The 54,978-nt window shown below is 47.0% G+C and overlaps 1 long non-coding RNA gene across 1 annotated transcript; it reads right to left on the bottom strand.

Moving 5' to 3' along the window:
- Positions 1-4,929: 4,929 nt before the first annotated feature.
- Positions 4,930-50,346, bottom strand: LOC142488612 (uncharacterized). The gene is made up of 3 exons (XR_012799532.1): positions 50,199-50,346; positions 19,078-19,183; positions 4,930-6,830 (listed from the first exon to the last, which is right to left on the bottom strand). It is a non-coding gene; the product is annotated as an uncharacterized LOC142488612 (long non-coding RNA).
- Positions 50,347-54,978: the final 4,632 nt, after the last annotated feature.

The following is a 54,978-nucleotide window of genomic DNA, read 5'->3' as shown; positions in this document are numbered from 1 at the left end:
CACACACACACACACACACACACTTAGTCAAACACACACACTCAGTCAAACACACACACACACACACACTCAGTCACACACACTCAGTCAAACACACACACACACTCAGTCACACACACTCAGTCAAACACACACACACACAGTCTCACATACACACACACTCACCCGCACTGTAGGGGGGGGTCCCACATGGTAGCGGGGGTTTGCCGCACAGCAGCGGGCCCTCCGCACGGTAGGGGGGGGGGGATTCGCCTAATGGCAGGGAGGCATGTAAGGAAATTGAGGCATGGCACCCACGTGCACAGCCGCGCAACACAACCCCCCCTCCCCCGCGCCCATCTCCCGCATCCCAGGTGGTGTGCCCATGGGAGACAAGGGAGTGCCAAGCGGCAGGAGGCAAGATAGCGGCAAGGGAACAGTCTCTCCCCCCCTCCTCCTCCCTGTGGATGCAGCCACGGTGAGACGTGCTTGCAGCCGCCACAGGGGCTAAATATAAGGTAACACACCGGAGACAAGGGGTGAGGCATGAGGGTATGAGAGACAGGGGGGGAAGCATGAGAGTATGAGAGACAGGGGGGGAAGCATGAGAGTATGAAAGACATGGGGGGAAGTATGAGAGAGTACTTACCGGTACCTCTGTGCAGAAAAGGTGGCGGACACCACAGGGCAGCAAGCGGGGATCGGGGTCAGGTGGGGGAGGAGATCAGCGACAGGAGGGGGACGAGATCGGGGGAAGGGGCTAACCCAGCGCTGCCTTCCGGCCCACTTCCCCGCGTTAACCCATTCAGGGAGGGGGATTATTTATTTATTTAAAAAAAAAAAATTTGGCGTGAGCAGGGGAATTCATAGAACCGCAGCAATGGCTCGCCAGCGTCCTAAATGCACCCGCCACGGGCGAGTAGTTATAATGAATTGTCGAACACTATATAAAATCAAAAAATAAATCAACGATACCGTTCTGTGGCTAACGAAATGCTTTGATTTGTGCGAGCTTTCGAGATACACTGATCTCGTCTTCCGGCGATGTTACAATGAATGAAGCAAGCATTTCGTTAGCCACAGAAAGGTATCGTTTATTTATTTTTTTATTATTGAAGTTCGGCTAACACAGTACTGATACCTCTACATGTATACATGTATATATATATATATATATATATATATATATATATATATATATAGATAGATATATATATATATATATATATATATATATATATACAGTGTTCGACAAACCTATACATTTGCTCGCCCCGAGCGAGTGGATTTAACCCCCGGCCGAGTAAATATTGGCCCAAGCAGCACACGTTTGGTACTAGGTGGCGAGTAGATTTTTTTGTGTGGCGAGTAGATTTTTTGGTGATTTGTCAACCACTTTATATATATATGTAACGGGTATTCCACCCCACCCAATCTCATATATAGTGTGGGTGAGTAGAACATGTAGTGTTACCAGTGTGGTGCGTATACCTGCAGGCTCACAGGAGGTCTGAGCCTCCGCTAATGAGAGCCTGGGGTGAATCCTCTGGAACGGATCTTCTTTTACAGCGCCTCCACCTATGTAGGATTCTATGGAAATGTAGAATGACCCTACATAGGAACCCAATCAGAAACCACACTCACAGTGATTATATAATAACTAAGGACTTTACTTATGAACATATAAGACATTACACAACATCATAACCTTATGCAATACTGGAGCACCTTCTGCCCAATGTCTGGTGTTCCCACCCAGTGTCCTGTAACCCCCACCCAATATCCCGTACTCCTACGGAGATCGTGGGTGACTGCGCAGTCACTAAATTAATAGGCCTGTTGGTGCACATATAATACAGAGGTACCTTCCGAGCACTCCGATGCTCGGGCCTGCAACACTCTTCTCAAAGGGTCAATCGGCGAGGACTCCTCCAACCGAACTCCTGCACTTGTGGACCGCTAGAGCGGTCCCCTCGGGAACACAGTCTCTGTGGACCCCAACGTGGGTCCAACCGCTTTCCGGGAACAGCAACCGCCGCTATCCCTATCTATCCCTAAAGTGACAGGAACCCTAACCTAGGGCCTGTCCCTGATGAACCGCAACCTGGGGTGGCTTGGGGAAAACTCCTAGGGCCTGCGGAGTAATAACCTGCCCCTCTCCCCTAGCTACCCAAGTCCAGAAACCTCACTAACCCCTAGCTAACTCACTAATCCTAACGCGCCTGCAGCCGACACACAGCTCTCACAGTCAGCCTGCAGACAGTAACACACGCTGCACACACACTGCACTCAGTACATGCAGCGTCACATGCAACACTCAACACAGCAACCTGGAACCCGCAGCAATAACCCACTGCACACACGCTGTGCCTATTTGCCAGTGCGCACAGCACTACCCGCTGTGGCACTGCCAAACCTGCACCTTACACACACTAAGGGTGACCTCCCTATCTAGGGCCGTCCCTTTTGAGTTACCCACTAACCTGGTGGGGAGTTGGGGCCTACCTGGAGGGTGTGGGTACCTATCTGGATGCAGGAGCTGCACTCACTCCCTGCATCCTTCCTTCCCCTTCAGCTCCGCTGCTCCAACTGACGTGACCAAAGCCCGGGAAATGTATCTATTCTCCCGGGCTGAGAATCCTCCAGCCCGATTGGCCACTATCAGGCACCTGGTGCCTGTCTCCCTATGCCTCCTGGGAATTGTAGTTCCCAGGGGGCTGCTATAGCGTTGGGGCCGCGTGCGCGCTTCTCCTGCGCATGCGCGAACTACCAATGGCCGCCTCACTGTTTCCTGCTCTGTCTCTGCCCTCGCGCGACTCTTCCCTGCCTCTCGCAGCCTCCCTGCGCATGCGCGAGCTAACTGGGCCGCCGGGGACCTACTGCGCATGCGCGAGTCTCTCCGCAATGGCGGCGCCCTGCTCTGCGGCCGCCGGGACCTTAGAGATGCGATCGCGGCCTTAGCAACGGCCCGATCGCGTCCCCGGCAACCGGCCGCAGGCAGGAGAAGCCGCGCTGCTCCCTGCTCCAGCCCCCACCCTTGGAAGCAGCCGTCGGGTCGTTCGGCACCCGCGCTCAAGCTGCTCCAGGGGAGGGGGGTCTCAAGGAGCTGCTTGAGACCAGGGTTACATATATATATATAGAGCCATAGCCTCTCTGACCTTGAACACATACTTCAGTCTTTTTGAGACTCGAAAACTGGATCTCACAAAACAAACTGTTTTTAAACACTGACAAGACTGTAACAATGGTATTTGGGACAAAGACTAAATTTTTAAAGCTTCCAGTGACTGAGCTCCAGATCAGAACCAACGCTAACACCACCCTAACACCTGTCACTAGTTTTAAATACCTGGGCATATGGTTTGACTCCCACTTAACATTCGAAATGCATATTGATACCCTGACATCAAAAACCTATGCCAAACTAGGTATACTTTACAGGAACAAATCCTCCCTAAGCCTGCTGGTCAGAAAGCGTATCGCACAGCAGATGCTAATACCAATTATCGACTATGGAGGCATAGTAAATGGCTCGGCACCCCAAATCCACCTTAGCAAACTGGACACCCTCTACAATTCAATTTGTCGTTTCGTTTTCCAATGCAACTACAACACACATCACTGCGAAATGCTCAAAGAACTAGATTGCTCATCACTTGAGTCTAGGCGCAAAGTTCACCTTTCCTGTCTTGCCTTCAAATACTTTCTGGGCAAGCTACCCGCCTATCTGAACAAGCTCCTCACCCCTACCACATGCAGCACTTATCAGCTGAGATCAGACTCCAAAAGACTGTTCATGGTCCCAAGGCTCAACAAAGTATCCGGCCGTTCCTCATTCTCTTACCGTGTACCCCAAAACTGGAACAACCTACCGGAGACTCTCACATCCACCACCAATTTAATTTCTTTCAAATCTAAACAAGTAGGATTACTACCTAATGGATTAATAATGGATTATAGTGAATGCTTATACCAGCTACTGATCTTTTTTTGAGCACTATACAGCTTTTTTTCTCTTTCAAATCTAAGGTTGTCTCACATTTTAATCTGGACGGTAACTGTTACATACGCCTATAATATACATCTCCTCTAACTGTGCATGCAATGTATTGTATATAATGTATACCCTGTTCATTTATGTAACTGTATTTGTAACCATGTATTATTTGACATTAACTATGTCCAGGACATACTTGAAAACGAGAGGTAACTCTCAATGTATTCTTCCTGGTAAAACATTTTATAAATAAATAAATAAAATAAAATATATATACTGTATATATAGCGCTCAGCAAATGCACTCAAACCCCCCCCCCCCCCCACCCCTGGGGCAAGTGCATTTTGCCCTCTGTCGAGTACTACCTGCGTCGGGGTGCTGCGGCTTCTCCCAGCATTTTCCTGCATCTCTTTGTCAAATTTCAATGTCGCCCCCTGCATCTCTTGTGAAAATGGCCGCGTAGTGTCAAATGAAGCCACGTTGCCATGACAACGAGACGCTACGTTTATTTTTTTACTATTTTTACTATTTATTTTTACCTTGCATACAAAGTATCTGGTAATGCTGATAATGTGATGTCAAATTCTATAGAATAAGACAATCATTATCTCCTAAGGTGTCATCATTTTACCCACCAAACATGATTCAATTGTTAAAAAAACTTTGAAGACTGAAACCTAACAAAAAATAAAGTGTGTTCTGTGATGCCTTTGGATTTAAATGTAGCAGAATGTGGCCAAAACATCAGCGGTACGTTTTCTATAAGAGTACAAAAGCCTTCTAGGTATGAATATATCCAATAAATAAATCTGTGTATAAATAAACATTCTAAATAAAACAAAACCTTTAAAAAAACCTTTAACAATGATTTATTACTGAAAAGACATAATGTAGTGGGGAAGGCTATTGATTTATTTTTGAGGTACAGTAGTATTATGTTACAATGAAAAAAAGTAAATCTGAACTGAAGTACCACGTAAAACATTTCACGTGCCAGAAGCTATTTTTGACCCTTGATAAATAGGCCTTTATGTCGTTTTATTCTGTGTACACAAGGTGGCAGTAAAAAAGAATCACCAGAAAGTTGATAAAAAGGTAATTATATACAGTAATTCTAGCTTTTGGCAAATTGTTGACCATTTTTTGACAGTATGAGCCAAACAATAATAAATCACGAGATACTTCTCATGTTTTTTTTTTTTTTTTAAATGAAATGGATGTGCCAGAGTAAAGACGGTTCTTATTTTAAGCACTGTTTGTAAAGGACATTTTAAAGTCTGACTCCGGAACATGGTTTGTGAGCTTATTAAAAAGCTTCCTGGTCTTGCTCAAGATTGGCACAATACGTGAGCAGCGATCCGCAAGAAGTGTTTGGCACTAACACAGTGGAGTGCATTGTGCCCGGCATAATATTGATGTTGTCTGAAAGCCTTTGGCATTTAGTTATGGCACAGAACATCTAATGTAACATTCTGTGAGGATTAACAAAAATACAGCACATTCTTTGGTGTTATTTTCCAATCTAAAAACATAACAGTACAAAGGGCAAACAACTTGTTTATTTGCTTTTTTGACTTATTTAGTATATTGAATTTGATATATTGTAATCACAGATTTAGCAACTACACCCCGTATTCAGACAATATTAGCAATCTCAGAGCAAAGACTAAGGCTGCGCTTATAGTGCCGGCGAGGCGACGGTTGCTAGACAATCAAATAGAGATGACTTCTAGCGATCACGACCAATCGTTCCGTCACTTACTATAAGCGCACGTGACGGCGGCAATACATTTGTTTTGCCACGACGTTGCATCACTATAAGCGCAGCCTAAGGTTATATAGGAAGCAAAGTTTTGCATTTAAAAATAGTCACACAAACTAAACAGTTTCATATTTTACTTATGTTTACAATACACCACAAAAAGACTTTAAGACATAGGGGAAGAAAGTTCTTGTAAAACTATCCTGCACTTTGAGCTTTATTATGAAAGAGGCAGCTTCATATAGTCGGAAAATAATCACACCAAATGCAACTAATGAATATTCTTGGTTTCTTTAGAAAGATTCCATCACCCTTAAAATGAGACTCTTATAGATATTTCTGTCGTATCAAAACTGAATATGTTTTCTTTCTCACCTAATCCTGTGAAAGTGATTTGTTTCAGATACTTATGTAGCCATGGCTGGTCCAGACTGCCTCTATGCCCCCTGTCATGTAAGTCCTTGGTAGCTATAGGCTGTGGCTGGCTATCCTAGGGGCATTTACCCCCCCTCATGCTGACTCTCTGGGTGGCAGGAGTGGTGGTGACACTTGTGTATTGCCAATAACGGTGCAGATCTTGTGCCCTCCCCTTCTGGTGTCTCAGAGCGGAAGTGCTAAATTATATAGAGTTCTCTTCCAGCCCTCCTGGGGAGAGTAGGTTTGTGTTGTCTCCTCCTGGCTGGGGGTGAAACATGCCAGGCAGTCCCTCCTGGGCAGACTGAAATAGAGATCAGAGGCCTCAATATTATCAGAGGGCCAAGCATCATCCAGAGGTCTGGAACCCATCTCAATCCATCTGCATCCGCTGTAATACACCAGCAGTGGCTGCTAAATAAAGCATCCCTTTTTGTATAACTCTGCCTGAGTCTACAGTCTATTGGGCAGGGGTGTAAAAGAAGTCTGCTCTGGTGTAGACTGTCTGTGGGAACCCTGGAACCAACCGGAGATGGAGGCGCTGATACCCTGATGAGAGAAACCTAAAGATGACCAAAAGCCTGTTCTGTTACCCCACAACACCGCGGACACTCAGCTCTCCTGGACCCTCACAGGTATGATTGCACCACAGACAGCAATAGCCAGCTGTAGATCTTCCTGAGAGAGAGGGAAACAGGGCTACACTTATTATACTACGCATTTATTTTTTGGGCTAACAATGTATTGTAATTACTTTTTTTTTTAAATGACAATTACCTGTACATTCCAGAATCCACAACACTCTGATCACAAAAGTGGTTATATAAATATCATCACCCACCTTCTTGGAAACATTTAAAGCGTAAAAATACTCAAAATACTTCTACTTGTCCGTTGTGTTTCTTGTTGTTTCTTTAAACCAATCACCTACTTTTATTAAAAATGCGACTGTCAATAACTCACTCTTGTTCTAGGTGGGATTACGAATTATATATGCACCACCACACCCCGTATTACTGACCTAATTTACATGCCAATGTTTGGTAATAACGGAGGCGTTGCTCAGTAGTCACTCACTGCAATCACCAAAACTCTGCGTCCAAATGTCATACTTTTATATCACACGTTTCATTATGGCGCCCTGTGGCAGCAAAGGGATTTCACTCCTCAATTCCAGAGCATTTCAAGGAAATGTCTCGCAAGTCCCTGCAGCATTAAAGGGGTTAACATTAAATACAACCCCACCAACAACAAACATAACAAACGTCATAAAAAAATTTTTAACAATATTTTGTTCACTGGATCAGTTTTGTAGCCCAAAGTCTTTTATAAATAGTTCCCCAAGGACTCCATTGATTTCAGGCTCCTGTCTTTGCTCATCATTCAACCTTTCTCTCTTGTAATGTCTACATTCCCATGCTCTGTCTAGGCATTAATAGGTAATACATTAGCCTTGAGAAACAAGACCATTGGTTTGTAACTGACTTGACAGGTTTTTGTATGAGTGGTGGAATTAATCCAAACGACCTACATGCATGTAGTATATTGATCTGCAATGTACTGCAAGTACTCCTGTGAAAATCATTTGTTCCATTTTGTAATACAGTATATTGCAAAAAAAAAGCCTGTGTTCATTTGTAAGTTACTTGACAGATGTCTCTATTTGTGAAGGAATTAACACTGCCTACATGCATAGGGCATGTAATATCTTGATCTACAAATCCTTCTGTCAAGTCGTTTGTTCAGTTTTGGAATACAGAACCATCTTTCTGACATGAGCATATGATCGTTTCATTGATTGACCCTCTTCAGAGGCATTTTCCTGTGACAGAAATCTGCTTACAGTTTAAAGTAGTGCAGATTACAGTGTACAAAGGAATAGCAACTCCATTGTCAAATCAGTTGCTAAACGTTTCAAAATATTAGTTAATCTCTGTCCCTGTTGGCAGCATTCCAAAAGTACTTCTGCCTGCACTGTTTTGCTACCAAATTTAAAAGAGGTGGATCACGGTTTCTGGCGAATATTCAGTTATCAGTGTGCCAAGTCAGGGCCAGCCTTATGGCAAGGCGAGCAAGGCAAGCAAGGTGGTTGCCTTGGGCTCCACACCTTTTGGGGGAGGACGGGGCCGCGTTCTCTCCTCCTCTCCCTCCTGTCTGCAACAGGATCCAACTTCCAGCTGACTGTAGGGGGAGCTGGAGGAGAGAGCTGGGGAGTCCCCGGACCGTCACAGGACCGCTCCTACTCTCTGGAGTAGCCCTTATTTTGCACAAATGCCAGCAAAAGGCATGATTAGATTAAGCAGTACACTTGAAAAGGTCAAAATAAACTTTTACAACAACAAATGAAGATGCACAACAATATACCATAAATCTTGTTGAAAGATAACATAGTCAGTATTATATTTTGCAACCAAACAAGTAACATGTGATTGCTATAACATTCAATGGGGGTTATTTAACTGTGACAGTGCCAATCAGGGCACTATTGCACAGAAACATTGAAGTCAATGGCCCTTAAATACGTTTTGGTCACTTACCGGCGATCCATAATACTTGCTAACTGCTACCTACTACGTTCTTTCCATGTTTGGAGATATAAAAAAAGTAAATCTTTTAACTATGGGAAATACTGTTTCGTTTATATTTTTTGTTTATATTTTTTTCCGACTAATGGCCTGTTTGCTGACTTCCGTAACCCATGCCGGCAGCCATCTTTCCTTTTTCTCTTAGCATAACATATTTAAATTCCTTTTGAAGACCTATATTTGATGAGATTAATGCTTAATTCTATAGATTCATAAGCGGCAGTTCAGATCGTTTTCAGATAAAAGTTCCCATTGACGATAATAATAATTTTGTCCGAAAATGACTTGAATGGCGAGTTCGGAATATATAAGTCTCTCTGATCCACATGCCTGAGATGTGAAGAGAATGCCATACAACATACAGTACGTCCATGTTCTAACAGCCTCCTTAGTGTGAACTACAAAGAATGACATTTGTTTTAAAATTTGACCTCAACATTGCAGTGTATCTTGTCTGTATTGTATTGTATTGTATGTCTTTATTTATATAGCGCCATTAATGTACATAGCGCTTCACAGCAGTAATACATGTGGTAATCCAATAAATAACAGATAATATAAATAACAGATCATGGGAATAAGTGCTTTAGACATTAAGGAAGAGGAGTCCCTGCTCCGAGGAGCTTACAGTCTAATTGGTAGGTAGGGAGACCGTACAGAGACAGTAGGAGGGAGTTCTGGTAAGTGCATCTGCAGGGGGCCAGTCTGTATGAACTAAATGTGCCGTAGTGTCAGTTTAACTTTCTACTGTGAAGTAGCCATTACAGTTACAGGATTTTTTAAATTAAAGAGTCACTGCACTGTGAATAAGATGTCTGAGTGCTTACTCCATGATGCTAATATTCACCGTTGGTTTTTTTACAGCAAACTCTTGTGAGTGAGACAAGAATTTTGTATGTACTGTAGTGCTGACGATTATTCTAAAACAAACCTGGGGCAATCTCCAAAAAGACCCAGGTACATGGTGGGTACATGCTGCAACATTTCACACATTTCTGCAGGCAGACTAATGGCCCATCGGATTAACAGCGGGGGTCCCTGTCAGTCCCATTCAAACTGAATGCTATGAGTGCTGTGGTCTTTTCTTCAGGTTGGTGCAGCGCCTCCATCTTGTAGGGCTCGGCCAGGGGCAGAGATTCATCCCTACAGGAACTTTCCTTCTAGCAAGAAGTACTCTGGAGTACCAGCAACAATGCAACTTGTCTTTTATTTGGGGTCTTACAGCACAGATACATCCTTACAGCATACATATTCCTTCTCCCCACAAGGCATTCTGGCCCAGTGATATCCTTTCCTCTCTCCTATGGGGAAAGGCAGAGCAGCCAGAACCCTGGATACTCTCTGTACTCAGACACACCTCACCCCCTAAGGGGTAAGGCAGAACAGGACTCACTCCGAACTCTCTCAGAACAAACTAGGGAGGGGGCCCTCACCCTTTATACCTGGGGAGGGGTTAATCCCTTTCCCCCATTATCTGGGCAGACCCAGCTGACATCACAGGCCCAGTCAGCCCATCCCCTTACATGTGACTCCAGCTGCCATGCTCCTGCACCTGCACTTGGCTACTTAGTGTCTCTTGGTTAGCCATCTCACATGTTCAAGAGGCATAATCCTAGCACTGCCAGAATTTACTAGAACTGACGTACTAGGGTAGGGAAATTCAGAAGCCAGGGGCTGCATGGCTACATTAGTATTCACATCAGTTTTCATTTAGATATGTCCCTGTATTTACCTGTTTTGAAATCTCTAATGCTGGGATCTTTTGTCATTTTTCTGTTTTCCAAAGATGTCACTGTCACGGTAACTTGTGATAGGATATAATATACACCAAATAACTGGTTTGAATTGAACACGACTTAGATATAATAAAGAGAGTTTATTCCTTAGATAGGTGAGCACACAAGATAGTACAAATAACAGGCAAGAAATAACACTTACTTAGGGAGGGGAATGATGAAGTAATCAGGAAACAGGATTAGCAATTCATCCAGCAATAAGGCATCAAGTAGTTGGTAAAATTGAAGACAAAGAGCATAGGACTGACACTGGTTTATATGTAATTCCAGTCCTATACCTTATCATTGAGTGCAGGTCATTGGAGAACAATTGCCTGCACCCAATCTCTAACGTGGGAACATTGATAGATCATGCGTACTTCTGGCCCTGGGGATCTCATTTCCTTAGCCCCACACAAAAGTCAGGGCGCCTACATGTCTACCAGACCTGGACCTGGTCAGGAAACCCTTTGTCTGCAAGTGTGAATTATCACACTTACAGACCACTCAAGCCCTGCGTTTCTCCACCCTAATGCATACAGCCAGAGTGACTGAACCTTTGATCAGGGGGTCTGTTGTAGACAATGGGTCGCCCCCCAGAGCATTTACATTAAACAGATTCAGAAACCTTGCAATGCTTTTATCCCCGCTTCGAAATACAATACATTTTTCAATATCAAGATATATTAAAATAATCCGTTCGGCTGGGCCAAGCGGGCTGAAACTTGCCAGTCCCTCATGTCGGAGGTGACTCTCCATGGTGGCCAAGTTTCAGCTCTCTGCGACACGCCGAGCCGGAGATACAAAAATGCAATTTAAAACCCTTATTAACTTTAATGCAGGATTCTCCGCTCTTAAATAAATCTCTGCTTTTCACTCTCCCATTGAAATCACCGGGCTCCACCGCTGTAGGCTTTCAATGGAGCAACTCCACCGTTGAAGTCAATGGGCTCCGCCGCTATAGTCTTTCAATGGAGCAACTCCGCCATTGAAGTCTATAGGAAAAACCACAATTCTTTACATTTGCCCATACTCCGTCTGGTTGATTGGAGAGGGCTGGAAATGGCCATGCAGTCATGCCAGAACAGTGACTATATGCGACCCAAATCCCAGCCCTCTGGTCCTCACAGAACCGGAGATATTGGCTTACACATTTTACACTTTCGGACATAGCCGTTTTCTCGCGCTGCTCTTCCCTCCGCCATTGGAGTCAATGGCGCGACCCTCTTGGCGAGCGCAACCCTTTACGGGGGTCCTTGATCCTTGGACCCGGTGGTGGTCGAGTGTGGGGGTTCCTAGGATCTAGGGGCAAAAATAATTTTATTTCTGGGTGCCCTAGAACCTAAGGTTCCCACTTCAATTGCGTTTGAACTTGAACTAGTGTGATAAAAGCTCTTTTTCAGATATTGTATCCGCTTCTGCGGTTTGCGGTTTGGATGGCTGCAACCCGTTCCTGGAGGTCGGCGTCGAGGAATCCCATTGAAATGAATGGCTCCATTGACTTACAATGGGGAACCGCCACTCCTCCTCTCGGGCGCCACCTGCTGGTCTTCTATGGAAACGGGCCCAAACCGCCAGATAAGCCATAGGATTGAATGGAGCTGCAATGGCGACCTATGGGAAACTGCAAAATGGAGCCTGAAAAGGTGGGAACATGGAACAAAGGGCTATAATCACTTCCTAACTATTAACCCTTCTCCTCCCGAACGGATCCCAGTGTGTGTGTGTGTTGGTGCAGACACTGGAATGGTGACAATACATTATTACAGGGGAATGCACATTTGGATGTTGCAGCAAGGTAAAACCACATTCCTGGACCGCAGTCCAGTTAACCCCTTGCCTCCCGGGTGAGGTCAGGGGGTGGCCATATGGGGTGCAACCGCTTTAATACCGGGCCAATCCCCCTCTCCCTCTACAGTCACATTCCTCAATTCATCTATGGATTTATTTGTACTAGTTTAGCCTTTATTAAATTATTATTGCATTTTTAATATATTCAATATTTTTTTGACTAATATTGCATTTTATTTAATCTTATATTTAGATATGAATATTAGGATTTATGGTTACATGATTGTACTTCTGTTATTATGTTTATTCATATGGGCTCATGTCGGATGCCTGTCCATATTGGGATTATTAATTTGCTTTACTATGTTTATTTGTACTGTGAATTTAGAAGTTATTTATAGCTCCAATGCCTGCCGGGTGTCGTCACATACCCTAGGGCAATCTGTAGAATTAGGTCATTTGTCTCACATGTATTACTTACTGCATTTGATTTATTGAAATAGCAAATAGTTTCCTGTCATTGCTGTAAGTGGCAATTGGCAGTTACTACAGTAAGTATCCATTCTTGATTATATGCCAAATATGTCACTATGCACCTTTATAGCTTCAATACCTGTAGGGTGTTGTCAGTCAAACCCTAGGTCAATCTGCAGGAAAGGGATTTTTGTTTTCACATGTATGTTTCTTCCCTGTATTTGATTTATTGATATTACAAATAGTCTTCTGTCATTTTTGTATGTGGCATTTGGTGGTAACGGAGTATCCACTTTGCTTGAGTATATGCAACACATGTTGCTATTCACTTAAGAGGCACTACATTTACTATTGATATATGTGTAGCCAAGGTCCCTGACTACTAATTTCTCTGGCCCTCCTTAGTGTCATAAGTCCCATTAAAGATCGGGCAGTGTTGGGAGTAATTCCTTTATGGACTAGTAATGTTAATTAATACAGTTCCGGAATAGCCTGGTACTACAAGGGCCTATGCCTGGTAGGAGGCCGACTAACAAGCCACTCCTCTGGGGAAGGGTGGGTTCCTCTAAGTTTAGGGTAAGTGATTCTGAGAGGGAGTCCTGTGTTCCTCTCCCTGTGTGGAGGGAGCATATCAAAGCTTCTCTTGGATAGGAGTGGGAACCCTTACCCTGTTAGGGGGTAAGGGAGCTGGGGAGGGGTCTGCTCAAGGGAATGTACATGCTGTGGAGCATTGTGAACCAAATAAAGATCCGTTGTACTGCCCTTGGTGTGATGTATGATTCTGAGATCAGAGAAAGGGTTGCTTGTGAAGACCACCTTGGCCATCTCAGGATCCTCCGCATGAGATGCAGGCGCTGCACTGAAGGAAGAACAACCAGATAGATGAAAGCCTGACCTGATGTCTCCCCACAACATCGCGGAGCCTCTGTCACACCAAGAGGTATTCAGCAGCACCAGAATACACCAGGTAGCCACATGATCTCTCGTAGGAAGGGGGGGAGGGTTGGAAACAAGTGCTACATAAGTCTAGCGTTGCATTTGATACTATAGATGTTTTTTATTTTGTTTGTATTCGGGGATCTTTTAGGAGTTAATTGCAGTACTTAATATGTTTGGTGCTAGCTGGTTTTCATTCCCTCTATAGTCCATCATTGATTACCATTGATTGGTTCATGTACCTCACGGACATTGGTTGTAGCTATAGAGGAGATGATTCGTTAATATGTAACAACCGCAGCACCGGCTATATATTTCTGGAATTCCTAGTCTCACCTACTTTGATTTTTTTTGTCTTGCAATATTGCACTGTTTTTTTTTCTCTTTTTTCCATTGATTCTGTGATCCTGTAAGGAATCCGTTCCTGGTTTTGGCTGGAGCTCACTCTTGCAGAGTTGGTGAGCTCTCTGGCAGACCTACCCTTGGAATTGCAAGCACTATCACCTGTGCTTGCAATCACTGCAACTCTGTCTCTCTGCTCTGGTATTGGAGGAATTCCCACACACACCTGTCTTGGGATTGGCTATCTGCGGTTCTTATACTGGGCTCTCCCTTTCCCTCATTGCTGAGCATAAACCAAGATTCCCTTGGATGTAATTGTGTTTGCCACTAAAATTCCTGCCTTAGCCTTGCCTTGTTCCTGAGACCTGCTGCATTCACCCCAGGCAGAGGTCTGCTTCCTGGTTCCTGTACTGAAGCACTGGATCCCCAGTGATAGTCTTGCCTTGTTCCTGAGAGCTGCTGCTTTCACCCCTTGCAGAGACCTTAATCATGGGCCGCTCCCGCTCCTCGCGCAGAGGCCATTCCTGCGCTTTAGCTGCTACGCTGAAGCGCTTCGCACCCGTCTACCAGTTGCCGAATCCCAGCCTGGATATCGACTACTTTGACGTCTCCAACCCTGACTCCGGCTTGTCCATGAATTACCCTGCCTTCTCCAACCCTGAACCGGCTACGATTGACTATGAACTACGTAATTCTGAACCGGCTTCGTGGTCTAAAGTCGGTGTATTCACATCCCCACCTCAGCCCCGCGGTCCAATCCCGGTTTGTGGCGAGCACGTCCGTTACAGATCCCCATTGCCAAGATTGCTCCCAACACTCATCATCATCTCTCATTTCCATACCCTCCTCATCTCCCACAATCCCCACCCTCCTCATCATCTCTCACCCCCCCCCCACCCTCCTCATCAACTTAAACTAGGATGACGGGGGGAGGGAAATGAAACAGATACCGAACTAACTAGAATAGATGTGACAATATGTGACGATAGTGAGGGTTTGGCCCGGGATTAACGGGGTTACCCCCCAAGAGCCCCCTCTAACCTCGCCAGGGAGACAAGGGGTTAACTGGGCTGAGGCCCAGAACTGTGACTTAACCCTTGTTAAATAACATGAAAATGCTTATTCCCCTGTGTAAATGTATTGTTGCTGGGTCAGGGTCTGCATAACCCACCCACTGGGACTTAAGGGGTTAATGAGCTACAGTTTAAGACAATTCCACTGTATGGTGTCTTTTCAGGAAATCTGGACTTCAAAGGGTTAATTGAAGTTGAATGTGAAAAGCAGAAGGGTTTTTAGTGTACAGTATGTTAAGACCTGTTTGCAGCCAGCCCATGAATCTTGGGGTGCAGCCTCAGGGGAACCCCCCAAGTACCCACGTATTAAAAATATAACTTTGTCATAAGGGGGACATATATTTTTGATAAAATGCCTTTCTGCAGTCTTACAATGTACAGGCCAAATGTTAATAACCTCTGCCTGCCTTTGTAATGCGTACCAGGACCAAATGGGTCTATTCACGTTTGATATGCAAGCTTCCTCACTGGAATTGTATATCAACAGAGAGTGATTACCTAATTGCTATGCAAGACCCAGGAAGCAGCCAACAGGTAACTGCCCTAGTTGGTTATGCGAGAAGCTACAAGCCTACTTCAAAAGATTTTGTTGATGGGGGTAGGGGTGGAGCTACCCAAGAAGGGAATCAAAAGGAGTAACCTTATTAAATATAAGAATATTATGAGATGTCCTTGGCTGAAAATGATAAGAATTACATATTTGTATTCGTGGGATTTAGCATATCTTTTTGAATCTAAACACTGTAGATGTAACTGCTGCTAAATGTCAGATATTAATATCTCTATTAATTTTCATATTACACTGTAATGTTTGGTCTCTCTGCGAGCGTCAGGTGTGACGGACTGTATTAATATATCTCACCTGACTGTATGTCTGACTGAACTCAAGTTATGAGGTGATTTGCAGTAAATATGAAATTTTGGTTGAGTTCTGAGGAACCCCTGTTGTGTTGAGCAGGAAAGGCTAGAATTTACAAGCCTGGTCATCAAAGGCTAAGTTGCTAATTGCTTATGCTTGGCCCAACGGACAAAAGGAATTAACCAGAGTAAGTGTAACTTTTCACACTGGACCCTGGAAGCCCAAACCGAGCTTCAAAAGCTTCAAAGGGGATTTTACTAGACGGCACGGCGCCGTAAGCTGGGGTACAAGGGTTAAAATGATATATAAGTCAGAGCCACCCTTTTATCCAGGTTCTTCATGCAAATGTGCTTCATGGTTCTTCATTGTTCTTCATGTCTGCATGTCATCAGGCCTGTGCTTTTTATGCAAGGTCTTGGAATGATGCAGGTATTGCTGTATGACCTGCCTGTTTTGCTGTGATGTCAACTGAAATATGGGAGAAGTGGCCAAGTCTGTATCCTGATGGCCTTCTGTCCTAATCTTTAAGTAAGTGTCTATATTTTGTTGTTATTTGTACATATCTGTTGTGTTCACCTATCCTAAGGAATAAATACAATTTGTTAAATCTAAGTCTCGTCCCAGTTCAAACCCAGGTATATATATTTATATATAGTTTTGGTGTAAATTACAGCCTGTCACAAGCTACCGTGACAAGCTTGTAATTAACTGGTGGCAGCTGGCGGGACTGAACTGGACCTGGATTATAGTATTCTGCGGGGTACTGTGATCCAGTGGGAACTTGATGGTAATTGCAAGTTCCTGGGACTAAAGATATTGAACACACAGTGTACAACATATAAAACGATATGGCACCTCCTCACTGTTCCCCTACTTGTGAGAAGCATTTCCTCCAGAACCAAAGTGCCGGCCATCCATCTGACTGGAGCCGGGCACTGAGACCGGAGGAGTGCATCAAGTCGGCACGGGGACCAGCAGCCAGCAAGGCTGAGAGAGAGACAGCAATCGGTGAGCATGAAACCCAGCAGGCTGAGCAAAGATCCACAGCTGCAGCTGCTGTAACCATCACACCGCCCGGAGAGCAGGGAAGGGACCCAGCTCTGGGACGGCAGAGACCTGTGGATGGAGCGGGTGGTCTTGGAAACCATGGAAGTCTTGCCCCAGGAGAGGCAACGGCCGTTGCAGTGGCCCGTCCATTTTCCCTGAAAGAGCTAGCACTGGTGTGTGCGTTGGGCAAGATGTGGTTCCCGGCAAAGTGGACCCAGTTCCTGGCGTCGGTACCGCACCGACCCGCTTATCCCCTCCCTGAGCCCGGTGCTCAAGCATCTCCGCTCTGGACTCCGTTGCCCCTTGCTGGGGTTAGTCCACCAGCGGCGGAGAAGCTCTGGAATGAGCCCGGCGCTCAGGCAACTCCGCTCTGGACTCCGTTGCCCCTTGCTGGGGGTAGTCCACCGGTGGCGGAGAAGCACCGGCAGCTGCTGCGGCACTGCCAACAAATGGGCCACAATAATGCCCAGTGCCCTGACCGTGCGCGGTCAGGCGAAGAAGCCCGTCAGGGCCAACGCTCACAAGCTGCGGAAAAGATGACCCAGTTAGCGCCATCCTCTGATGGCTCCCGCCCAGCCGGGGCGACAAACCTCCTCGGGACGTCTCCTGGAGAACCTGGACGGGCTGCATCAGCAACAGCGGCGGAGAGCAGCGGCCATCCACCTGATCCCGGCGGAGAACCAGCGACGGCGGCAGAGAAGACGCCGCCACTCCGGCATCCTGCCGGCGGCAGTTTTATTTGGGGGGAGGGACAGGGTTTGCGGGAGGGGGTTATTTTACCAAGTTTGCATGGAGCTGTGTTCCTCCACAAAGACCTGGGACCCTTGTCCTGCACCGTTTTACCTGTACCCAACCCGGGCGCTGTTGCGGCAGCGGCCCGGCGCTGCCCAGCCCAGATGGGGCCGGAGGCGGCCGCTCCAGTCCCCCTGCAATTGGGACCAACGAAGGCGGCGGTCTCTATGGGGACCAGCAAGGAAAGCCAGACCAAGTCGCAGACTGACTCTGACTTATGTTTCCCTATGATTGTACCCTGTTGTTTCACTATAGGGGTGACCGGGGGGTGGCAGGAGATAGGGGTACCAGGGGAGGGGAAGGACGGGCAGCTTGTAGGGCAGCTAGACGTCCCCATTACCCTGGTGGAGCAGCAAGGGGACTCTCAGTTAAGAGCCCCACTGTTGCAGCCTTGCTATGGGCTGGAGGTGTCCGGGGTTGTGGCAAAGTTAGACCACCCCCGGATTACCTGCCAGCCAGGAGCTAAGGTGGGTGCATCTGCACCAGCAACCCTGAGCTCATCCCCGGTAATGGGGAGACAGTGTTAGGGAGATGGCCTCACTCAGGGGTCCCTAGGATCCAGGTTAGGATTAGCTAGGGAGAAGCGGAGTGAGGGGAGGTTGCAGGTAGGTAGCCAGCAGCAGATCTCAGGGGAGGGGAAGGAAGGGCAGCTTGTAGGGCTGCCAGGCTTCCCCATTACCTGGGCGGAGCAGCAAGGGGACTCTCAGTTAAGAGCCCCACTGTTGCAGCCTTGCTATGGGCTGAAGGTACCAGGGGTTGTGGCACAGTTAGACCACCCCCAGATTACCTGCCAGCCAGGAGCTAAGGTGGGTGCATTTGCACCAGCAACCCTGAGCTCACCTCCGGTAATGGGGGCACAGCTTCAGGGAGAGGGGCTAGCCCCGTTAGCACCCAGCTCTAGGGTAGGATTGCCTGGGAGAGGGTTGGGTGGCCAGTGGGAACCGGGGAGGGAAGGCAGCAAGTGAGCCAGCCAGTTTTCCCAGTTACCCTGGCAGAGCCCCAAAAAGCTTACAATGTAAGTAAATGAGAAACAGTAATCATACCGTCCATTATCACTGGAGGGCCTCACACAGAACATTTTAGTTTCTAAAATTGACCTGCAGCACATTGCCTGCCATATGGCCTACAATGCACTGTATTAGGTAGTGCTCGTTACAAAGAAATATTTATTGTGAATAAATATGCATTGTTACAGTGATAAACTGTATTCAAAAGTCATACACTTTAATTTAATACCACATTTCCAATTACCTTAAAACGACTTTACAGTAAATCTAGCTTCCTCCCAGTGATCAAACGTCTTCCTATTCTCATTCTACTCATATTTACACCGCCTTTCATCCTCCAGGACTGTGCTCTGTGGGGGAAAAAAGAAACCGCATCTTGCAGAGAACGTTATTAAGGTAAAGAGAATTCTGATGGGAATTGCATAATCAATGCAAAATTAAACCATCTTTAGATGTAACCGTTCCCAGCACTTTCATTTACAAAAGACATTGGAAAGAACTGGTTATGTAACAAACTTCACAAATAGAAGCAAACGTGGCACTAAACTTTAAAATACTGACGTAATTGAAATCTGCAACCTTAACAGAATATATTATCTTTGGCATGTTTTAATACATTTTTATTGGCAACATGGGAACATTTAATTACTACCAGAGGCAATGTGCTGCAATTTTAAGGCAATTTAGGCAAAATGTTTGAAAATATGGTGTTTGATATACTTGTAGCTGTTACTAAAAAGATCCCTTCTGGGTGATGTTATTCCCCACAAATACCAAAGAAGTATTTGAATTTTAGGAAAAGATATTTGCAGGGAATAGAGGATAGATAGGGTAGCAGGTTGCTTAACCAAATTAAACTCCACTTAACATCAGACATTTTATCAGAGATTATACTGATCCTATTGTATGGAATAATATAATATCCCTGTATTAACTTACAGGGGGAGATGGGGAAATGGAGACTTGGATCGGGCCGATTAGAGATGCTTTTCTTTAAGCATCCAGGCAAAATAGGGAGATGGGAGATCTGTTCAGTCCCGTACTGTACATACATACAGTAGAGGCAACTCTTATTCTAACAAATACCAGTGGCAATTCCCCAAAAGACCCAGGTACACCCAGGTACATGCTGGATACATGCCTTAAACTTTCCTTAAACTAGCCCCAGCATTTCTGCATTGATTAATGGCCTATCAGATTAACAGCGGGGGTCCCTGGCAGTCCCATTCAAACTGAATTGGACTGCCAGGGATCCCTGCTGTGTTAATCCTATGGGTCGTTAGTCAATGCAGAAATGCCTTAAACGTGCCTCAAACTAGCCAGAACATACCCAGCACATACCCAGCACATACCCAGAATGTAACCCGGCTAGTTTAAAGCAAATGTTAGAATAAACGTTGCCTCTACTGTAGGCTCCCAAAATCCTGTAACAATGCTAAACATCCTCTGTGTGACGATCTTGTGTCCATCTGTTCCCAATGTTCTTTGAGGCATAACGGTCCCTCTGCTTATTCCAGTGTACACTACCCCATAGCTGCAATTTGTGAATTGCAAGTAGTTCAGAGACTGCTTCAGTATACAGTATATGAAATCCAACATATAGGGATACAGATGAGCACATCCCAATAGAAATAATAGAATAATCATTTTGGTTCCTCTATTTTTGAAGTATCTCGACAATGAAAAGCAGCCTAACCACGGGACAGCCTCTCATATTGCTATACTTTCATGAGACAAAAAGGACCTGATTCAATATTGTCTAAAGCAGGACAATATTTAAGTCTGGCTGCCCCATCCTCTCTTGCAATCATCCCAGAGATGGAGCTATAGCCTTGGCAGGGCATTAATCCCCACAGCTTTAATGGACCAATTGCATGGGCCCCCATCCTGAGGGCCTTTTATAAAAATGTTTTCATATTTTCCCTGGTGGTCATCAGGGTGCAGTGCTAGTGCTGCCACCAACAATTCTGGAGCATAACTTTCTACAGCAATGTCACCGTCATTCATGGCCGAGTAGGGAAGAATCGTGCCCTTGAATTCATAGCACTGTGGCAGTGTCTCCTTGGGCCTGAGGTGCTAGATGGGGTGTGGGGCTCACGGCTTCTCACCTAAATCATTAGAATGCTTGTTTGGGACTACACAGCTGTAGCCCCCTGTAAACAGCTTAGGCTATACCTATCTTCCTTCTACTGTGATAAGTCCTGTTAAGATCAGGCGCCAGTAATCATCATGGGTTTTCCCCCTTCATAGCCCTAACCTGAGTGGTAGACGCAGGCCTGGACTCTGCTGCAGGCGTGAGCAAGAGAGGAGGCTCCCCTGACACCATGAGGGGAGGGGCTAGCTCTATATTTAGCAGCCAACTCCGTTGAGTTGGGTGTTGTTCTTCTTCTTCTGTGCTTGTGTGCTGTGTTCCTCTCTGTTGATGGTCCTTCAGACGAGAGAGTAGCTTAGGAAGAGTTCGAGTGAACAGTGATATCGAGAGTCTAGAGTTACTGAGTATAATGCCGTAAGCCACGAATCCTGCGGAACGGTCCGAGGAGTATCAGGAGGCTGCGGGCTCCCCGGCGCAGCGTGCCGGATGAGAGCGAGAGGAACTGAAACGATCAGTGTCTATAAGTAGAGCTGATAAAATTATAGACTGGAGGACCAATGCCTTCACCCCACTGCCAGGGGTGATGGGGGAGAATACAAGACCCACCTCAAGGCTAACCTCGGAGGTGGGCCACGGGGTATTGAAGCCCTAGCTCAGACCATCCTGTCGGAAGAGTGACTTGGAGGGAAGGAGAGGAGGTGAGCGGTGTGTACCTCGTCCTGGCGATTGTATTGCGGCTGCTAAAAGCCTTATCGTTGGGATATCGTTGCTCTGTCAAATAAAGAGACTGTTCTGCACCCGTAAAGACTGTGTGTGATTTGGAGAGTATAACCCTGGGACCTGAGGGGTTCTTCTATACCGGTCCTGTCCCATTACCCTGGGAGTATAGAAGATGGAGGCGCTGCACCACTAAGAGATCATGGAGGCTATCTCCCCAGAAGCCCGGTCCTGGCTCCCCCCCAACATCGCAGGAAGCTCAGGCCCTCCTGTTCCTAACAGGTACGCACCACACCGCATGTAATCAGCCCCCATGCACCCTAGTCACCACCGAAGAGTCTGGGGGGGGTTGGAAGCAGGGTTACATTTGGAGGCGCTGCTGAGATGATATCTATCAGAACAGGACTGGCTTATAGCGAGGCGGAACAGGCAGGCTAAGATGCACTCTCCCAGCAGGTGTTTTAAGCATGTAGCGTGAGGCAACTGGGGGGGTCATAGCGGTAACCAATCCGGGCACCATGGCCCAGGGCCCACGTTACGCAGGGGTGGATAGTTTAGAGCTGATCAAGTCCCTTGAGGCGGGTAGCGTGAGGCAACTGGGGGGGTCAGCCTGTTAACCAGCCCAGGGACCATAGCCCAGGGCCACGCTATGAGTGGCCAAAAGCAGGAGACGCCCGTACCTAGACAAGAGGTATCTTAGCTATCACCCGTCACCACAGAGCACTTGCACGTAGATATCGGGAGTACAGTGCATAGGAGGAGAGGAGTTCCGTTGAGCCTGGGGTACCAGCCACCTCAATTTAGTGGGTCACATACAGTATGAAGATGCAGAGTCCACATTTGGAGGGAGAGCATGGTCTAGGTACGAGATACCCGTTAGACATGGAGAGTAGGGCACAGGCACATTTGGAGGGAGTATCCAAGATGGCGGCCATTCCTACACGTGCTCCGAGGAGCAGGAGAGGCAAGCTAAAATGGCGGTTCCCGCCGAACCTGGAGCAAGCACGTGAGATTTGCAAAAGGACTGTGAGACAGTTGTGGCGGGAAATGTGCAAGAGTCTGGCGCCAAACCTAGATTTCTTGCAGGAGGAGCGGAGTGGCGCGAAAGCCGAAAGGCCACGTCATGCTGACAAGGAAAAGACCCTGCCTCTGGATTCCACCAGAGGGAGGGGGCCCACAAAGAGCCAATCAGGAAGGTCCTCCCCCGCGAAGGGAGGGACCGGAGACCTGAGCGAGGAGCGTCACTTTTGTCTGACCTTCAAGGAGCAAGGAGCTAGAAAACTGAGTTGTCTTCCCTCTGAACGAACCATGTCAGAGATAAGTACCTCCATTCACCAAGTACCTGGAGGCCTACTGGTCGTGGCAGTAGCGGAGCACGAACATGTTCGGTGCTTGTGTGTGCACTGCGGACTACCCGGCGCGGTACCGAGTACCAAGGCCCGATGTGCTAAATGTTGCACGTTTTATTTGTGGCCAACCGAGCCGCGGGATTTGTTCGGCACGCCACGGGGTGCCTCTCCAGGAACTTTGACGAAGGTGGCGGACGACACCGAAAAGACTGCCCTGGGTCCCCGTTATACCATATCGGGAGGAACCAAGGCCCAGCTAGTTATCAAACTAAGCAAGTTGGCCACCCAGAAAAGCGCGACCCCAAGGGAGGTACACAAACGAGGACATTTTGTACCTATATCCACGGGTTGTACCGCTGAAGAACCAGGTGACTCCCCAGCGGAGGAACCGATCGTGATTTCTTCGGAGGAGGAGATGGGTGTAACATCGGTGGCGATGCGCCTACCGGCGAACCACCCCGCAAGGCATCAAAAGAGAACAGACAAGTCCGGGGACCATCCGACGGCGAACGCTGCTGCGGCCGGAGGCCCGTACGAGTCCGGCAAATGGTGAACAGACGGCGGTCACTGCTCCTCTGAAAAAACTCTCCAACCAGGCGTGTAAAAAAAAAAAAAAAAACTTTAATGCATCAAAACGAACAACCTCATGTCAGTGACACTCTGACGCGTTTCGTTCTGGGAACAGAACTTTATCAAAGAGTGCCTTCTACTCCGTACTCCCCCCTATATATAGACCATAAATGATCCCCACTGGCTGAACAACGTCACGTGTAAACACTCCCACCAGTGAACCAAGTGCCAATTAGATTTGAGACACATCCGCAATCCTAGGGGGGGCGTAAGGATACTAACAATAAACAAATAGTGCAACAATATAAACTTATTGCTGATACAACATATTACAAAATAGAAACATACTGATTAATGACAAACGGAGTTAAAAGCAAGAAGACATGTGGATCTTAAAGGGCAGTTGCCACAATGTATATCCTGCCTGGGCACCAATATCCTAATACTATAATATACAGCTATTACTACATATATAGAAAGCTATTACAGCTACAAATATCATAATCATTTATTAGAGGAGTCAAATCTGCTCTTGATTTTGTAAGTGCACAGGACTAACATACAAAGTAACATCTACCCTAAATACATAATGAACTAATTAACATCTAAATCACGTTTATAAAAACAGGTTGAACCATGGACAGGACGCAGAAACTATCTCTAATTTAAATGAAATGTTTTGAGGATACTGATATGAATTATCTAAACAAGCTATCCACTCACATCACTATTAATTAAAGCATCACTTACTAAGTGTAAGTGTAACCCTTAGGAAATAAAGAAAGCTACGTAGTCAGAAAATGCTTTAGCTCCCAATCTATATTTATACCAGTGGGATAAAGTGTGCCTAAGGTGTGGATCCAAAACATCTCCTGTCTATTGAGTCTATTAACCCTATCGCCTCCTCTCGGGTGACACGGTACATGTTCAATTCCACAGAATGAAAAATTCGCTATACCTCCCTTAGGACAAAGGCTGAAATGTCTGGGAACTGGATGAACACTATCACATTTCTTGATAAGCCTCACATGTTCTGCTATTCTGGTCTTTAAAGGTCTGATGGTTCGACCCACATAAGACTTTTTACACCCACATGACAGCATATAAATCACATAACTACTATTGCAGTTAATAAAGCTCGTGATCTTACTCTTCTTCTTATCAACATCACACATAATAGTTTTAGTGGGCTGGGCATAGCAGCACATAGAACAGTGACCACATGAAAAGAACCCTTGGGGTATATTTCGAATCTTGTAGTTGGAGCGGGAGTCAAAGAGACTGGGTGATAAAAATGTACCTAATGTTTTTGCTTTACGATAACTGAATCTTGGTCTTTTTTTGGTAACATCTGAAATGTCTTTATCTAGGCTTATTGTTGCCCAATGTTTGTTGATTATATCACGAATGGACTTCGATTGCTTACTATATGTTGTCACAAAAGTGGGGCACCCGTCATGAATAGGTGAATTAAACATAGTGTGCCGCTTTTTATTAATATTTTTATGCAATAATTTGGCCCTATCCATTGAGTCAGCATATGTAAATGCAGTATTGATGATCTCTTCCGTATAGCCTCTAGCTTTAAACCTGGCTGCCATTTCCCCTGATTGTTTGATGAATGAGTCATTACTAGAACAGAGTCTTTTAAGCCTAATAAATTGGGCTTTCGGTATGCTATTTAGGAGAGAGCGTGGATGGCTGCTGTTGGCCCTGAGCAACGTGTTCCTGGAATTTGCCTTCCTGAAAATCTCGGTTTGGATGGTCATGTCGTTATCAATATATAGCAGTAGGTCAAGGTAATTTATATGATGTATATTGTGTTCAAACGTGAAGTTAATGTTTAAATTATTTTGATTAAGTGTGTTAATAAAAGTGAGCAGTGAAACCTCATCACCCTCCCAAATCATTATAAGATCATCGATATACCTCTTAAAGAAAATAATATTAGTGCGAAATGTATTATTAATGTGATAAATAAATTGTGCTTCCCAATAACCCATAAATAAATTCGCGTATGAAGGTGCAAAACTCGTGCCCATAGCAGTGCCTAATAATTGTAAGTAAAAGTGTGAGTCAAACATAAAATCGTTATGTGTTAATAGAAAAGTGATTGATTCCAGAAGAAAAACCCCCTGGGTGACAGAAATATCTGAAGAATCTAAAAAGTGACGTATAGCAGATAAACCGTGTTCATGTTTAATGATGGAGTACAGGGAGACCACATCTAATGTGACCCACCTGTACTCCTTTTTCCAGACCACTTCCTGCAATGCGACAATAAGTTCTGACGTGTCCTTGATAAACGAGGGCAGACGGAAGACCAGTGGTTGAAGGAAACTGTCCACATACCGCGATTTTTTTTTCTTCCAGAGGTCGATTTGATCATTTGAGGAGTGAGGTTTTAAAAGGTGGTATGGACTATACGAACCAGGACTCTGAATCCAATCCTATGATGCATGTTGATTCTGATGGTTCTACCAATATGGATGCATTAATGAATAACTTTACTTTTCAGGAACAATGTACGGTATCTGATCTACATAATTTGTTGGAGGCACAGGGTGAATCTACTAACACATTTTCACAGCCATTTTTTGGCAGTCAGTCGTCAGGGCTAAGGAGGAAGTCCATATTCTGCCCAAATTTCAATCGGGGCCCATTTATAACTACGTTTGAAAGACTAGTAGAACGTGATCTCAAATTATTAGCCCAAGGTTTCTCACACTCACATGTGAGTTCAGGGAACCTTACCTATGTTGAAACTGTTCAATTAGACTGTCTAAAGAAAAATCATGACATAGTTATACGTAAGGCAGATAAAGGAGGTGCCCTAGTGGTACTCTCAGCTATTCAATACAGACAGGAGGCACTTAGACAACTGAGCAACGTGGTCCATTATCAATTACTAAAAAGAGATCCTACCCCTGGTTTCCTTGGAGAATTAGCGGAAGTCATTGACTTGGGTAAAATATTATGTGTTATTGACAATAAGGAAATTGAATTTTTGAACTGTCCACATCCCGTGATACCGGTATTCCACCATCTCCCGAAGATCCATAAATCGCTGGTAGATCCTCCGGGACGCCCGATAGTTGCGAGCATTGGATCTTTGGGAGATGGGTTATCGCGGTATGTGGACAGTTTCCTTCAACCACTGGTCTTCCGTCTGCCCTCGTTTATCAAGGACACGTCAGAACTTATTGTCGCATTGCAGGAAGTGGTCTGGAAAAAGGAGTACAGGTGGGTCACATTAGATGTGGTCTCCCTGTACTCCATCATTAAACATGAACACGGTTTATCTGCTATACGTCACTTTTTAGATTCTTCAGATATTTCTGTCACCCAGGGGGTTTTTCTTCTGGAATCAATCACTTTTCTATTAACACATAACGATTTTATGTTTGACTCACACTTTTACTTACAATTATTAGGCACTGCTATGGGCACGAGTTTTGCACCTTCATACGCGAATTTATTTATGGGTTATTGGGAAACACAATTTATTTATCACATTAATAATACATTTCGCACTAATATTATTTTCTTTAAGAGGTATATCGATGATCTTATAATGATTTGGGAGGGTGATGAGGTTTCACTGCTCACTTTTATTAACACACTTAATCAAAATAATTTAAACATTAACTTCACGTTTGAACACAATATACATCATATAAATTACCTTGACCTACTGCTATATATTGATAACGACATGACCATCCAAACCGAGATTTTCAGGAAGGCAAATTCCAGGAACACGTTGCTCAGGGCCAACAGCAGCCATCCACGCTCTCTCCTAAATAGCATACCGAAAGCCTAATTTATTAGGCTTAAAAGACTCTGTTCTAGTAATGACTCATTCATCAAACAATCAGGGGAAATGGCAGCCAGGTTTAAAGCTAGAGGCTATACGGAAGAGATCATCAATACTGCATTTACATATGCTGACTCAATGGATAGGGCCAAATTATTGCATAAAAATATTAATAAAAAGCGGCACACTATGTTTAATTCACCTATTCATGACGGGTGCCCCACTTTTGTGACAACATATAGTAAGCAATCGAAGTCCATTCGTGATATAATCAACAAACATTGGGCAACAATAAGCCTAGATAAAGACATTTCAGATGTTACCAAAAAAAGACCAAGATTCAGTTATCGTAAAGCAAAAACATTAGGTACATTTTTATCACCCAGTCTCTTTGACTCCCGCTCCAACTACAAGATTCGAAATATACCCCAAGGGTTCTTTTCATGTGGTCACTGTTCTATGTGCTGCTATGCCCAGCCCACTAAAACTATTATGTGTGATGTTGATAAGAAGAAGAGTAAGATCACGAGCTTTATTAACTGCAATAGTAGTTATGTGATTTATATGCTGTCATGTGGGTGTAAAAAGTCTTATGTGGGTCGAACCATCAGACCTTTAAAGACCAGAATAGCAGAACATGTGAGGCTTATCAAGAAATGTGATAGTGTTCATCCAGTTCCCAGACATTTCAGCCTTTGTCCTAAGGGAGGTATAGCGAATTTTTCATTCTGTGGAATTGAACATGTACCGTGTCACCCGAGAGGAGGCGATAGGGTTAATAGACTCAATAGACAGGAGATGTTTTGGATCCACACCTTAGGCACACTTTATCCCACTGGTATAAATATAGATTGGGAGCTAAAGCATTTTCTGACTACGTAGCTTTCTTTATTTCCTAAGGGTTACACTTACACTTAGTAAGTGATGCTTTAATTAATAGTGATGTGAGTGGATAGCTTGTTTAGATAATTCATATCAGTATCCTCAAAACATTTCATTTAAATTAGAGATAGTTTCTGCGTCCTGTCCATGGTTCAACCTGTTTTTATAAACGTGATTTAGATGTTAATTAGTTCATTATGTATTTAGGGTAGATGTTACTTTGTATGTTAGTCCTGTGCACTTACAAAATCAAGAGCAGATTTGACTCCTCTAATAAATGATTATGATATTTGTAGCTGTAATAGCTTTCTATATATGTAGTAATAGCTGTATATTATAGTATTAGGATATTGGTGCCCAGGCAGGATATACATTGTGGCAACTGCCCTTTAAGATCCACATGTCTTCTTGCTTTTAACTCCGTTTGTCATTAATCAGTATGTTTCTATTTTGTAATATGTTGTATCAGCAATAAGTTTATATTGTTGCACTATTTGTTTATTGTTAGTATCCTTACGCCCCCCCTAGGATTGCGGATGTGTCTCAAATCTAATTGGCACTTGGTTCACTGGTGGGAGTGTTTACACGTGACGTTGTTCAGCCAGTGGGGATCATTTATGGTCTATATATAGGGGGGAGTACGGAGTAGAAGGCACTCTTTGATAAAGTTCTGTTCCCAGAACGAAACGCGTCAGAGTGTCACTGACATGAGGTTGTTCGTTTTGATGCATTAAAGTTTTTTTTTTTGTTTTACACGCCTGGTTGGAGAGTTTTTTCAGAGGAGCAGTGACCGCCGTCTGTTCACCATTTGCCTACCTCTCTTCACCATTTGCGAGCAGGAGCACACCACCGCATCACACAGCAACAAGCAACGCTCCTTCACAGCAGCACCCGGCAGTTCTTCAGTTCAAGGAATGATGTATACCGGCAGAATTTACCTCTCGATCACAAGATGCAGGTGAGGCTAGCAGTAGCTGGAATTGTGATTTACTCCTGAGTTCTGTCTAGATAGGGCTCCGGGGTATCTCTGCCAGCCGTGCTTTAAACGCCCCCCATCAATGATAGAGGTCTACAATCATATGTTAAAGGACTTATTGATTATCTTGTTGCTGCGGTGGTTTCTTACTGACTCTCTCCACTTGTCCACACTATACCTACAAAGTTGTAGCATCAGTCCCATGGGGACATCCCTTATTCTTCCTGCCCGTACGAGTCCCACCGCCGTGGTGACTCCCTGTGCAATGGAGACCGAGACGATCCAAGCGGAGCCCGAGGTCATCAAAAAGCAACGGAGTGGTAAGGAGACCCCACCACCCCCTTACTCCCGCCAGGCACAGACTGCACTCACGGTGAACGAGAAAGAGAGGCTTGAGGCCTACTTGTTCGATCGTGTACCGGAGATTCCACCGCCGCCCCCGCTGGTCCTCGGCGCACCGCTGGTGCGTGACCCCGGGGCGGATGGAGATTCTGCAAGCGATCCTGACGACCGCAGTTCCCGTTTCACTGGGGGAAAGAAAAGCCCGGGAGGAGTGTTCTCCTCTCAGAGCATAGACGGCACCATTGCCCTGGCTATTCTACGGAGTCGAGGCCCCTCCCGAGAGACCCAAAGTATGAGGGGGAGTGCCGCTAAGAAAAAGTTCATTGGGCGGGGTGTTACCCGTTTGCAGGACAATGTTCTGGACGTTTCTCCAACCCCGGCCCTTAGCCCCCCTGCCCCGGCCACTGTCCCTGCCCCGTCACGAGTGGTGCCACCGGGACCTACCAGGGATAAATTATGTAAATCCCCCAAATACGCTAATGACTTGTGGGATTGGGAGTTGAGTGCGGAAGTGTCTGAAGGGGAGATACCGTATTCAAGTGTTATACCTGTACCTAACCCTGTGCCGTTTTCTCCTCCAGCTAAAGGGAGAGACCGAGAGTCTCACACTCCAGTAGAGACTGGGTCTGCTAGTACAGTGGTGTCCAAAATGAACCCCATTAGGTATTATAATGCCAAGGGAAGGAGAGATTGCTCGTGATCTACTGATGCAGGTACGTCCGGTGTATCATCACAGGTAGATTCTGATGTAGAACGCACTAGTCAGGCCGCTGAGTACGAGCACCGCGATAAATGGTGGGCGCCTTTGTTCATCGGGTACCACGAAGGGATGGACCGGACCGTACGCGATTCTTGTTTATTAAGAACAATGTAGTAGACCATTGGTGGGCGGCTGGTTCTTTCACTCCGCAGGAGATGGGGGATGAGTTAGATCACCGGTTGCGGGAGATAGAGCAGAAACGTATTGTACCTCAAGGCCCCAGTATATTGTATGATGAAGTAGCCTCCGAGGAGCCATTGTTTTGGGTACTGCCAAGCAGGGCAGGGCACCGCACGCTTACCAAGCTAAGTCGAGCTGACCGAGCCATAGTCGCTAGATACCGGCAGTCGCACGGTTATGAATATCCCTACGTGCCGGAGCCCATCATGAGAGAGGTTGAAGATAACCGAGACAGTTGGCTTAGGGAGGCAGTTCAAGAGTACCTACGGACCAAGTACGGTCGGGCGGGGTATCACAATGAGGATAAGATTAGTGAGCTAGTGCGTATATGGAGCATCGGTAGGTGTATTTACATGCACGGTGTTACATACAGGCCTGAGCATGGGCCGGTTCAGTCGTTCGCTGTGACTGTCACTGATCATAACGGACGACGTGTAAGGAAGCCTGATCCAAGGCACTATCTGTAGGGTTCTCCATGTTGGGAGTACCCGGATGTACTTACAATTACTACCTCATTATGCATGTATTATGATTGTTATGTGTGCTGTTTCCCAGGTGGTTCGCCGCAGGATGGTACTGCTAAAGATAGGTCCAAGTGGGGACCATTGGATTCCACCATAGGGAGAGTGTAGCCCCCTGTAAACAGCTCAGGCTATACCTATCTTCCTTCTACTGTGATAAGTCCTGTTAAGATCAGGCGCCAGTAATCATCATGGGTTTTCCCCCTTCATAGCCCTAACCTGAGTGGTAGACGCAGGCCTGGACTCTGCTGCAGGCGTGAGCAAGAGGGGAGGCTCCGCTGACACCATGAGGGGAGGGGCTAGCTCTATATTTAGCAGCCAACTCCGTTGAGTTGGGTGTTGTGCTTCTTCTTCTGTGCTTGTGTGCTGTGTTCCTCTCTGTTGATGGTCCTTCAGACGAGAGAGTAGCTTAGGAAGAGTTCGAGTGAACAGTGATATCGAGAGTCTAGAGTTGCTGAGTATAATGCCGTAAGCCACGAATCCTGCGGAATGGTCCGAGGAGTATCAGGAGGCTGCGGGCTCCCCGGCGCAGCGTGCCGGATGAGAGCGAGAGGAACTGAAACGATCAGCGTCTATAAGTAGAGCTGATAAAATTATAGACTGGTGGACCAATGCCCTCACCCCACTGCCAGGTGTGATGGGGGAGAATTCAAGACCCACCTCAAGGCTAACCTCGGAGGTGGGCCACGGGGTATTGAAGCCCTAGCTCAGACCATCCTGTCGGAAGAGTGACTTGGAGGGAAGGAGAGGAGGTGAGCGGTGTGTACCTCGTCCTGGCGATTGTATTGCGGCTGCTAAAAGCCTTATCGTTGGGATATCGTTGCTCTGTCAAATAAAGAGACTGTTCTGCACCCGTAAAGACTGTGTGTGATTTGGAGAGTATAACCCTGGGACCTGAGGGGTTCTTCTATACCGGTCCTGTCCCATTACCCTGGGAGTATAGAAGATGGAGGCGCTGCACCACTAAGAGATCATGGAGGCTATCACCCCAGAAGCCCGGTCCTGGCTCCCCCACAACACCGCGGGAAGCTCAGGCCCTCCTGTTCCTAACAGGTATGCACCACACCGCATGTAATCAGCCCCCATGCACCCTAGACACCACCGAAGAGTCTGGGGGGGGGGAAGCAGGGTTACACAGCTATACAGCTTAAGGAGTACATTATGAGTTAAGTTATTCATTAATCAATTGCTGTGTGTGTGTGTGTGTGTGTGTGTGTGTGTGTGTGTGTGTGTGTGTGTGTGTGTGTGTGTGTGTGTGTGTGTGTGTGTGTGTGTGTGTGTGTGTGTGTGTGTGTGTGTATGTATATTTTTTTTAAGAAGAAGTTCGTCTGAAAGCCAGTGAAAAGCTCAATAACAAACATCATAGAATAAATATAAATGTAAGATTTCATGCTGTCCAACATCAAAACTCAATCAATAGCAAGATTTTGTCTGTCTATGCTCTTGACTGAATTTTAGTATAGGTCTACTGTCAACTGGAGCTGTACATAAAAAGGAGTGAGATGGAAGAGACAGAGAATGGAAGTCAGGTTGTGCAGTGGGTTAGGTTTCTACGTGGTGACTGCAGCGAAAAAACAGACACGTTTTACCAGTGTCAGCAGGTGGTTCACAATTACGGTGACCAGACGTCCTGGTTTTGCCGGGACAGTCCTGGTTTTTAATGCTTTGTCCCAATGTCCGGCCATTTTGTAAAAATGTCCCAGTTTGGACGATACCTGATAACCCAGGGTACCCTCGCGGGCTCCCCCATAACGCTTGTCAACATCTATGCCCCTAATGAAAACCAAACCCCGTTCCTCCAGAAAATACTGGACTCTTTGGAGCAACAGGCCCTCTCTTCCCTAATAGTCGGAGGGGACTTTAATATGGTGGCCTCCCACACGCAAACGATAAATCAGCAACCCCTGCCAACCCTCCCTCCGCTACCCCATCCACTACCCACTTTAAACCAACATTTAGGGACATAATGGCAGAATTTTCCCTCGTAGATATATGGAGGGCTCAGCACCAGGGTCAAAAGGACTACACCTTTTTCTCCACCCCTCATCAGTCCTACTCAGGGATCGACTACTTTCTAGGTACCAGCAACATCCTCCAGGCCTCCTTCCACTCAAATATAGGCCCAATCACCTGGTCTGACCATGCCCCCATCGAACTCACTCTCTCTCTACCCTTTGTAAAGAACAACCCATGCAAGTGGAAGCTAAACGACTCTTTGCTTCACTGCCCAGAAACAGAGTTGTTAGTCAGGAAAAAACTCTCGACCTTCTTCCAAATCAATAAGGGTTTAGTCTCAGCCCCAGCAATGATGTGGGAGGCCCATGAGGCCTCGATCAGAGGTGACCTAATCTCAGTCGCTGCATACAAAAAAACACAGAAACTCAAGCTTCAAAAGACCTCACAGACAAAATTACGCAACTTGAACAACATATTTAAATGATTTGTGCGGGCGCCACCGTTTCCTTTAGTATTCACAGTGATAAATCAATACAATATAAATAACCATAAAATGTTACCCAACCGAATACTTCTCAACCTCTCCTGGAAATGTACTAAGATTTCCCACGAATGCAGTCTTGGTTTGGAGTGGAAAGGGAGCGATCCAATCAGGGACACATCATGTGAATAAAAAACATTAAAAAAAAACAATAATTGTGCAGTATGTTAATTTAATGTTGATAGGATGCAGTTCTTGGCTCTTGGGGCAATTCTACTTACAGCAATAATAGATATTTAAAGCCTTTATCTGACTCAGTCAGACGATGTGTAGATTGTTAGTATTGAGGTTTCAGTTATTCCCCAGACATTTCTCCTGTAGTTTGGGCAGTTCCAGAGATGAAGACACTCAAAACCCCATGTGGCAGTATGAAAATGAAAAGACAAAAAAAGCCCAATAGTGCAGGTTGCAGAAACAATGTCTTTTATGTAAGTAAGGGATAAGAGATGTACTCACACTTTGTACATACAATTAGTACATATAAAGGTATCTTTTGTGGTAAGATGCTGGTGTTCGTAGCAGTGTTTTCTCCCGATCCTCCTGTATATCCAGCCGCGCCTGCGGCGGTGGCGTCTGACGTCACTTCCCTCTCGCGGTCAACCGCATCTGTGGGAAATGGATTGTGACGTGCTGGAGGGAGGTCTGCAAGGGAGTTCCAGCGTCCGGCGTCTTCTCATGAAGGCAGCTGCAGCAAGATGAATTAGCTCTACGCGTTTCGCTGTTACTCACAGCTTCGTCAGGAGCAATATGTGATGTCATATCAGTGTCGTATATTTATACCAATAAATACTTAATTATATAATTGATTAATTACTTACAGGGTTGCATTCTAATTTAAGCACCAATTCAACATTTATAATTTTAACCCACAGGTTCGCCTTTACATAGGCACAAATAACTCTGTGGTCCAAAAAAAAAAAAAAAAACCTTTATTTAAAAATATAATTTAATATGATATTTAATACTTCATAATATACACATAAACAACAAGAAAATATTTAAAAACCAAATGACTAAAATACATACTATGTCATAAATAATGATTAGTCTTCATATAGGTGGTACTCTCAATATTGCACGTGGGGGGGGGGAGAGGAAGAGAGGAACAAATGGAGGGAGAAGCGGAGAGAAAAAAAAAGGGTATAAGGTGCAACTTGAACAACAGCATAAGCTCACAGCCTCCAAAAAATTATTTAAACAACTAAACCAAACCAGAGCAGCCCTCAAACACACCCAGCTCGAAGAGGTAGAGAGAGCACTGAGGTGGACCAGACAAAAAAAGCTGTGTGTGCTGTGCACGCGCATAGTAAGTGAAACTTCTTTGACTTTTGTCACAGAAATTGTATTTGTGTTGGTGATGTTTTAATTAAAAATCAAAATACAATTTCATTGACAAAACGCAAATAAATTTGACTTAGAATGCGCGTGCTCGGCACACATCCCATGTATTAGCTATTTGCACTAAGTGTGAATTCCTCGAGTGTGCGTGTGACTGAGTGTGCTTTTAAATGAGTGTGCGTGTGACTGAGTGTGCGTGTGACTGAGTGTGTGTGTGACTGCGCGTGTGCGTGTGACTGCGCGTGTGCCTGTGACTGCGCGTGTGCCTGTGACTGCGCGTGTGCCTGTGACTGCGCGTGTGCCTGTGACTGCGCGTGTGCCTGTGAGTGTGACTGTGAGTGTGCATGTGACTGTGAGTGTGCGTGTGAGTGTGCATGTGACTGTGAGTGTGCGTGTGACTGTGAGTGTGCGTGTGACTCAGTGTGTGCGTGTGACTGTGAGTGTGCGTGTGACTGAGAGTGACCTTACATATCCCCCTGCACATCACCCCCCCTGCACATCACCCTCCTTCACCTTACATATCCCTCTGCACATCACCCTCCCTGCACATCACCTCCCCTGCACATCACCCCCCCTGCACATCACCTCCCCTGCACATCACCCCCCCTGCACATCACCTCCCCTGCACATCACCCCCCCCTTCACATCACCTCCCCTGCACATCACCTCCCCTGCACATCACCTCCCCTGCACATCACCCCCCTGCACATCACCTCCCCTGCACACCACCCCCCCCTGCACATCACCTCCCCTGCACATCACCCCCCCTGCACATCACTTCCCCTGCACATCACCCCCCCTGCACATCACCTCCCCTGCACATCACCCCCCCTTCACATCACCTCCCCTGCACATCACCTCCCCTGCACACCACCCCCCTGCACATCACCCCCCCGCACATCACCTCCCCTGCACATCACCCCCCCTGCACATCACCTCCCCTGCACATCACCCCCCCCTTCACATAACCCCCCCTTTCACATCACCTCCCCTGCACATCACCTCCCCTGCACATCACCTCCCCTGCACATCACCCCCCCTGCACATCACCTCCCCTGCACATCACCTCCCCTGCACATCACCCCCCTGCACATCATCCCCCCTGCACATCACCTCCCTTGCACATCACCCCCCCTGCACATCACCCCCCCTGCACATCACCCCCCCTGCACATCACCTCCCCTGCACATCACCCCCCCTGCACATCACCTCCCCTGCACATCACCTCCCCTGCACATCACCCCCCTGCACATCACCTCCCCTGCACATCACTCCCCCTGCACATCGCCCCCCCCTGCACATCACTCCCCCTGCACATCACTCCCCTGCACCTCACATCACCCCCCTTCACATCACCCCCCCTTCACATCACCACCCCTGCACATCACCCCCCCTGCACATCACCCCCCTTCACATCAACCCCCCTGCACATCAACCCCCCTGCACATCACCCCCCCTGCACATCACCCCCCTGCACATCACCCCCCCTGCACATCACTTCCCCTGAACATCACCCCCCTGCACATCATCTCCCCTGCACATCACCCCCCCTGCACATCACCTCCCCTGCACATCACCTCCCCTGCACATCACCCCCCCTGCACATCACCTCCCCTGCACATCAAGCCCCCTGCACATCACCTCCCCTTCACATCACCCCCCCTTCACATCACCCCCCCTGCACATCACCTCCCCTGCACATCACCTCCCCTTCACATCACCCCCCCTTCACATCACCCCCCCTGCACATCACCTCCCCTGCACATCACCCCCCTGCACATCACCTCCCCTTCACATCACCTACCCTGCACATTACCCCTCCTGCACATCACCCCCCTTCACATCACCCCCCCTGCACATCACCTCCCCTGCACATCACCCCCCTTCAGATCACCCCCCCTGCACATCACCTCCCCTGCACATCACCCCCCCTTCACATCACCCCCCCTTCACATCACCCCCCTGCACATCACCCCCCCTGCACATAACCACCCCTGCACATCACCTCCCCTGCACATCACCCCCCCTTCACATCACCTCCCCTGCACATCACCCCCCCTGCACATCACCCCCCTTCACCTTACATATCTCCCTGCACATCACCCCCCTTCACCTTACATATCTCCCTGCACATCACCCCCCTTGCACATCACCCCCCTTCACCTTACATATCTCCCTGCACATCACCCCCCTTGCACATCACCCCCCTTCACCTTACATAACCCCTGCACATCACCCCCATGCACCTTACATAACCCCCCCTGCACCTTACATCACCCCCTGCACCTCACATCACCTCCCCTCACCCCTGCACCTCAGATCACGGCGGCAGAGCAGAACGCCGGCCTCTTCCTGCTCTGCTCGGTGACAGTTTATCAGCTTTGCTCAGGAAGCGCCGGGCTCTCTCTCCCAATCTCCGGCCTCCAGCGCCGCCCGCCGGATCTGCACACACCGCTCTGCTTCCTCCCAGTTACCCTCCATAATCCCTGGGCTCCTCTCCTCCTCCTCCGGCCCCGGCGGCGCTCAGTCAGCGGGACACAGGGAAGCGGAGGTAGAGACGAGGGAGGAGAGAGGCTGAGCAGAGTCCACTCGGCCCACACCCGAGACTGATTTAAAATCCCCGTACCTGCCTTCTTGCTACACCTTTCACTCTAGCACCGGAAGCTCTGCGGCAGCCATCTTGCTATACCCATGGCAGCGGACGTGTGGGGGTAACGGCGGCCATTAGGAGCGGTGTCGGCGGCTATCGCTGCCGCCGCATGTCACAGCGGGTGTGTGAGCGGCATGTTACAGCGGGTGTGTGGGGGGGAGCGGCGGCAGTTAGGAGCGGCGCCGGTGGCTATCGCCGCCGCCGCCGCATGTCACAGTAGACGCGGGGGGAGGGGGTGAGCCGTGACGTGACGTCACTTCCGTTTCACATTTCACCCCCAACTCTCCCGTTTTACCCCATCAGAATATGTGCCACTAAAGAAGTTTCACTTCAAAATTCTATGACAAGGGCAAGAAGGCTGATAGGCTTTTGGCCACAAAACTCAGAGGCACTCGAGTCAAATCTCCAGAATCCGTATTAAAAACGGACAAATCTCATACATAGAGAAAGAGATAGCACAGGAATTTGCGGACTTTTACTCCGACCTCTACAATCTACACCCCCCCTAACCCCGACCCGATATCCCTCTAGATTTAATCTCACAATACTTGGAGCAATGTAACCTCCCATCCCTTTCTAATGAGGAAATAGACAACCTAAACAAAGAAATCTCCCATGAAGAATTATCGGGAGCCATTGGTTCCCTTAAGTTAGCCAAAACGCCCGGCCCCAACGGATTCTCCAACGCTTACTATAAAACATTCTTGCCGATTCTCTCCCCCTACCTGCTAGATATGTTCAACTCTTTCCAACAAGGGGAACCAATCCCCTCTACAATTACTGCGGCAAACCTGGCTATTATCCACAAGGAGGGCAGAGACCCCCTCCTCTGTGGCAATTATAGACCAATCTCCCTACTAAATACCGATCTTAAAATCTACAGCAAAATTTTGGCAAACAGGCTTAACCCGATTCTCCCACGTCTCATTCATATAGATCAAGTAGGCTTTGTGTCAGGTAGAGAGGCCTCTGACAACACCAGCAAAATTGTGGATATTATAGACCATGTGCATCTCACAGGAACCAAAGCAATGATCCTTAGCCTCGACGCAGAAAAAGCGTTTGACAGAATCAAATGGTCCTTTTTAGATCAAACAATGCTGAAGTTCGGCTTCAGTGGTCCCTTCCTGCAGGGGGTCAGAGCCCTCTACCAAAACCCAACATCATATGTTAAAATTTCAGGTGGCTATTCGGACCCAATTAAGATCAGAAACGGGACCAGACAGGGTTGCCCTCTTTCCCCTCTGCTGTTCGCCCTAACAATCGAACCACTAGCGGCCACAATAAGAGAAGATAAGAGCATTAAGGGAATTTCGAATTGGCGAAACAGAATACAAAATCTCTCTGTTTGCCAATGATGTGATTCTGACCCTCGCGGACCCCCACACCTCCCTCCCCAATCTCAAAAGATTATTATATCAATTCGGTACGGTCTCTGACTACAAAGTCAATATGGACAAGTCAGAAGCTCTCAATGTATCCCTACTAGACCAGGAATGGAAACACCTACAATCTAACTATAAATATAGATGGAGCACCACTCATATTAAATACCTAGGAGTTAGAATCTGAAGAACCTATGGTTCCCTATACCATTACAACTACCCCCCCTGTTTGACCAAATCAAAAAAGACTTAGAAACATGGAAAAGGTTCCAAATTTCCTGGCTTGGAAGAATTGTTTCAATTAAAATGAACATCCTCCCAAGACAACTTTATTTTTTCCAAACCCTCCCTGTAACCGTCCCATTAGCATCCCTGAAAATATCCAGGCCCTTATGTTCCAATTCATCTGGAACGATAAACAACCAAGGGTCCCTAGATCAGTGATGTTGTCCCCAAAAACGAGATGAGGTCTGGGGGTACCCGACGTGGTCAGGTACTATCTTGCGGCCCAGCTGAAGCAAGCTGTAGCTTGGAATTACGATCCGGCCTCCACCTGCTGGCTAGCAATCGAATCACATCATGCTGCACCCAATACCCTCCAGGTCCACCTGTGGTCCCCGGCAGGAAGGGAGGATCGCGGCGGTATGATCTGGGGGCAATGAGATGCACATGGGATGTCTGGCTCAAAAGCAAAGGGAAGTATGGCCTGCTAGCTACCCCATCCCAACTTACCCCCATCTTTGGAAACCCACACTTCCCGCCTGGGTGCTCCAAAAGACAATTTGACCAATTCCAAGGTCTAGGTATAAGGCTGATTGCCGATCTGCTGAAGAAAGAGGAGATTCTCTCCTTCCAGGAACTTCGAGACAAATACCAAAACCAAAGTCTCCATTTGTTCAAGTTCCTGCAAATTAGGCACTTCCTCCTATCCCTCGCCCCGAACTCCAAATTCCCCCCGTTAACCAGGTTTGAATCCCTATGTAGCAAAGGTTCCTATCAGAGAGGTCTGATTTCAGAGATCTATAGGGGGATGGAATCGGCAACAGACCCCCCAACCCACCATTATATGCAAAAGTGGTCCGAGGACCTCAACGTACCGATAGATATAGACGAGTGGGAGGATATCTGGGAGTTGGCCACAAAGACTTCAATTTGTACAGTGACAAAAGAGAACATCTATAAAATACTATTCCATTGGTACCTGACCCTGGCTCGGCTGAGCCAGATCTTCCCCTGTACCCTCGACCTGTGTTGGAGGGGATGTGGTCAAAAGGGAGACATGGCCCACATTTGGTGGTCATGTCCGGAGATCCAGAGGTACTGGACTATGATCCAGACGCTCCTACAAGAGACCACGGGGCTTCTTTTCCCACAAGACCCCTTGACCTTTGTGCTGAGCAAACTTATCAACGACCTGCCCCCCTATGAGTAGACTAGTAACAGCTATCCTAACCGCAGCCAGATGCTCAATAGCGGCGGCGTGGACACATACCAAAGCCCCAGCGAGAAACACGGTATTAAGAAGAATAGACGAAGTAATGTCCATGGACAAACTTACAGCTATGTTCTATAAAAAAATGTCACAGTTCTGGAATACCTGGGACCCCTGGAGCAGACCTGCATTAGGCCGTCCACAAACAGATGGATAAGGAGGAAGGAATCAGAGACCCCCCCACTCCTGGAACCCCCCCCTAGTATGACTACCTTCCCCACCCCCACCTCCCTCTTTCCCGCTCTCCACTTATTGAAACACATCTTTCTTGGGACAACACTATGTTAAACACCGTTGAGAAATCATGTCATGTGCCTATGAGACTGTTGTATTCATGTGAATGTATGTTGTTCTCAATAAAAAAATTGACACAAAATTTTTTTTCCCAGTTTTTGGTCGCAGCCCCGATTTTGGTTGTGGAAGACGGCAGAGTGGAGGATGCCGGTGGCTATGAGAGGAGGCGGAAAGAGGATGGCTACGGCAGCTTCAGGGACACAGTGGTTTGACAGTTGTAGGTACAACTTCTGGTGTGATCACTAACTGCCATGGGGAGGACGAGTCGAGCAGAGCTGCCGAGCGTACCGTACTGTTAACGGATCTTTACCTGGCACACCTAATAAATATGTGAGGAATATACACAACCCCGTTCACCAATCTTGTAAGGCTTTAGTGACATTTGTATTAAAAAGGACTGTAGAAAAATATATGTCAGATTTCTGGCGTAAAAGTGGTTTGTTGGTCCAGATGTATTGATACTTATATACTTTTATAGTATATTACAGTTTTTTATGCTGCTGTTGTATGGAAATATCTACATTTATTTATGTGCCTTTATTTACTAAAATTAAATATGGCTGCAATTTACTTCAGATCAGAGGTGATGAGTTTACATCTCATGAAAGTTAAAAAAAAAAAAAAAACATAGGATTCTGTGTGTTGTAAAATATTTCCTCTATTTTCCAAACTCAAAAAAATATTGAGAGACTGGAGCTTTGAGGTTTGTTTGCAGCAGATTAATTATTAAACTATGTTAAATCAGATTGCTGCAACTGTTTTATTTCCTTCCTTTAATTGCAGACCTACCGTTGAACTGTCACTTTGTGCACCTTCTTCCCCAGACCACATAACCTTTGTGACATAGTCCAAAGATGTTAGGCAGCTTTCTGCCCCATTTTAGAGCAGAAAGTGCAGGAATAGCTAAAAATGATCCGGTCCACAGCTTCACATTAACTCAGGCAGCTGGATGGAAAATCCAGACCACAGATTACAATGGCTCTAGTTCTCCCTCACCTGCTCTTCTAATCACATGCACAGGTATTTAGAGCAGAGAGGTTTTGCATTTCTCTCTCTCTCCTTAGAGCCTGGAGGCTGGGGGTATCGCTGCTCCCCTGTTTCCAGTTTCGGGGTTGACGGCCCCTCCAAGTATCACAGTACCAGAGGATTTGCCTGGACACGGGACCGAGTTCCCACCACGAACAGATAAGACCAAACAAATGTTTACTGCTGTTGCTAAAAGACTGTGCTGTATCTAAGTGACCCTAAATGAGAGGGCAAGGTTTTAAGCTGGGGAACCAGGTTAGTTGGCCAGCAGCTGTTAGAGAGACTGATTCTATGTGTAGTTAGATCCCTGAAAGGGATAGGATTTTGTTTATATAATTTGGTTTCTTTTTACTTGAAATAACAGTGTGGGAAATACTGTAACAATGAAATGAGTGAACTGCTGAATGAAAGTATCTGAGTACCTCTAACCTACACATGTTAAAGCTGCAGTACCTTACTTGGATGAAAATAAAGCAGGCAGAAGCCTGAGTTAAGCAGCTTAATACTTTGCATGATCCTGTTTTTGTATTAAATAACCCTAGAAGACTGTGTCGGGAAGAACCCAGACAGACGTCAGCACTACAAAAGAGGGGCGTTTGTCACATATAGTGGAGAATGCGGGCAGACACTAAAAAAAGTCTGTGGGTTTGCAAATAAATGTGGGGGTTTAAAATGGCCGCCGAGCTGAACTAAAGTACAGATGCTATGAGTGAAGTCTGTCCCACTGTGTATATCAGTTGTGCTTCTAGCATACACAGAGAATGTGCGAAGTGTGGATGCAATAGCACCCTGAACCCAAACAGAAAACCAAAATGTTTTGCTGAAAAAAAAAAAATTGCATCTAGCAAGTGCTGTTTGTAAAGCTAATGCCTTTTGCTGAAGTGAGTGAATTTGCAGCTAGCAAGTGCTGTATGTAAGCTGCTGAAGTGAGTGAAATTGCAGCTAGCAAATTGTCCCTGCCGGGTTTCTAAAATGGCCGACGTGAAATGTTTGTTGTGTAATGTACGTAACCATACAAAACAGTGTCCCTTCAGGCCATACTATGATCACGACCCTGGAGGAGAGCCGTACCCACAGATGAATTTAGTATGCTGGGCCTGTCGTGAAGTAGGTCACATGGAAGATGTGTGCCCCAAAATTTTCAAAGACAAACAGCTGCAAAAGCAAGCAACGCCCTGTGAGTGCAAGCAAGATGTGGAAGCTGATAACAGTGAGTGTGTGCCCAGGACCACTGATATCTCTGGAGCTAATAAAGCAAAAAGAAAGAAAACTGTTCCTCAAGTCACAGGGGAAGTGACCGAGCCACTTGAACCTGCACTGTCAGGACATGCGTCAGAAAGGCGCCGAGATGAGCAACAGCCCATAGGGCCTGGCGCAATCGTCCCAGGAATGACGACACGCCTAGAGATGACAAAGGCTACTGCTACCATCATAGGCAGAGAGCCAAGCGAATCAAAGAAAACAAGAACTGACTGGAAACTATGCTATGAGATGTCCCAGAAAGATGTGCAAAACTTCATCACAGAGTTGGGGGTTTCTCGGCAAGAGGCTAGCGCGCTTAAAGCAGAGCTGGAACTCTCACGCCATGAGGTCTACGCTCGCAGCACAGAGCTGTGTACATTGAAGAAAACCTATGAGAATACCCTGAGTAATTTAGAGACTGTAAAAAGAGAGAATGTAAGTCTGACACAGAAAAATTCAGACTTGACTGACCAGATCAGTGAAGGTGATGAGAAGCTTCACCAAGCAGGAAAAGTGGAGAAGCAATTGATCCAGGAAAAGTTAGAAATGCAGGAAGCACTGCAGAATACAGAATCAGCGGCGATCCAGGCGACACAAACTGCAGAGCTCCAAAAAATGGAGGCGCTGATGCAAACCCAGAGCAAGCACCAGAAAGAGGTGAAGACCCTGAGGGAGGTCTGGCACGATCAGGTTGAAGAGCTGCAGAAGCAGATGGCTGAGCGCGAGATACAGTGCGCCAAGAGAGAGGAGGTGTCCGTCCGTCAGGTGGTTTGCCTGACACTGCGCTATAAAAGCGAGATGGCCGATATCTACAAGCAGCTGGACCACACGGCAAATGAGGGGGCCCGGCTGCAGCTGGAGCTGGACAAGACCCGGAAGGAGCACCTGCAGCTGCAGGTCAAGAATAGAGAAAATGAAACAGAGTTAAACCTCGCTCTGAAACAGATGACGGACATGGGAGAAGCGGCTAAAGTGGTTCAGTCGGGCTATCAATCCTACCTCCTAACCAAGCAAGCTGTACGTTCCTATACGTGTATCTTCAATGCTGTTGCAATATTACGATTTGCTATAAAGATGAAGTTGGAGAAAGAGATTCCAAGGCTAAAAGAGACACGGTCACAAAAGGAGACCAGGGAAAGTAAACTCAATGCCCTCACTGATGACAAAGAGGAAGGAGAAAGAATTGACTTTGATTGTGCTGCTGTTATTCCAGAAACAGATAGGCACCCTCCTGAGAATATACTCCCTGATCTGGAATTCAAAAATCCAGATCCTCAATTTCATTTACGTTGTCCAGAAGATTATCAAACTAGTGGACACACCCAGGACAACACAGAAGATGTTTTAGCCAAGTGGGTGGCAGTTCCTGAAAACACAAACTTGTTGACAGATCCTGATGACATGGTTAATATGGACTACGTTTGTACAGAGGCAACTAGGTCTCCAAAACCCAAAGGCCTGGTAATGGCCACAAAAGGGAAATCAAAGATTGAAAAGAAAAAACAACGAAGGTTAACACGGCGCCTGAATAGTTCCATATCTCACCAATCTGGACCACACTGTGGAGCCAAGGAGAATCTGGTCCAAGGTTCTCATCAGAAGCTAAAGAAACAGTCCAGTCATTTGCAGGTTGCAGCGGACTATGAAATAAAGTCAAAGGATGCAATAGACTGGAAGTCAAAAAAAAAAAAAAAAAAAAAAAATAAAGTTTGGGGGAACTGACCGATTTATTTTTTTTATTACACGTGTGGACTATGTCACGGACACTTAACTATGCAAATAAGCATTTTGTCAATATTACAATGTTATATTGGTTCTCTGTGTTGAAAATGTAGCTAAACTACAAATTAATATACAGGGTTGATGGCCCTTAAGATTACAAGGCTGTAGTATAAGAGAAAAAATATTGGTAGCTTACAATATGGGAAAAAAAAAAATGCCCTTTTCGGTTGGTAATTTATAATGAAGTTCATATTCGTATCATGTGAATACTTAATGTTGTACTGAGGAGTTAGCTCAAGTATTTCAGGTAGGACGCTCACCCCAGTGAGGTCCATGGCCGCTCACCCCAGTAGGTGTGAGCTGGGGAGGGGGATATGTGACATAGTCCAAAGATGTTAGGCAGCTTTCTGCCCCATTTTAGAGCAGAAAGTGCAGGAATAGCTAAAAATGATCCGGTCCACAGCTTCACATTAACTCAGGCAGCTGGATGGAAAATCCAGACCACAGATTACAATGGCTCTAGTTCTCCCTCACCTGCTCTTCTAATCACATGCACAGGTATTTAGAGCAGAGAGGTTTTGCATTTCTCTCTCTCTCCTTAGAGCCTGGAGGCTGGGGGTATCGCTGCTCCCCTGTTTCCAGTTTCGGGGTTGACGGCCCCTCCAAGTATCACAGTACCAGAGGATTTGCCTGGACACGGGACCGAGTTCCCACCACGAACAGATAAGACCAAACAAATGTTTACTGCTGTTGCTAAAAGACTGTGCTGTATCTAAGTGACCCTAAATGAGAGGGCATTGTTTTAAGCTGGGGAACCAGGTTAGTTGGCCAGCAGCTGTTAGAGAGACTGATTCTATGTGTAGTTAGATCCCTGAAAGGGATAGGATTTTGTTTATATAATTTGGTTTCTTTTTACTTGAAATAACAGTGTGGGAAATACTGTAACAATGAAATGAGTGAACTGCTGAATGAAAGTATCTGAGTACCTCTAACCTACACATGTTAAAGCTGCAGTACCTTACTTGGATGAAAATAAAGCAGGCAGAAGCCTGAGTTAAGCAGCTTAATACTTTGCATGATCCTGTTTTTGTATTAAATAACCCTAGAAGACTGTGTCGGGAAGAACCCAGACAGACGTCAGCACTACAAAAGAGGGGCGTTTGTCACACCTTTAATAAATATTAAAGTTTGATCAGACTAATGCTAGCCTATTTATTATGCCAAATTTAACTCTTTTCAAAATTCATGCAGAATCTACCGGGAATACATTGTCTGGTTCCCTTCCAGCTATGTGCTACCTGTGTGTGCGGGTGTTATAAAAACATGCGGGTTCATCTCCATTATAAGGTGAAAAAGTAAAACAAGTGGATTTACTGAAACATACTGTTTGAAAGCCCAATGTTTTTGTTTGTCAGTTGTATCTTTAAAGCCATTAAATAATATTAACTAGCTGTCCCCGCGTAACATACACAGATCTAGCAGATCTTAAAGGTTATTAATTAAACATTACTCTTTGTTTTACCCCTACCTGTAATGCCTTGCTTTCTGTTGTCCCCTCTTTCCCACCTTACTCTCTCCTCCATCATGCCTCGCTCCTCTTTGCCTGCTCTCCTCTCCACTTTTTGCACTCCCTGCCTTACTGTGTCTGCTCCTCTTTATGGAAACTACACTCCCTCCTCGTCATCCTTCTGTCTCCTCTCTCCTCCTTGCTATCTCTCCTCCCCTTCCTCCTCCATCATGACCTGCTCCTCTTTGCATTCTTTCCTCCCCTCTCATGTACTTCCTGCCTGGCTGTTTCTGCTCCTCTCTGTGAACACAACAATCCGTACTCTCGTCTCTCCTCCTCAGCTAGCCATGTCTCAGTTTTCTCCTACTCACCTTGCTGTCTCTCCTCCCCTTTATGCACTCCTTCCTGCCCCATGTCCACACTGCTCTCAATTCATGCCTCCTCATTGCCATTCCTCTGTCTCCTCTCCTTGCTGTCTCTCCTCCTTGATGTCTCTCCTCCCCTCCTGCTGTCTCTCTCTCTCCTCCCCTCCTTGCTGTCTCTCTCTCTTGGTTTCCTCTCTTCTCCTTGCTGTCTCTCTATGTCTCCTCCACTCCTTACTTACTGTGTGGCAAGTCATCCACTGGGTATTGTACCTTGTAGGCTCTGGCATGTAACATCATACTGGGGACATCATAAGAAGTCTCAGACATCCTTAACTCTATCTATCTATCTATCTATCTATCTATCTATCTTTAACACTGTTTCCCCCTGAACACAGAAGCTACTAAAGCTGTCCTATACTTGTTTGGCTCGCAGGAGCCGAAGCCTCTGCCACTGGGAGCCTGGGGTAATATACTTACAATGCTCTCAGTGCAACGCTCCACCTGAGAGGGATTCCAACAGAGTGGGAGGAGCCCCTCGCAGGACACAACTCAATAATACACACTTGTAAAACAAATGAAATGGACTTTACTGTACATACATAACTCTTAATGCGCTTTACTCTATTATAACTAAGAGTACAACTGCCCACACATCATGCAAGGCGTATTCCAGTATCCCACCACCGTGTATCCCACACCGTGTCCACAGTACAACCCTTCCCACCCTTATCCTGTGGTCAGCGCTGCCACTATGTGTGTGTACTTTGTTGGTGCACTTATTAACGATACCTGCCCAGTGCTCCAGCACCTGGGCCCGCAGATATCTTCACAAAGGATCAGCCGATCCATGATCTCCTCAGCGACATCCTGGACTCTGCGGAGGCGATTGTCCCTCCAGGGTGGTCCCACCCTGAAGACAGTCTCTCTCGCTACTAAGTAGGCCTGGTCCCAGACCTCTCTCCAGGGTCTTCAGCATCCGCTGTGTCCCTCACTCTTACTGCAGTACTAATGGGGCAGGGTCCCTATCCTAGGGCCTGTCCTTAAAGCAACCACAAACTAGAGTGTTGACTCAGGGCCTATCTGGGGCCTAGGGGGTTTTCTGCCCTAGTGCAGAGGCTACTTGCCTCTCTGCACCTGCACCTCCTTCCCCTATCCTCTCCTGGCACCTACTGACTAATGTGGTCTGAGTCTGATGACTATATCCTGTCAGCCAGGGGAATCCTAGAGCCCTATTGGCTATTGCGCAACAGGTGACCGCCCCCGAGGCTCATGGGACCTGTAGTTTCCACTCGGAGCCTCTCTCTACAGGCTGCATGCGCGACTTAGTAATGGCCGCCGCGCTAGTCACATCCATTGCGCATGCGCAACTTTCAAAATGACGCGCCCTGAGTGCTTGGGCCGCCGCGGAGCCTCCGGAGCACCGGAGCGGTCCCTGCACGCTGCCCCCACCTTCCTGAAGTGCCAGCGGGTCTGCCGCTTGACTCCGGTGGCACCCGTGACCACCCCAGCAGCGGAGGTAACGAGGGGGGGCCCAGGGGAACCCTACTACACGTCTTTCTATTCTATCTATCTATCTAGATAGATAGAGATAGAATAGATAGATATAGATTAGATAGATATAGATAGATATAGATAGAATATATATATATATATATATATATATATATATATATATATATATATATATATATATATATATATATATACTGACATGATGGGACGTGTATTTAGCTAAAAAATAATAACAGACTATTGATATTATTATCGACTTATCAATCAATTGCTCTGTCAATGTGCATACATTAATATTGTGCAAAGTTAAGCAACATAGGGCGCGGTTAGTAGTTGTTGGTAACGGCTATTCAGTACCATAAACAATATGTAAATATCCACTCATTGGCTGTCCCTGGCTGAGTGACAGGCAAATTTGCCTAATACAGAGGGCAGGATGAGGAGTCTCATTGGCTGTCCCTGGGTGAGTAACAGGCCATTCAGCCTATCACAGAGAGAGTTCTGCAGCCTATATTAATTAGGACTGTAACAGGGGACTTGTCCCTGGTCAAAAATGTGCATCTAATCCAGCAGTTTGGTGATTAACTGCTAGTTGTCAATTAACCAACACCACCTGGCTGATTGGAGGTTTCTTAGAAAAGCCTGCCTTTGAGACAGGAAGTGAGATTCTTCCTGAGCTCACCTGTGAGTTGAGATGACCCAGGAAGTACAACGAGCAGAGGATTCCTTAGTCCACAACTGGGCTGACCTAGGAAACAGACAGAGCAGAAGTTCCTGAGTCTCACAGGTGAGACTGACAGAGGGATCACAGATGTCTGGAGCTCACAAGACTTCTACACCTGAATGCTGATATAGCCTGAGGAAAAGGCAACAACCCAGGAAAGAGAGAAGCCTTCCCCCTCCAACTACGAGACAGATAAGACTTTTCTTATAAGACTGATTATCTATGTCTATATATATATATAAAAACGTCTCTATGATTTGAGCTGGTGAATCGCTGGCTACAAGTGTAAATATACTCCAACGTGGAGCAGATTTTGTTTGTGGATTTTCACATGTTTGCTGTGTTTAAAGCGACAGACGCAATAAAGCCTTCTTTTAATTTCACCTTAAAACAGTCTCCATTGCGTACCTCTGCACATGTCCTCTTACAAGGACATTAACACCTGTCACTCTTCCTCTGCACCCCACTGCCATAAAAATTCCTGGGTGAGTGAGAGGCTGCTAGGGTTGCCAGGTGGCTTATCCAAAAATACTGGACACAATGGTAAAAAATGCGACCCCCCCAGAATACATATAAAACATACCCTTACGCCCCCTAAATACATATAAAAAATGCCCGCACTACCCCCAATACATATAAAACATACCCCCACCACCCCAATAAATATAACATATACCCCCACCACCCCAATAAATATATAACCCCACCACACCAATAAATATAAAATATACCCCCACCACCCATATACAGTACATATTAAATATACCCCCACCACCCATATACATATTAAATATACCCCCACCATCCATATACATATTAAATATACCCCCACCACTCGAATACATATTAAATATACTTACACCACCCATATACATATTAAATATACTTACACCACCCATATAGATATTAAATATACCCTCACCACCCATATAGATATTAAATATACCCTCACCACCCATATACATATTAAATATACCTACACTTCCCATATACATATTAAATATACCTACACCACCCATATACATATTAAATATACCTACACCTCCCATATACATATTAAATATATCTACACCACCCATATACATATTAAATATACCTACACCACCCATATACATATTAAATATACCTACACCACCCATATACATATTAAATATACCCCCACCCCCACATTGTACCTTACCTTATCTCCTGCAAGACGCAGACAGCACTAGAAAATGATCCCGGGCTGCCGGGGTGTGGGCTCTGCCCCCACTGTCCTCTGGTTGGCTGTCCTCTCCTCCAATCAGGGACAGCACACCAGTCCTCCTTGCTCCCACCGCCCCGGCCCGCCCTCTCACTACCAGCTACTAGCGCTTGCCTCACTGCCTCCGCCCACCCTCATGCTTGCTGCCGCCCTCTCACTTACCACTCTTGCACTGCCACTGCCTCCGCCGCCAAAACAATGATATTACCGGAAACATAGTTGTCCGGTATTACCTCCAATTTTATAGCGGACAGGCATCGGAATTACTGGCCTGTCCGGGTGAAAACCGGACACCTGGCAACCCTAGAGGCTGCTCAGTCTAACACAGAGGGGTAGAGATGTGCAGTCTCATTGGCTGTCCCTGAGTGAGTGACAGGCCAATCAGCCTATCACAGAGGGGGAGGGATGTGCAGCATCACTGACTGTCACTGGGTAAGTGGTAAGCTGAACAGCCTATCACAGAGGACTGTGCAAATATCCATAGGCTTGTATATATAGATATATAGATTACATTAATTAGGACATTAACACCTGTCACTCTCTTTCTGCACCCGACTGCCATTACAATCCCCTCCCCCGTTGTTTCTTGGATGAGTGAGAGGCCACTCACACAGAGAGTGAGGGAAGTGCAGTCTTATAGGTTATCTCTGGGTGTTAGAGGCCACTCAGCCTATCACAGAGGGATGTGCAGACAATTTTTGAGAAACCAAGCTATATAATCTATATCTGTGTAGCCAGGTCCCATCTGGCTCCCCGGTCCTCTGTTTCCCCCCCCTTACCTCCGCTGCTGTGGGGCTATTGCGGGTGGTGACGGGCTTGCCGGCGGCTCCCTCTGCAGGGCGCCACCATGTTTGTTATGCGCACGCACGCGTGCAGGGCTCGCACATGCGCAGACGCGCGGGAGGACTCGTGGCAGCCATGTTGTGATTGGCCGCGCATGCGAAGTAGGTCGCGCATGCGCAGAGAAGTGCAGGTGCGGCGGCCATTACAGGAAAAGCTCCGCAGAGGGACTACAAGTCCCATGAGCCTCAGGGGAATGTCACATGCTTATCCAATAGGGCGGCTGCATTTGCAGTTAAGGTAGTTTGTAGCGCTGAGGAGCTCGCGCTGACATTTAAAAAAACTGTGTGTGCTGTGCACGCGCATAGTAAGTGAAACTTCTTTGTGTGTTGTCAGCAACATATAAAGTAACAATAATATTATTACTGCTTAGAAAATGAGTAAATTTGATTGGCGGGTCATGTTTATTGGCAGCAGGACCGGCATCATGGATGTTGAGCGGGTGGGGGAGCTCACAGGGGTGGGGGGTGGGAGGTGGTTCGGGGGGGAATAGACACGTCATTCTGGGGTGGTGTTCGGCGCATCACTGGGGTGTGTGTGTGTGTGCGTGCGTCAGTGTGCGTGTGTGTGTCAGTGTGCATGCGTGTGTTAGTGTGCGTGTGTCAGAGTGTGCGTGCGTGTGTTAGTGTGTGTCAGTGTGTGCGCGTCAGTCAGTGTGTGTTTGTGTGCGTCAGTCAGTGTTTGTGCATGCGTCAGTGTGTGTGCGTGCGTCAGAGTGTGCGTTGGTGTGCATGTCAGTTTGCACGCCAGTCAGTGTGTGTCTGTGTGTGCGTCAGTCAGTGTGTGTGTGTGTGTGTGTGTGTGTGTGTACGTCAGTCAGTGTGTGTGTGTGTCAGTCAGTGTGTGTATGTGTGTCAGTCAATGTGTGTTTGTCTCAGTGTATGTGTGATGTGTATGTCTGTCTGTGTCCTGCCCCCTCTCTCCTGACTCCCCCCAGCACCCTTGCCCTGCCCCCCAGCACCCTTGCCCTGGCCCCCTGCCCTCTTGTCCTGCCCGCCCCCCAGTTGCCCTGGCCCCCTGCACTCTTGTCCTGCCCCCCGGCACCCTTGCCCTGCCCCCCGGCACCCTTGCCCTGGCCCCCTTGCCCCCGGCACTCTTGTCCTGCCCCCCGGCACCCTTGTCCTGCCCCTCAGCACCCTTGTCCTGCCCCCCAGTACTCTTGTCCTGCCCCCCAGCACCCTTGTCCTGCCCCCCAGCACTCTTGTCCTGCCCCCCAGCACCCTTGTCCTGCCCCCCAGCACCCTTGTCCTGCCCCTCAGCACCCTTGTCCTGCCCCTCAGCACCCTTGTCCTGCCCCCCAGCACCCTTGCCCTGCCCCCCCAGCACCCTTGCCCTGCCCCCCCAGCACCCTTGCCCTGCCCCCCCAGCACCCTTGCCCTGCCCCCCCAGCACCCTTGCCCTGCCCCCCAGCACCCTTGCCCTGCCCCAAATGGGTTTGTGACACAGCGTTTGTGACACAGGGGGTGTGGGTGGGTGGTCTGCGCTCCGTATCCTTTTATTCAAAATTTAATGTGCGCGTGGGGGTAACAGCGCCGCTGCCAGACGCTTCTGCGCATGCGTGGCGTCCGACAGGGTCGCCATGACTACTGCGCATGCGCGGCGCGGGCTGCGCAGAGGTTGACGGCAGCTGAACAGCTCCCCTTGCTGCCTGTACGCGGGTGAGCCCAGCGGGGGGAGCTCTATCTGAGTCTCCCGCCCGGCGGCAGGGGAGTCTCCCGCCCGGCGGCAGAGGAGTGTCCAGCCCCGCGGCAGAGGAGTGTCCAGCCCCGCGGCAGAGGAGTCTCCCGCCCCGCGGCAGAGGAGTGTCCAGCCCCGCGGCAGAGGAGTCTCCAGCCCGTGTATCCTGTGGCCGCAAGCCCACCTGCGGAGGTATGTGTATGTATTTATGTGTGTTTTTTGTGTCAGTGTGTTTGAGTGTGTTTGCTCCGGGGGCGGGGGGACTTGCAGGGTGCCGCTCAGTTCAAGCAGTAGATGCTGCCCCCATCACCGTGCAGCGGAAGCACTCGCCCCCGATGGAGTACAGAGCTACTACTGTCATTTGAGCTTGGCGTGCGGCTGGGACAGAGAGCGGGCCTGGTCCCAGGAGCCAGTCGGGTTGTAGCAGGAGAGCCGGGCCCGGTCCCCACTGCCCCGGATGCCGCCCGTGCCCATCTCCAACTGGGGGAAATTGCTGCCGGCCGTTAGGAGCGGCGCCGGCGGCTATCGCCGCCGCCGCCGCCGCTTCTGATTTTTTGAGCGGTTGGGATGTCAGAACGCAGCCCGGCCTCAACTGCCAGCACTGACGTCACATCCGTTTCATTTCTGTCTCCACAATTCTTTTTTGCCCCAATTCGAATGAGGTGCCACCAAGGAAGTTTCACTTCAAAAAGGGACAGTTAGCGGACTTCCGGGAGGTAGAGCTCTAAGATGGCTCCATTTCTCAGGAGCTCCTGTTCGGCCTAATAACAATCCGCAGACATCGCTGGTTTTCTACAGCAAAAGTGCAGACTGAAAGGCATCGCTAGGGAGTGTACCACCAGCCTGCTTTACTGAGACCATTATTGATCTGATCAGTCATCTCCCCAAAAGTCAATACTTAAAAGAAAATCTGAGTCCTAACCCTGTGCCTCAGTAGCAGTTTCAGGGAAGCACATGCTCAGAGCTTGTTACATAAACTGTCTCTCTGTGAGTGAGGGGATCCTTATCTCCTCTATCACATCTACTCTGGGTGCTGCTGCCCGTGCTGTGGGACCTGCTACCTGTGGACAGAGCTTTTGGTGAGCCCGGAGTAGTGTTGCTGTGGAAAGAATCCGCCTGCCAGCAGAAGCATCTTGCCTCAGAGATTACAGATTCTTGCTACAATACCTGTCTTAACTGCTAAAATGGAGGATACGCGCACGCAGACTGGGAGGGTGCAACAAGAAGGTATTACAATTGGTGTTCATTATATAGAACTGTTAACCACACAGTTAATGCAAGAATTTAGACAAAATATGAGGGAATATGTTGATACTCTGAAAAGAGAAATTGCTGAATGGAGGTGTCCACTATTTCAGCAAGAGACCATGCCTGCAAAACATGGCCAAGAACAGCCACTGCCTGCAGCCCAACTCACCCCTGAATACCCCAGAGTGGTAATGCCTGCAAAGCATGGCCAAGAAAATCCACTGCCCGCAGCCCAACTTACCCCTGAATACCCCAAGGTGGTAATGTCTGCAAAGCATGGCCAAGAACAGCCACTGCCCGCAGCCCAACTCACCCCTGAATACCCCAGGGTGGAAATGCTGCAGAAAGGGGGCACCAATGCACAGTCTATAGACAAAGTTTTAGAGACAGGACCTAGCAGCATGAGCATCTCGGGCTTACCTGATCTAACGGTCAGTCCCCCAGTGGTTACAGGTCTAGCGGAAGCACTCCGTCACTGGGCACATCTGATCAGTAAGTTTACCTTACCAGCAGCGGGCTCAGACTACGACTTCCATCTTTAGCCACCACGTATCGCCGCCGTATCTCCGCACCCCCGAGCTTAGCCCTGGTCCGGTCCTGTATAAGTCACTGAGCCGGAAAATGACCACTTCAAAATCCCACAAGAGAAAGGTTTCTCTCTTCCTTCTCGACCATAAACTTTTACTTTTCAAAATGCCCCTGAGCTGCCCCCCGAGAGAGGACGCGCTGTACCCCCGATTACCGCCGGCAGCGTGGAAATGGCGGCACATGACCGCCTGATTCCAGTATAGAGAGGGGGGCAGCTCTTCATGGTGGATCCACTCGCTATGGACGCTCCTCTTTCCTTTGGGAATAATCTCCCATAGTATAGACAATCATTTAATTCATCACTGCAAAAGGGTTAAAGTTTAACTCTGTGTGAGCTGCAGTGTCTATGTGAATATAGCAGGTTTCCTTATCGCAGGGTCCTAGACACAGTTGTGTTTGTTGTGTTCCTGTTCTATGCTGTTTTATAATGTTATATTGATTCTGTTATAATGTTTTCTTAATGCCTCCACATGACTGCTCACCTTGTTGAAACATAAGACTCTGGGAGACGTTCACTTTATCTGTTTATTGTTCTGTTAAATGTGTTATTAATCCTCATTACATCTCACTGCTCTGCAGACTATTTAAC

Source organism: Ascaphus truei, chromosome 2 (genome assembly GCF_040206685.1).
Source record: "Ascaphus truei isolate aAscTru1 chromosome 2, aAscTru1.hap1, whole genome shotgun sequence".
In the NCBI taxonomy this organism is placed as follows: Eukaryota; Metazoa; Chordata; class Amphibia; order Anura; family Ascaphidae; genus Ascaphus; species Ascaphus truei.
This window is presented reverse-complemented; position numbering and strand designations above follow the sequence as displayed.